The 72,089-nt window shown below is 28.8% G+C and overlaps 6 protein-coding genes and 1 pseudogene across 8 annotated transcripts in view; 3 read left to right on the top strand and 4 right to left on the bottom strand.

Moving 5' to 3' along the window:
- Positions 1-21,085: 21,085 nt before the first annotated feature.
- Positions 21,086-31,006, bottom strand: ARF3 (ADP-ribosylation factor 3). 2 transcript variants are annotated; one of them, XM_047310164.2, is made up of 9 exons: positions 30,776-31,006; positions 30,469-30,650; positions 30,336-30,374; positions 29,889-29,951; positions 28,919-28,937; positions 27,249-27,360; positions 22,816-22,863; positions 22,385-22,515; positions 21,086-21,744 (listed from the first exon to the last, which is right to left on the bottom strand). In XM_047310164.2, the coding sequence occupies exons 2-9, from the start codon at positions 30,569-30,571 to the stop codon at positions 21,711-21,713; spliced, it is 549 nt and encodes a 182-aa protein (XP_047166120.1). In that variant the 5' UTR covers positions 30,572-30,650; positions 30,776-31,006; the 3' UTR covers positions 21,086-21,710. The 2 variants fall into 2 exon arrangements, with proteins under 2 accessions (XP_047166120.1, XP_047166114.1); XM_047310158.2 differs by having other exon boundaries at positions 30,469-31,006.
- Positions 31,007-32,169: 1,163 nt separating this feature from the next.
- LOC124835277 (xylose isomerase family protein) lies at positions 32,170-38,017 on the bottom strand. Of its 2 annotated transcripts, none has more exons than XM_047310175.2 (21): positions 37,882-38,017; positions 37,558-37,637; positions 37,361-37,465; positions 36,631-36,705; positions 36,396-36,525; positions 36,223-36,314; positions 35,960-36,016; positions 35,437-35,510; positions 35,294-35,348; positions 35,110-35,211; positions 34,680-34,731; positions 34,441-34,486; positions 34,314-34,369; positions 34,101-34,152; positions 33,887-33,966; positions 33,703-33,773; positions 33,559-33,599; positions 33,370-33,469; positions 33,173-33,244; positions 33,015-33,092; positions 32,170-32,398 (listed from the first exon to the last, which is right to left on the bottom strand). In XM_047310175.2, the coding sequence occupies exons 2-21, from the start codon at positions 37,621-37,623 to the stop codon at positions 32,363-32,365; spliced, it is 1,440 nt and encodes a 479-aa protein (XP_047166131.1). In that variant the 5' UTR covers positions 37,624-37,637; positions 37,882-38,017; the 3' UTR covers positions 32,170-32,362. The 2 variants fall into 2 exon arrangements, with proteins under 2 accessions (XP_047166131.1, XP_047166140.1); XM_047310184.2 differs by having other exon boundaries at positions 37,886-38,009.
- Positions 38,018-46,370: 8,353 nt separating this feature from the next.
- CIPK21 (CBL-interacting protein kinase 21) lies at positions 46,371-50,672 on the top strand. The gene is made up of 15 exons (XM_047310126.2): positions 46,371-46,704; positions 46,786-46,848; positions 46,960-47,031; positions 47,116-47,223; positions 47,302-47,373; positions 47,469-47,522; positions 47,608-47,733; positions 47,831-47,920; positions 48,005-48,130; positions 48,226-48,333; positions 48,414-48,533; positions 48,676-48,738; positions 50,149-50,223; positions 50,296-50,405; positions 50,493-50,672. Exons 1-15 carry the CDS (start codon positions 46,543-46,545, stop codon positions 50,548-50,550), a joined length of 1,407 nt encoding a protein of 468 aa, XP_047166082.2. The 5' UTR covers positions 46,371-46,542; the 3' UTR covers positions 50,551-50,672.
- Positions 50,673-51,665: 993 nt separating this feature from the next.
- On the top strand, positions 51,666-52,484 carry LOC124835229 (pathogenesis-related protein PR-1 pseudogene; annotated as a pseudogene).
- Positions 52,485-56,889: 4,405 nt separating this feature from the next.
- Positions 56,890-57,642, bottom strand: LOC124835236 (CAP (Cysteine-rich secretory proteins, Antigen 5, and Pathogenesis-related 1 protein) superfamily protein). Its single transcript, XM_047310142.2, has one exon. It carries the CDS (start codon positions 57,596-57,598, stop codon positions 57,077-57,079), a length of 522 nt encoding a protein of 173 aa, XP_047166098.1. The 5' UTR covers positions 57,599-57,642; the 3' UTR covers positions 56,890-57,076.
- Positions 57,643-66,144: 8,502 nt separating this feature from the next.
- LOC124835209 (flavonoid 3-O-glucosyltransferase-like) lies at positions 66,145-68,318 on the top strand. The gene is made up of 2 exons (XM_047310115.2): positions 66,145-66,956; positions 67,152-68,318. The coding sequence occupies exons 1-2, from the start codon at positions 66,461-66,463 to the stop codon at positions 68,129-68,131; spliced, it is 1,476 nt and encodes a 491-aa protein (XP_047166071.1). The 5' UTR covers positions 66,145-66,460; the 3' UTR covers positions 68,132-68,318.
- Positions 68,319-71,277: 2,959 nt separating this feature from the next.
- Positions 71,278-72,089, bottom strand: part of MYB36 (myb domain protein 36) — a 1,712-nt gene continuing 900 nt past the window's right edge. Inside the window, exon 3 of the mRNA XM_047310151.2 lies at positions 71,278-72,089. This exon is cut by the window's right edge and continues 177 nt beyond it. Within this exon, the coding sequence (XP_047166107.1) occupies positions 71,447-72,089 (643 nt within the window). The 3' untranslated portion in view covers positions 71,278-71,446.

Consider the following 72,089-nt stretch of genomic DNA (forward strand, 5'->3'; position numbering starts at 1 on the left):
TGTTGAAGAAGATGAAATCCAACCTTTTGCGGTTCACTGAAACCTTCTTCCCAGCTGAAATTATGTGCTTATCACCGAAACCTTTTGAAGAAGATGACCCTCGTCTTTGATTCACTTAAGAAGATCCAATCCCTTATCTCCGTCAGCTCATTTAATCACTAATCAATTTCCATTTAAAATGTTTTAACACGTGGCAAATGTTACAAACGATAGCTGTCATCCCACGTGCCTATACGTTAGCCACATCACCCGAATTTTAACGCCGTTTGTATTGGAGGACCAAAAATAATGGTTTCCTTAAGGACAGGGATCTAATCGTGAAAAGTTTGAAATAGGGACGAAAAATAAAAACGCTTGATAGTTCAGGGACTAAAAACATATTTAACCCAATTCATTTTTATATGATAACTAAGAATATATGTTTAACACGTTAAAAATATTTAATGTAATTACATTAAAAAAATTATATTTATTTATTTTAAAAGTTTTTTTTAATTTTGGACACAAAATTTTTTAATAATTTATGTAACTTCTTAAAATATACCGAATTTTAGTTAACAAAAATATTATATTCAAGAAAAAAGATATATTTTAAATATAATAGTATTTTAATAATTTTTATTTTAATTTAAAATAAAAATTTAAAAATTTATTTAAATATCTTTAACGTTAAAACTTGCATAGTATTTTTATTAACTAAAATTTAATATAAATTAAGTTACATAAATTAATAAACTTATATATATATATATATATATATATATATATATATATATATATGGAAGGAGAAGTCAGAGAAACTTTTTGATGTATAGATATAGTGAATTGTCTAAGTACATTAAACTATTATGAATATTTCTAATAAAGTGATATGTGTCTGATATTAATTTTTAGTGAAACTTGTTAGTACGTCTCTTTCAAAATGGATAATTATAGTTAATGTGTCTTCCTTAATTATTTCTCGAGGTAACAAAATAAGAAGTGATGAGATGTGATTCTCTAAATGCTTAAAATAAGCACAAAAAAAAGAATGTGATGTTTTAATTCTCTAATAAATAAAGTAGATGTCATATACGAGACATGTAGTGAAATATAGTTCTTTGATTAGGAAATAGATTTAAAAATTATAATATTATTATTTATAAATAAATATAAAAAATGAAATGATATTAGAAAACACGATAAATTATAAATGAAATTATTTATTATAAATTTCAATTACTTTACCTATTTATTGTTTTTCTTTAAATGGGCTCTTGTTAGATGTTACTGAAAATTTTATTAAAACAATAAAAAAAGTAAAAGAATCATGATGGACTATATAAAACCCGTAATAAAATAACATTATACATAACAAAAAATACCTATTATGAAGAAAAAACAAACTAAACAAATATTTAGTAAATCAATTCAACACTAAATAACTAAGTCATCAAACTTATCAACATAATACGGTATTTATCATTAGCTAACTTTCACATATTATGATATTTATCATTAGCTAACTCTCACATAAAACAATATGGTATTTTACTATGCCAAATAAAATATATTATCGACTTATTATCGAAAACTGTGCTGCTTTGGAGTAAATCAACTGATATACTAATTGAACAAAATCATAAATTCTTTCAATGTTCAAATTCAGTAAGCATAGACAAAAGAAAGATACTAAAAGTTGATAGAAAAATTAATTTATTTGTGTCATACATGTCCAGATATTACACATGTAGTGAATGTTGTTAGTCAATTTATCCATGACTTACAAAAACTTCATATGGATGTTGTTGAGAGGATTTTGAGATATTTGAAGTCCGTCTTTGAAAAAGGAATTTTGTTCACAAATAATGGAAACTTAAAGGTAGAAGGGTACACTGATGCAAATTAGACAGGTTCAAAAGATGATAAAAGATCTTTGGATACTTTACTTTTGTAAGAGAAAATCTTGTAACTTGGATGAGTAAAAAATAGCCTGTAATAGCAAGATTCTAGTGTTGAAGCAGAATTCAGAGACATGACACTAGGTACATGTGAACTTTTGTGGATTAAAAATGTGTTATCAGATTTAGGCTTTAAACCAAATGAAGCCATGAGTTTGTATTGTGATAATATTTTGGCTATAGCAATTGCTCACAATCCTATGCAACATGATAGAACAAAGCATGTGGAGATTGATAGACATTTAATCAAAGAGAAGCTTGTCAGAAATGCAGTTGGCTAATGTTCTTAACAAATGAGTGTCAAGAAGATTGTTTAATGAGTCTCTATTAATATTCATGCACCAACTTGAGTGAGGTGTTAAGATATGCCAAATATTCTATTAGGATGTTAAGATATGTCAAATATTCTATTAACGGATATTAGACAATTAAATATTATGTTAGTTATAATTTATATAATATTATAATTTATGCATATTTGTGCACCTATAGATGAAAAATTATAGGATTGTATATATACGGTTCTATTATTTGAAATAATAAATTAGTATTATTCTTTAAATCTTTTAATAATAATAACTCGAATTTAGACATTAATATTTTAACTTTAATTTAAATCTATTTTGGATGGTGTAAGTAGTAAATGAAATATCTTGGTATAATTGCATGGTAAAATTACATTTATGAGAATAAGCTAGAAAAAAAATGTATATTTAACCATATAATAGATGAAAAATATCTTATAAATGTAAATGAATTTTATGAACACGTAACAAACCGAACAATTAAAAGAGAAAAGGAAAAGAATAATATATATATATATATATATATATATATATATATATATATATATATATATATATATATATATATATATATAATTATTTAATAAATTATAGATATCCTAATAATTTAAATAAAGACGAGAGAGATAAAATGAAGACGAGATAACTATTAGGATAAATATTGAAATTACAACATGACAAATATATACATATTTATAATTATTTTCATACCGAATTGAAAAAAAATCAAATATTACTATTATCCATACACATACTCGTATTTAATCAAATTAATTTTTTTATTAAAATAATAACAAATTCAAACAACACTCATGAGAACAAGTTGATTTTTTATTCTCACATCAAGTAAAATTTTGACTGTAAAAAATATTTATCATATAAAATATTGAACCTATTTAAGGTAATCACAACTTTTGAAAAAGGAAGATAATAAGACATATATGACAATAATAAAAGGAAGATAAAATATCCATTAAATATTTTAGGCACGCAGGTGCGCGCGTACACACACATATATATATATTATTTCCATATATATTAAACAGTACAACGATTAATTAATTTGCTAATTTTCTTATATTATTATAAGCGATTAAGTGAAGTAAAATGTAAGAGCTTTATAGAGTTGTCAAAATGGTAATCTAGCTCGATCTAGTCTGGTCCACTTGATCATTTAGTGAGCTAACCAAACTCGGTTCACTAATTAGTAAGCTGAAAAATTCGAATCCACCACAAGTTAGTAGATTAAACGGATTGACTAACTACCTCGCTTAATTATAAGTTTTTTTAAAATATAAAAAATTATAATTTTTTTTAATTCAAATCTAAATAAGTTTCACTCTAAAATGATGTTAAACTCCAAAGACAATTCAAAATAAAAAAAAATGTATCATTCAATCCACGCACGTAAACCAAAAACAAGCATAATAAAGTTTTAATATTGATAATTTTTGTATCACTTGTCCATTTATAATATTAGAGTTAAATCTATAATATTTTTCTCTCTTGAAATATTTTTTTATCCCCATCTACAATATAATAAAAAAATGTTAATTAATAATATTGAAACACAAAATAATAAATAATTAAATTAAATTAGGTGGGTTAGTGAGCCAATCCGGTTTACCACGAGTTCATTCCGAATGAAATGGGTTCTAAGCAAACCGGGTTGAAAACTAACCCGCATAAAAAAATTATATCTTTTACAATCCCAATCCGACTCAAATCCGTGATGGACTGGATTGGCTCGCGGGTTACAGCTTATTTTGATAGCACTATCTTTATACGAGAGCCCAACCAAATTAATTAACTCTAGCGTATAATTTAAGAATTATACGTAATGATATTGGAAGTTAATTCTCCTTAAATTGTTTACATCTTCTTTCATACATACATACACATATAGCAATAGGCTCTACTATTTAGAATTGATATTCAAATTGTAAACTTATTTACATTTATATATTTTAATTTATTTTTATATTTAATATTTTTTTTAATTTTAGTGATTTTATTTAAATCTAAGACATAGTTGTTGATACTAAATTTTTTATTTTATTTTTATAATATAATACATAATTTTTAATTTTTATATCACTACTATATCATATGAGTATTTTGATTAGTTATAGATGATTTCATCAGTGTTAAATTAAAAACTTTGATTAGTTATAGATGATTTAATAGGATCAATCTCCATCCGTTTATATTTCTTTTTAAGTCTGATATGAAGTTTGGGGCCAATTATGGTATGCTTGGTTTTGAAAAAAAAAATAGAGGAAATAAGAATAAATAATGAATAAGTTATGAAAAAGTATTAGTTAAATATAAAATATGAATGAAATAAAAAGAAAAAAGATTAAAAAAAGGTAAATTTATTTGAATTAAAAAATGAAAAATAAAAAGTAGAAGAAGTTGTAAAGATTTATGAATAGTTTGATTGATATAATAAATTTAAAGAAATTAAAAAAGTATAGATTTATAAAGTAATCAAATTAATTATTATAAATTAATATTAATTAAATATAAATATTCAATTTATTTTAATTATATTTTTAATTATTTTAATATTATTATTGTTATTACTAATTTTTTAATTTTAACTTTTTATTAATATATTTTCATTTGATTTTATTTTTATTATTTTATCATTTTTTTTATTTCATTATATAATTAGTGATATTAGGTTAAACACATAACAAAACACATTACACTTTAAAGTAAAAGATAAAAAGTAAAAGTAAAGCTAAAAATGTAACTGATGTTATTTTGTTTATTCTCGTAAATTATATATCAACAAATACATGAGATTATTCAGGTCTTTTTTTGGGTGTTGGAAGTCCCATATCGATTACAAATAAGATCAATTCATACTTTATAAGTGGATGCAAACATCATCTTAAAAATCATGAGATTGAATTAAACTTAAAATTCATTTTTAATATAGTATTAAAGTCATGGTTAGAGCCTATCCTAACGAGTTCTAATATACGATAATATATTTCGAAAGCAAAGTTTTAAAAAATAATATTTTTACAACTAAAATATCTATTCTACCACTAAACTATAATAATATAAAATTATAATTGATGAATTATATAAAAGTGTGCTGTGTAAATAGTGTTTCTTTAGCTTTTATAATATAAGGAGAGTGGAGAATCATTTGATGAACAGAATCCTCTCCTTGTCCATGAATTTTTTTGTGACAGGTGTCATTTCTCTGTTCACAAATTGGAGATCTCCATTTCTCTCTAACCAATTGGAGAGATTTCGGAATCCAATTAAAGTGGTGGTTTCAATAGCAACAAACATGACAGACTTTGATAGCCGCATGACAGCAATGTTTCTGGTGACAGACAAACAATAATGACAGAGGTGTCTCGGTACAGATAAAATGTAATATACTACTACTCTATGTTACCGTATTTTTTATAAATTTTAAAACTATTTTTTATATTTTAAAATATCTTACGTTCACCTCTTTATTTCAACGAATGTCAACCTCCTTTTTGAAGAAAAATTTTTTAACGGATGTGTCGCATCTATTAAGTTTTTTTTTTAACTTTTAGTTTTTTAATTTATTGTATTTAAATTCATATATAAATATTATTTAATTTTTTTAAAATTATAACTTAATTATTTATAAATTAATTTTATTTTATTTAATAAAATAATTATTATTAATTTAATTTATATATTATTATTTAAATAATAATTAAAATATTTTATATAAATATATTAAAACGGATGTGCTACATCTCTTAACGGATGTGGCAACATCCGTTAATTTTTTTTTTTAGTTTTTTAATTTTTTATATTTTAAATTAATATATAAATATTATTTAATTATTTTAAAATTATTACTTAATTATTTATAAATTAGTTTTATTTTATTTAATAAAATAATTATTATTAATTATTATTTATGTATTATTATTTAAATAATAATTAAAATTTTTGTTATAAATCTACGGATGTGCGACATCCGTTGAATTAGTTTTTTTTTTTTTAGTTTTTAGTTTTTAGTTTTTTAATTTTTTATATTTTAAATTAATATATAAATACTATTTAATTTTTTTAAATTATTACTTAATTATTTATAAATTAATTTAATTTAATTTAATAAAATAATTATTATTAATTTAATTTATATATTATTATTTAAATAATAAATAAAATATTTTTTGAAAATCTATTAAACGGATGTGACCACATCCGTTGAAGTTTTTTTTTTAAATAAAAATAATAAACTAAAATATAAAATATGTAAACGGATGTCAACATAGGATAACAACATCCGTTGAAGGTGAAACGAATGTTGACATCCGTTTTATAACAAGGACAAATTAGGTATGGAGTGGTGCAGAGAGCGGTTGGTGGTGGTGGAGGGAGCAACTCTCTCTTTCGTGGGATAATCTAATGTTTTAATAATAAATTAGTTCCTGACCTGTTAAACACGAGGCTTTGTTTTTTCTTAATTTATTTTTTTAATAATAATAAATTTAAAACATAATATATTTATATAAATAAGTTTAATATTTATAAATATAAATATTATAATTATATATAATAAATATATAATTAATTTTAAATGGATTTTTAAATATATATAAATAATTAAAATATTATATTAACATGTATATATTTGAATTTTTTTCTAATAAATCATATAATTAATATTATATTTAAATAAATAAATTATGATTATTATATATAAATAAATAAATGTCATATATTTGAATTTTATGGATAATTTTTTTAATATTAAAATGTATAGTAATCATAATAATTAAACTGGTGTATGATTATGAGTTTAAAAATGGTTTTAGATAATGTTTAGATAAATGAATAATTGAAATGAATATTTGTTACAGTTAAAAGTTATATGTTATTGAAATGTAATAACTATATCATATGTTGAATATAAAGATGGGTATAATTGTTGAAATGTAATAAGTATTATATAAATGTATTTGTAAATAGTAAGATATATAATAATTATATTTTTATTATTAAATATAAATGTTGTTTTTTGATGTTTTACATAATAGTTTTTCCTGTGTTTATTTATCCTTAATAAGCAATGTATAGCAAGTGTGAGTCTTTTCTAAAATTTCAATTTTTTACTTTTTTTTTGTATTGAGGATAAGCAAAGAAGAAAAAGATAGGATGTTGTTTTACATTATGTAGGTATTCCAAATCATTATGTAGTGTAAAGATTTGCCGTAGTTAATTTTAATTCTTTTTTATTGCTTAAATTTGAAACTACTTATCAAAGAATTTGTTAAGAATAAGACAAACATAAATATGATCAAAGAAGATGACTTAAATGTTTACTTAGTTCTCGTGTTAAGAGGTGAATTTATGTTTAGTACCCATTTTTAAAAATGAAGACATTGAGTCCCTATGTTATGAAAAATGTATGAATAAGGTCATGTCCGTTAAGTTGACAACAACCACGTTAAGTCCATGCTGATGTGGCTGTATTTTTTCTCTTCTCTCTTCTGCTGTCCAGCTTTTTCTCTCTCTTGTTCAGTTTTTTCTTTGATGGTTTGTTGAACTTGTTCTTTCTTTGTGGACCTTATTCATATACTTTTCATAACATAACATAGTGACCCAATGCAATGTATTTATTTTTAAAACGGGGAAATTCACCTCTTAACATGGGACGAAGTAAGCATTTAAGCCAAAGAAGATCTAACTTTAAATTGATACTTAAAAAAGTAGAGTAACAAATTTTTTTAAAAAAAGTTGAGGCTATTAATGCATATTCAACAACACTTAAACTTTAAAGTCATAGTGTCCAAATAAAGAGATAAATAACCGAAAAAGTAGTGCAAGTTGAAGAAAAACTAAAGTTTAAACAACATAGTCATCTTTGATGAAGATGAAGAGAGAACAGAAAATTTAAGCAAAAAATCAAGCGATAAATTTAAGTGATATAAGTCTATCAATCCATTATTTCTGTTCAGCAAACGTGAAAGAAGTGGTAATTCAAAAATACAAAAATAACATTGAAATGCAGAACAAGAAAAAGATTAAGACTTTGTTCACTTAAAGGAGATGATCTGGGAAGAGTGAGTGGATGAATTTGAGGAGATTTGAGGATATATTTTTTGTTGTTTATTTAAGTGAATTTGGAGGTAAGTGAGAGTGAATTTGGAGGTAAAGTTTGTGAGAATTAGTATAGGATTTGATTGATGTAACAGATAAAAAAAATTGTTTAATTGGTAGAAATTAAATATTACCAAAATACTCCTAGTTATTAAATTAATATAAAATAATAATTGTTAATATTATATTTAATTAAAAAATATTTATAAAAAGTAAAAAGTTAACATTAATTATTATTATTGTTATTAATAATAATAATTATTATTATTATTATTATTATTATTGTTACAAGGGTGAGATTATAAAATTTATTAATTTCCTTGGAATTTTTTTTCTTATTATGAGAGATGAGAGTAGATACCAAATCCCGCAATTCCATCACCCACATTTTGTCTCAAACAAACAAAAAAGTTTTCTATTTCTATCTTCTTAAATATCCCGCTAGAGGAGAATCCATTAAAGTGAAGAGGCTAAAGGAAAGGTAAAATTGTAACCTGTGTATAAAGAATGCAAATGATAAAAACAATCATTGTTTGGGATAAGTGTCAATAAAATAGAGTCCATCAAATATGTATTTCACGTGTGGCAAATGTCTAAAAAACCAATAAATTGGACATGTGTCTTGATATCAGTCTATATATTTTTGGTAATTTATTAGATATTGTTTTCTTAGATAGATAGTTGAGTATATTCTTTTCGATTCCTTGGTAAATTTTTAAATTTTTAATTAAGTCTTTAATAAATTTTTAAGGTTTATTGAATATTTAATGAATTTATATTTTTCTAGTTAAATTTTTATTGTTTAATTATTTTTGTTAATTAGGTGATGTAGTTATTAAGTAGTTTATATGATTGTTATCTTTATCATTTTACTGAGACGTTGTTCCATGTAATTTATAATTTTATCGGTCATGTTAGCTATATAACATCCATATCACCTAATTAGCAGGGAAATTAAATAACAGTGACTAAATTGAAAACTATGAATTTATTTCATAGGCAATAAACTATACAAATTTATTAGGAACTCAAGTGAAATTTTTTAAATTTATCATGGATTTAAAACTTATCTCAGTAGAATTTGATTTATTAGTTTGGGTGCATGTATTTTTATTTCTCACATTAAGAGAATTTTATTATGCTAAAAGTATTTGTGTTTTCTTTTGTGATTATTATTGTCTTTTTTTTCTATTGTTGTTACTTTTCATATATTCTTACAAGTTTAGGAAAATTATTTCTGTTACATACTTTGACATTTTTTGTTGTTATTATTCTTCTCATTTTTAGTTGTAGAAGTTATATGTTCATATTCATAAAGAAAAATAAAACTCAAATACTTGTTTTGTTTTACCTCTAAAAATAATAACATTTAGTTTATATTAAAAAAAATAAGAAATTTGAAACACCACGACAAAAGGAAGATGATGCATGGTGGCACCAAAAAAGCCTTGGTCGTTGAGGATGCGTGATAGCAAGAATAAAGATATGGGTGACACATCCTTATATATATATATATATATATATATATATATATATATATATATATATATATATATATATATATATATATATATATATATGGGGTTTGCTAACGCGCGTATGCCTGTTTTTCAGTTGGTACATTTTAGCGATGTGTACCGGGTTTTAGTAGACAAAAATATCCTTATATATAATGGATTCTAAGTTTTAAGGTTAAGGGTATTTTAATAATTTTCATTCTCAAAACTAAGAAAAAAAAGAAACCCCCAAACCCTTACTCACATCTCTCATTCCTCTCAACCCTTTCTCTTTCCTCTTTCTCACTCCAATCTTTTCTCTGTCATCCCCATTGTAGCCCCAATTCAAAAAATCAAAAACACTTGTTGTTAAACAATCTTACAAAAAAATGATTTTATAATGAGTTTTCATCTTATAATTTTTGTCTTATGTAATTTTATCCAATTTTCACAAGCATAAATGAATTGGTAATTGACCTGGAAAAAATTCAGAAATACTCGCTGTTAAACAATTTCTTACAAAAAATGATTTTATAATGAGTTTTTATTTTATAATTTTTGTCTTATCTAATTTTATCTAATTTTCACAAGCATAATGACATCAAAGGAATTGGTAATTGGCCTGGAAAAAAATCAGAAACACTCAGTTGTTAAACAATTTCTTATAAAAAATTGACTTTATAATGAGTTTTCATTTTATAATTTTTGTCGTATATAATTTTATCTAATTTTCACAAGCATAATGACATCAGAAAGAATTGGTAATTGGCCTGGAGGGTTTTTTTAGAGATGATGATTCAACAAATATAGATGATGAAATTAGAGAGGTTAGTGAAGATGGTGAAATTGAAGAGATCTTGAATGAACCTTTGCCTTGAAGATGAATGTGAATATGTCAATGACTCAACTATTTACAAAGGAAAATTTTTTAAAGGCATGTGTTTCTGATTTTTTTCAATTGGGGCTACAGTAGGGATGACAGAGAAAAGGTTGGAGTGAGAGAGATGAAAGAGAAAGGATTGAGAGGAATGAGAGAGGTGAGCAAGGGTTTGGGGGGTTTCTTTTTTTTTTTTTAAGTTTTGAAAATGAAAATTATTAAAATACCCTTAACCTTAAAACTTGGAATCCATAATATATAAGGATATTTTTGTCTATTAAAATCCGGTACACATTGCTAAAATGTACCAACTGAAAAACAGGCGTACGCGCGTTAGCAAACCCCTATATATATATATATATATATATATATATATATATATATATATATATATATATATATATATATATATATATATATATATATATATATATATATTTAATTTCATTAATTTTGTTTTAACTTTATTAATAATTAATAATGAAGATAATTAATGTGTTGGGTTTTTATTACTTGTCACACATGAAAATTAATGTAAATATATAAGGTTCATTTATGATAATTTCATTTTTTTAATTAAACATGTGATGACTACTAAATAATGCAAAGACTTAGAAAATCATATTTTAGAAGTGACAAGTGGTTTAAAAATAATAAGACTCAATTATTATAATATTAAAATGTTTTAATATAAATTATTTTGTTACGAATGAGTTTCATTATTTTAAAACACATTGTTTCTTCAAAAATAACTTTTTTAGAGTTCTCTGACTTCTCTTCAAGAGTTCTTCCTCTATGCTTGTTTGATTGAAGAATCGTATGATTGATTATTGTGACGAGTTCTTCAATTTGGATCGATCAATTTGTCTAATAAAGTAAGTTGATTTTTTGCCCATTTTTTTTGTTTGTATGTTCTTCCTGTGCATACATGTAAATCATCTTGGTTCACATGTAGTATTTGAGTCTTCTATATGAGTTTCTGTCGATTAGTGATTTTATTGATGTGTCTTGATCGTTTTTGTGTTGTTCTTAGGTATAGGTAGAACATCCTGTGAGCTTGAAGATATGTCTATTAGGTAAGGGGAACTAATTACATAATTTTTATGTGATTGATACCTTGTAAGTGCCAATTGTATCATTGTACGATGATTTGCTTGCATGTTTGAGCTGTGTGATGAAATATGATAAGTTGAATTGAGATTAGGGTTTTGATTTGACTTACTTGAATTGTATGATGAAATTGGGATTGTTGCTTGATTGATATTACATATGATATTGTTTGAATTTGTGAAGGATGTATAAATCAAATTTGGTATGTTTTAGGATTTGTAATTGTCGTTGGATTGAATTTTCAAAACTAGAATGACATAAATCTACAAAGTTATGCAAACTCATTGGGCAAGAATATACTCAAAGGCGAAATCAAAGTCAGAGATCTATTGATTTGGTAGTCATTTGGCGAGAACATACTCGTCAGGCGAAGTCAAAGTCAAAGAGCTGTTGACTTTGTGGTTGTTGGGCGAGAATATATTCGTTAGGTGAAACCAAAGTTAGGGAGATGACTGACTTGACTAATTGAGTGAGACAAGTGTCGTTGGACGAATTTTGAAAAAAAATTAAGTTTGTGAGTTCTAGTAATTATTTCACTAAACGAGATATTGTCGTTGGGCGAGTGGACTTTCAAGTACTTTGTTGAGTGAGTAGATATTTCGAAAAATTTTAGTTTGTGAGTTTTTGTGTGTTTGTTTATTCCTTTTGCAGTGATCACTTTATTGGTGTGAACGAATAATAGGTAGGTGTTGAAACATATATAGTGAATGATGATGATATTATAGAGTATTCTTTTTTTTCATCTAGAAGTTTTCTTAATAGCTTTAAATATATTTTATTATTACTGTTATTTATTTTTGATAAATATATTAATATCATATATTGATATGTTGAAACGATTTGTTTTGTTTATCAATCTTATAATATCTTATTTTTATCAGTTGTTAAAATTAAAATGTAACAATGTAACAAATATTACATATCTTATTTTTAAAAAAATTAATACAGTTAATTTTTGTTTTGTATTGAAACTAAATTCCTTTTTTTTACAATGGAATTACTTATTTTATTCAACTCATTACTTTCCCATTATTAACAAAATCATTTAATTCAAATTTTGACATTTTTAAAATTTAAACCCATTCCAAACTATTAAAAATTAACTATTAGATTTTTTATTTTCATTCAAATAAAATCCAAAATGTTAAGAAAAAAACTTAAAATAAAAAAATTGTTTTTTATCAATAAATATTAGTTATTATGATCAAAATAAATGTAGTTTTAGTCTTTTAAATTTTAACATAAAATTGTAATTCATCTTTTTCTAGATTTTAATTCAAAATTGTAATTTGTTATTATACGGAGAGATGTATATGCAAATAGAAATAGAAATGAGAAAATCATACCGAATTTTTGAAAACCTGTTACTGAAAACATTTACGACAAGATGTATATAAAGAGGCTGAAGGCAATAGTGAGGAGTATTTCGTGAGCAGTGAGGCAGAGGAAGTTCCTACCATCAACCATCGACTATTCTCACATCCAATTGATTCAATATAAATATAATAAATCTAAACAGCAAACCTCAGAAGTAAAGAAAGATTTCATAAAAAATTCAGACAGAAAAACATGCATGTGTTGGTACTAGTGGTTTATATATATTGAGGGCACCCATTCACATCTATTTTGGTAATATCTCTTTAGTGATGATTTTAACGAAGAGACATTATTCCATAAATGGTATTAAAGTGTGCGTATGGTAGTTATTGGTAGATATTGGATGTTTAAGATGATGGTCTCTTGTGATGTTTTGAGTGGCTGTAATGATACCTGTCTTATTTAGTCAATAGAAAAGTGACACGTGTAAAGAAAATTGTGATGGAAATGGAGAGGACCCTGCTCCATATAATTGTCACATGGCTATAGTGTCACGTGCCAACTACCACACACCTCTACGCTACTTGCTTTCCCCGCTACCAACCAACCAATCATCATCGCTTCAGCTTACTCTTTTTATTGTTTTTTATAGGTTTTAAACTGTCACATTTTTTAACACTTGAAATTAAAAATAGTTCAAATATAGGTTTGATTTGAATACTATTTTATTGTTTTTTTTTCTTTTCATTTAATTTCCTTTTTTAATTAAATTTTAATTTTTGTTCTAAAATTCAATTAAATATTTTTAGTCAGATTTATATAAACGGTATTACTATCATTTTTTGTATATCTCGTGTCAGATTGTATTATTTTTTTACATATTAAATTTGAATATTGACACATGTTATTCTCAATGTCATACATTAGTATAACATGATAGGACCACTTAAGATTTAAGCAAGTAAAGCCATTGTTTTAGACTTAAAAAAAAGTTTCAAACCAAATAATTTTAGTACTAATTATTATAGACTTTCAAGAAAAGAAAGGGCTAAAACATTTTTTTTTTGTTAACTGTTGTAGGTCTCTAAGAAATAAAGTATAATAAATTCAAAAAATATTTTTAAAATAAAATTATGATAAAAATGTCTCATTTTTATTTATTTTAAGTCTTTTAAACATTTGAATGGTTTGTGGTGATTGTCTTATATTTTATTCAACACTTATATTTATTTGTTTACTCAATTCAGTCTCTATTTTTTTTATTTAAGCAATGTTCTTTCTCTCTGAAACGAAACCAAATTAATAATTATTTCATTCAACTTCTATATTTACTTTTTACTTAATTGAATTTTTTAATTAAACAATGTTTTTTTCCAAAATAAAACTAAATTAGTAATTAATTACAATTTATATATCAATATTAAAATAATTTTATAGAATTTATATATCAAATATTGAAATTATTTTTATTTTTTATTTTTAAAAAAATACATGTGTTAAACTTATAAAGTTTTAGAATTTTAAACAAAAATGTTTTGTGTCCATCTTTTCTAATATGAAAATCAAGTTGACTATTTTAAAAATTTTGATATATTTTTAAAAACAAAATTTTAATAAGAAATTTAAATTATAGAATAAATAATAATTCAAATGTAATAACTGATTTAAACAATCTTATTTTAATAAATTTGACGTTGGAAAAATTAGATATCTCAAATAATTTCTATAAGTTATATTAATATTAATCCATTATTTCTCAGATCAAATTAACATCTAGATAATTTCTCCATGATAAGTCTAATTCATCTTTAGCCCTATCATGTTTAATTATTGCATATGTCTAATACAATTAATTTCATAAAACTTACTGTATAAATAATTTGTATTTTGAGTAGAGTTATCAGTTTGGCGCCTCTTACATGGTTTAGCCCTGCCCCCATAGATTAGGGTTAGAAACAGCCCACATGGCCAAAATGTCTACAAAAGCCCCATGGGTCTGGGCCAACCCATGAGCTTTTCTTTAGAAAAAATATTCATTTTAAATACAAAGAAGTAGTGAGTCACATATTTATTTTGAAATATTTCTCATATTTTTTATCCATATTTTATTTTATCTTTGTTAGTAATAACTTATAAGGATAATTGATTCATGTGTAATTATATTTTTTGCCAATAAAATTAATTTTCTACTTCATAACTATTTATATATTAATTTGTTTAATAATAATGCTTTTATACAATTATTCCTTAATTTCCAAATTCTGTTTTGATAATTTTTTCATCTTAATTTTGGTTTGTAAATTTGACGGTTCAAATATATCAACATAAAATAGTTTTGAAAGTTAAAAATTTTAATTTAATTTGTAAAATTTTGATGGACTAACGAATTTATTTATAGATGGTAATCTATTTTCTCACTAATTTAAATCAATATCATTCGATTAAGATTTGTGATCAAAATTACATTTTTTTAAATTGGTGTGAACATGTTAAAATTTTGACTTAATAACTTTTTAACTTTTCTAATTTTCAAAATTTAATAAAATTAATATTTATTATTTATAAAGTTATATAATTCTTTTAGAATTATTTTTATGAAACATATAATTTAGTCATTTATATCAATTTATATATTTTTATGTCTTTTCATATATTTTATATTATATTCATTTCTATTTTTTATTAGTTTCTTAGAGACATTAATGTAATTTATTTATTATTATAATTATATTTATTTTATATGTCAATAATTAAATACAATAATAATTTTAATTTTAGTGTTATAAATTATAACATTATATTTATTTAAAAATATTGTATCTATTATTTAATTATTTTTTGTTACAATCGGCTCAATTATGATAAATAATTCAATAAAAATTATCTCTGTTGGATAAAGATAGGTCTAATTTTAAAATATTAATTTAATCTAAAAGGTTAGGATTGCATCTAGATCTTGTATACTAACATATATGATATTTATAACAATTTTTTCTAACAAGGATTTTCACTAAAAAGTTAGTTATTTTATTACGGTGAAATTAATTTTAAACTTTATAAAGTTTGTGGTTTAATTTTGTAATGTATATATATCTATACAAAACATTCAACAAATTTTATATGACAAACTCTAAAAAATAATAATTTTAAACCGATATTAAAAATTCATCCAAATAGTATATTTGAATTTAAAATCTATCCATAATTAATATTTCAAATATTTATATAAATATCAGAATTCGATTATTGAAAAATTGAATTTTGAACTGTGTTACTTTTATAATTTCTCTTTTGAAATTTTTTTCATTTTCTTTTAAATAAAAAAATGATAAAAATTTTCTTTCTTAACTTTCCAAAATAATAAAATTATATATTTAAAATATACTTATAATTAAAAAAACATTTTAAATATTTTTTTATAAAATCAATATTTATATTTAATTAAAAAGATATTAAATATCATGTAAAATTGGAAACTATTGTAAAGTAAATAAAAGAAATAACTAAAAAACACTAAAAATGAATTAATTTAGTTTGGGGGCTAACCCCATCCTAACCTTACTCCAATCCATTTTATGTGGGGCTTTGGTGGTTGGGACTTTTAAAAAGTACTCTATTAAATGGGCTAGAAAATTGAGGCTTAATTTTAGAAGGGTCAAAATCAATCCATGAGCCAGAAGCTCAAATGACACCTCTACTTTTGAGGAAGTGGTAGTGGTATTATTTCTTGCTGAGTCGTAGTTTAAGCTAATGGAAAATATTACTTGAACAATAACATTACTTTGTCTTAATAATGATTTATAAAATCTATGATTCAACCACTTTAGACAGAAAGTACATAACTTCCATTGATAAGTTTATTCATATGTACCTGCTCAATTATATTTGGCTTTCTCAGTTTTGGTTCCACAACTCCAAGTAACATATCTTCGTCAACAAAACTAATAATACTAACTTACCTCAAAATTTCAAATGATAACTTTATTTATTTTATGGCTAAGAAAATTCAAGATTAGAAATTGCAAGCTCCCACAATAAATTAATCATCCAAAAGTTTCATTATAAAAATCTGTAAACTGAAAACATCACTGCTAGCTTATCTAGCATAAAAATCTTATTCTTCCAATTGATTTAGAAACACACAATTCAAAACCCAAATATGCTAAGGAATATAGAAAGTAATACGTGATAAGGAATATATATATCTATTTATTTATCTCTATATTAAAAGGAAACTTCCATTTTTCCTAATGCGTAAATTTCAAACATTATTATAATCGTTTTAGATATATGGAGGAATAATTTAATATTTAACAAAACTTTTCATCTATAATACAGTTAATTTAATTTAATAATATTTAAAATTAATGAATATTGATCTACAAAACAAATAATTCGACTAATTCGGCCCATTACGGGTTGGTAACTTAGTGAGTCAACCCAATCCGGTTCACTTAATTATAAGTTTTTTTAAATAAAAAAATTATAACTTTTTAAATTCAAATCTAAATAAACTTCACTCTAAAATAATGATGTTAAACTCGAAAGGCAGTTTAAAATAAATAAATATCATAAGCGTAATCCAAAAACAAGCACAAAAGGTAAATAAATAAATCTTTAATATTGGTAATTTTTGTATCACTTCTTCATTTATAATATTAGAGTCTTGAAAAGATAAATTTATAATATTTTTTTTTCTGAAACATCTTTTTGTTATCTCATCTATAATATAATAAAAAAATATTAATAAATAATATTAAAATACAAAATAATTAATAATTAATAATTAAATTAAATTAGATAAATTGATGAATTAACCTTCAACCTCTACTCAGATTGACTCGCGGTAGTTTTTCACTGACATACAACTTGCAGCACGACATTTTTTACAGCAATCCATCATAAAAAAAATTCACCTGAATAAAACGGCATAACAAATTGTCGTGTGTTTCTTTCTTTTTATGCATTTTTTTTCTTAATTTATTTTTAATTTGTTTTTAAGTGCTAATTTGTCATGAGGAGGAAAACAAAGTACTACTATCGTATTAACATCGGAGATTTTAAGGGTTTAAATAAAAGTTTGGATGACAGGTGCAAGGTTTTTTAAATCAAAATCAATGCGTAAATCTAGATAAATCAAATATAGAGTTATCTATTAATGAGTATGGTTTAAATTGTAGAATTTTGTGATTAATTTTATTAAGTTTGAATTCATGTAATTGTATGAAATTTCATTAACCTACTCTTTTTTCATGTTGGTTGTTGTGTTTATTTTATTATGATTGCTTTGATTCGTGATCATATGGAGTTATGGATGGTGATCATACTCATCATTAAACAAAGGACTGTCTTTAAAGTTATTTTTAAAATAATTATATATATATATATATATATATATATATATATATATATATATATATATATATATATATATTAGTGTAGTTATTATTAGTTTCGAGGATCAATTTAAAAAATCTGGAGGATCGATTTAAAAAACTTTGGAAGTCTATGTATTTTTGGAAAACTCTATTTATGAAAAAATGTAATTATTATTGTGAGTTTGATCTGTGTCTTTTGTTAACCATATGACTAGGTAGTGTTTAATACAAAATTGTAAAAATGTAAGGAAGTAATATAATTTATTTTCTTGATTCGTTACATCTTACAATTATAAGTTGTTTTGTCAAGATGCAATAATAGTGAAAATAATCACACAATAAAAAAAGTAATAGTGGAAGTTGAACGAAAAAAATAACTACTAGATTTTAAACTTTATTGTTTTATAATTATTACCAAAATAATGAATATTTAATTATTATTTATATTTATATTTAATTATTATTATTATTATCAACATCACAAGATTAATTAATTTTAATTTAAATTATAAATTTAATTTGAAGAAAAAATGTATAAACATAATTTGCAAGTGGCCTATAAGATTATGTCTTGCAAGAATTATTTTTTTTTTATATATAAATTAAGGCATGATTTTTGGATATAAACATACATATTATTCATTATTTTATTCTTCTAGTATCTTTCTTCTTTGAAATTTTTATTAATGTAATAATAATTACCATTATTAATGACATTAATTTAATTATTATTTGTATTTTTTACAAATAAAAATTATTCTTAGGAATGAATAAATAATTAAATTTATTAGATGGTTTTATAAAAATTTAATAATAATAATAATAAATATAGTTTTATTAAGTTCATAGTAATCATTAATTGTATAATTTTTTATTGTTATAAATTTTGGTCATAATAATGAAAAAGGATAATGATACTTTGACCACATTTTTTTGACAACATTTTAACATCATTTACGTGTCATTCTGTGATTGGTCTGTTTATGATTATTATTATTGATTGTGGAGTAATTTTAGACCAATCACAAAATGACACGTAGATAGTGTTAAAATGTTGCCAAAAAAATATTGTCAAAAATATCATTATCTGAACGATAGTACAATGTTTTTATCTATGGCATTATACCTTTTATTCTTAAAATTTTAATAATTATTATATTTTCAAAAACTATATAACTAAAATTAATATTTTCAAAATATTTAATGAGGTTTTTTTTCTAGTCAATAAAATTCTAATTTTATTCAGTTTGTCGTTTCTGTCAACTATGCTTAAATAGTTAATGACATGAATAATGTAGATTACATGTTAGTTTGTATTTTTTGTTTATTTATTTAAAAATTCTTAATTTAAAAAATATTATCCACTAATTTAGTTAACATTGTGTGACATGTTAGTGTTTATGTCAATGTCACTATCATTGTCTTGTATTTAATTTCATCATAGTATTTATTATTCTGATTGAATTCAGTTCCTATTTGATGTTTTGATTCAATTCAATTCTAATTTCTTTTAAATCATCAATTTTATCTCTCTTCAAATTGAAACAAAATTTAATTTTTATATTAAATGTTATATTAATATTTATATTAAAATTCATATTTTTTTAAAATTATTTTTAAACAAACTCTAAATATATTATTAAAATATATTTATTATATTTATTTTTTATTTTTGCTACATGTATAAATTAGGATTAAAATTGATTTAAAAATAAAAAAAATTTACTTCAAATTTTAAAAATAGAATTAAACTTAAAAAAATAGGATTAAAATTAGTTATAAGAAACACTCTTCATATAACAAAAATGATAGATGAATCTAATAATTATATTATAATAATATAATTATAACTAATTTAAACATAATTCTAAGAATATTTAATAAAAATATCATAAAATAACAAATATAAAAATTAAATTACATATAAAATATTAATACATGATACAATTCTAACTTAATATTTTAATAAATTTTTAAATTAAAAAAAAAATCAAAAAACAAAAACATGCACAAATTTTAATTATTTATCTATCAGAAATTATCAAATTAAACAAAATTGATCTGGTGAAAAATGAAACCATATTGACCAGACAAAGAAAAGAAGAGAACCTCATTAAATAAACTGATAAAAATAGGGTTTAAATTAGTATTTAAACCTAATTAAAACATCAATTTTATAAAAGTTAGATATCTACAATAAACAGATGTCTAATTATTAAATAAAAATGTAGTACACGTCAACATAGAATCAGTGACGATAAGATTGAATATTTTAAATTATTACACATGATCCAAAAGAATAGGTATTCTTTAATACTTTTAATAGTACAATAAGGTAACCATATAGAGTTCTCGAAGGTGAATGGGACTAGGGGCCAAAAGAAAAGGGGAAGTTAAGCACTTCGTGTCATACGACAGGAGATCTATCACTCGTCTTAGGTATTCGATGGTGATGGTTTTTTTTTCATGAAAAAATATTAAATTTTATTCCCCTAGTATATAGGGTTTCTTTTCTCCAAAGTCCAACTTTTTGTGCCAGCTAAGACTCTTCCCCAAACAAAATTACACATTTAATCCTGTGAACTATATAAAAACAGGCATTAAGAAACTTTTGCCACAAATTAGGTCTCCAATCCGACTTATAGTTTGAACCAAAAGTTACTTTTCGATAACAGGAATTTTAAATCCGAAATCCAAAGAGAATTGTCATATCAACCTAAAACATTTTACACTAAGTAAAAATTTGCTACCATGATTCGCCTTGTCAACAATAGCTTTAAGGTCCTCACCGCAACCAGAGAGCTTTGAAGGTTTGTCATCATCAGCCGGTATCATTGACAAAACTACCTCATGGAATCATCTTTACGTCAAGCACATTAAGTGTAAACCCATGTAGCTCGATCACACAAGATTAGACGAGAAAAATTTCCTTAGAAACCATTCAGCTACTGCTATTACGGGAACCAAGAGACTGGCTTAAAAATAAAAAAAAAATAACGAAAAGACAACCGATGACCATCATTCACACCTTTAACTGTAAATACAAAGCGGAATCAAACGCATGTGCGAACTTTAATCTATTATTGTAACATAATTCACAGTGAAAGAGATAGCAAAAATACGCATGTCAACCTTTCTTCTGAATTCAATCATTTCACTGAACCTGGACAGCTTTAGCCACCCCCAGATTTGAGTGTGTTGCTCAACCTATATAACAAGCTCACATTAATATTGCCCAAAATAGTAACCAGGATTTGTTAAAGGTATGATGTATTGTAGTTAGAGGCAGCGTAATATTTCAAAGAAGGTACTGTGTTAACATTGTGCACAATATTTAACATCTGCAAATAAGAACCACATAAGAAATTCAAATTCAGATTTTCCAAAAACTAATATAAGCATACCATTCATATTTTCTAAACCTTAGTAGCTTCATATTTTCAGGAATGACGAAAAAGGAAGACCTCACGCCAGGTCAATTATACTATATTATTAGATATGGTTCTCTGTCAGGAAACATATGTACTTTCAACCTTACATATTTCTCTCAGAATATATCCATTCAGGTCAAATGACATAAGTAGCTCGACAGTCATCTATTAGAAAATAACAATTATCTGCACTTTATTCTATGGAGATAAGAGATACATACAAATTGTAATAGTTTTTCCTTTTTTGTCACAAAAATAAAAGAGCAAAAGGAAGGGGATATACGGAGACAAAAAAAATCCAAAAATATAGAAAAGAAATGAAAACTAAAAAACAATTATATAGCAAAGTACTTAATATCTATGGATATTTCAAATCGTTATTCCCTTGAAACAACCTTTAATTTAATTTGACTTACCAGTCCAGGCCCTCAAAAAGTCCTTCTCCTTTTATTGCAGAAGTTTTGAAAATAGCCCATTGACGATTTTTTATCTTGTGTAACTCTAGAGCCTCCGTCACTGCAGCATCATCAAGTGCACCAGGAAGGTCCTGTATACGGAGAAAAGAGAATTGATACATTTATTTTTCAAATTTTCAGTTTTACACACAAGGCATATGGTATGCATATAGTAATTAGGCACAACTTAAAACTATCCTTTTGCATCACAAAATTGTAGTTTGCAATAAATTTCAGCCAATAATAAATAAAGAATGCGCTGGAAAGTTCGTTGCTAGCCATTTTCCTCCTACTGAGAATGTCAGCTTCCTAACTTTTTTACATACTCATTATTTCCTTCTTATTTACCTGGGGAAATACGAGAATCCAAAAAATATAGATAAAATTCTGACCTGTTTGTTTGCAAAAAGGAGAACAACAGCACCTTTTAGTTCTTCCTCCTGTTGCAACGGTTCAGAGACAATTTAGTATTAAGTATTATTTATTAAAACCTGAAATCACAATCCCAGGCAATATCCAGGTCTACGGAAGAAAAGAGAACAGAATAAATCAACAAGTGTACAACAACTTGAAAACTACATCTAAAACCCAAAATTGAAAATGTGCTAATTTAAAATGATATATCAAATAAAACAATCAATTATAGAATAACTTGAATGAAATTGAGATTCAACGTGTATAATTGTATGAACTTTGAGTTGTGGAAACCATTTCAGAACCCTATTATAGTTGCTAAACCTTGAACAACAACAAACTCTTCCCAACTAGGAGTAAGCGGCTACATGGAATGATGCTACGCAGATCAATTAAATCCCAATTCTTCACAAAAAAAATCATTTAGATATAAATAATTTGTATCGGATTCATTCTAAGTTTGTCTAGGTGTTCCTCTAAATCCATCTGATCATGCTGTCTAAGTGAAACATCCATTAGTCTTTTTTTCATATATCTAAACCGTCTCGAAGGCTTGTTTGTACCATCTGATCCACAATAGGTTCAACTCCTACTTTCTCGAAACATTCATTCATTGATGATCTTCTTTTCTTGAATGATCATTTATCCATGAATCAACTCAACATTCTCATATGCGCAAAATATTAAGCAATGCTCTTTTTCACTTTATTTCTTAATATTCAATACCATATATCAATCATTGATGTTCTTATGGCTATCGGAAAAAAAATCCTATTAGCTTATTCCATATAATACATGATGCATTACTCTATTACATTCTAAGGCATTGTTGAAGGTTCACTAAACTAATAAAGCTTAGAAATGCAACTTAGTATCACCACTCTCCTACAATACCAATTACTTATGAGTACAGGAATATTACAAGTTTGCGAACCAAGTTCTTAGATCAGTATTCAAAATGACATGTAATTGAAGAAATGTTATGTTTTCTTTTATTATTTTTCATATATGTGAACCCAATTTTAGGGTTAGGGTTTTAGGAAGTGCCTTGCCTCTTCTATGTATCTTGTAATTATCTCTAACATGGTAGTAAGTATCCCACAATACACGATACGATTCTCCACCTCCACAACACGACTAGCTTGAAGATTCGTTTTGTTCCCATATCATGTTAGTATCGTACAATTCGATCTCCGAATCACCCTGAATCGTAGCTTGAATCGTAACATCCATGGGCAAAGATGTTACTTGTGGTGGCACCTTTTACCGCGGTGACTCTCACGACAATGCTGGTTGAAGTGGTGCCTCGCGGTGCAATCCCTCCCAGCAATGAAGGAGAAGAAGTCGATAGACCTCGCCTCAACAACATCGCTCATGGTGGCTACTCTCACGGCCTCAACGTACCTCGCAGTGGCACAACCTCGACGCTGGCCTCGTGTGCGTTCGTGAGTAAGAACAGACCGCTCTCAGGCATTTTAGTGGATTGGAATTGGGACCCATTTTGGGCGTTTCTCTCTGCACTTCCAAATGTTTCTTCCTGCACCTCTAATTTCCGAAAATAACCCTCAGTAAATGAGGTTACGTTTCTCTTCGTGAAAAACAGTGCATGAAACCTATATTCCATATTCCGCTTCAATAGATTTCGAAATCTATTAAAAGTTTTATTTCCAAATCTATTAAAAGTTTTAATAGATTTGTTGAAGACCTAAGACCAATTTCAAAATCTATTTAGACCTTTTAAAATTTTAACAAATTTTGAAATCTGTTAAAATTATAAAAAAAAATCCTTTAACAGATTTTGAAGTCTATTGAAATCTTTTGAAAAATCTTTTATCAGATTTTAAAATTCGTTGACAAATGATGGGATATTGGATTGTTTTGAATTGCAAAGAGAGAAATACTTTAAAAAAAGTTACTTTATGTTAAAATTTTTTTACAGAGGATAGTTTTGGGATTTTTAAAAAATTTGGAGGTACAGAGATAAATCCCCACTCATCTTTAACCTAAAATTTTAGCCCATTTAGTTTAAAACATTTTAAAGCCCAATTAGTAAATGGTGAATCCACTGCTACTCCACCCAAAAAGAAAGTTGACTCTGGAAACTGTCACTGCAACCAAAAAAAAAATTTAAAAAAAGTGACTCTCTGAAAACTACCACTGCACTCAAAACTGATATTTCTTTCTTATTCTCTTTGGGTCATATATTTATCACCCCATACATTTTTTTTTCATGTACCAAAGGAGTTGGGTAATACAACCTAGCCCAATCTAACCATTATAATATTAACTTAATTTACCCACTATACAACCACTCTTTTTTAATGCTGTTGCTATTATTAATTACATCTTTACATGTTTTCTTGTCTTGTATGTTGCGATTTTTAAATGTTTATGAATCTTATGACGAAACGATTCGCGATAGACAAAACGATTCGGGATTCAACAATGATCTCTAATAGTTGTCGTCACTACCGCTGTCCACCGTCTTATCTCTTCTGGTGAAGTCAGGGTTAGGTGGGCGTCGAGGAGCACAACCCATCTTTGGTGGTCGCTGCCTCAAAATCTGTCTAACGTGCCGCCACGCACAGCACCAAGTGTGTGTCTCCCATGCGCTACCTTTCCGGTGTCAAAATCACACCGAACTGTTGTTATTCGTCTATTCGGAGCCTCCTAAACTTGTTTATGCCCTTGACCTTCTATTCCAATGGTAGTAGCTCTCACCTAGAGTTTTCCTATCAATGCTAGGTTTTTTCCTTCCCTGCTCAAGTCTTCGGAATGGCTTCTCCTTTTTCTGCTACACCTACTATCACCACAACAAAGCTCAATTGGAAAAATAATTCCATGCCTTTTATTGTTTTGGATGAAGAAAGGTCTCAATGGCAGAAATTGGACTTCCAGTTGTGTTGTTTTTTGGCAATCAGTCGAATAAAAAGTCTGAAATTTTGAGACCATATAAGACATGTTCTTCTTTGGAAAGCACGCAAGATATTTTTGCCAATGAAATTCAACATCTACATGGTGTAACTCAAAGAGTAGCCTCTCGCACAGATCAATCATGATATGGTCTCTCATGTAGCAAAGGCTCGGGCTGCAATAGAAGAATTGAAGAGATTTTTGGTGGCTGATTCACCGGAGGATATCAACAAAAAAAATTGATAAGCTATGGTCCTAAATCTGAGATGCCTACAGTCGGACTTTTGATCACGGACTTTGAAAATGTATGTGACTAAATTTAAGTTGGTGATTCGATCCCTTCAAGGGACAGTTAAGTCAATAGACTTCTTCGAGTGTACCTTGTTAAAAGATGAAAATCCTGCTAATGTTATTGAAACATCAGCAATGGTAGGACCACGAGGAAGAAGAGGAGGTCGCAGCAATCAAGAAAGACGGCTAAAGTGGGCATCTCAATGCTCATTCTGTAAGAGAATGAGTTATACCCACGAAAACTATTAAAGTTGCTCCTCTGTCTATATATGATGATAATTCAGAATCTAAAGTTTCTAATGAAAAGTACCAAAAAGGTTTAAGGTACAAATCTAGAAAATCTATCAATCTTGGTTAATCCTCTTCAATGTCAAATGCATTTCTCAATCTATGGAAGGTCATAGTCCATGGATTCTTGACTTAGGTGCCTCATACCATGTCATTGGCAATATTTCTTCATTTTCCTCCATTTCCTCTCCAAAAATTTCTCATTGTATATTGTCACTAATGGATCCAAAGTAGCATCTCAAGGAATTGACAAGATTTCTTTACCTCTTTCACTAAATTTAAATTATCTTTTGTACATTCCCAATTATCCTTACAATTTAATGTGAGTCAATTGACTCGTTCTTTGAATTGTTTTGTGACCTTTATCCATAATTCCTTTGCTATACAAGAATGTGGTAAGAGTCGTCTTTATTTCCCAAAACCAAGTTCCTCAGTATCCTATTTTGCAATTTCAGCCCCAAAACTTTGACATGATAATTTGGGCCACCCAAGTTTGCCTAAGTTGAAGATGATAGCTTTAGATTGCAAATCTTGTCAATTAGGAAAACATGTTAGGTCTTCCTTTCCTAAAAAGTTTGAAATACATTGTAATTTTGTTTGTTCTACTATTAATTTAAATATTTGGAGACTAAGTCGTGTTGTCACTTCTTTTGGTTTTAATTATTTTGTAATCTTTATTGATGAATTTTCTTGATGTATTTAATGAAAATATATACCTTTTTTTATTCATCTCATTTATCTAAGGGTAACTAAACACTTTTACACTCCAAACCTAGATTTATTCTGAACAAGTTGTATGTGCCATGTTCACATGCACACCATTTTTCTTCCTAATTCTTCTTGATACAATGATCGTGATGTGTGTGTTGTGAGTGTGTCAATATAAATATACACAACAAAAATCAAGAATGACATATACCTCCAGAATTGCATGGAACTCCTCCTTAGCAATCACAAGCCTATCAACGTCACTTGAATCAACAACATATATTATTGCCTGAGTATTTGGAAAATAACACCTCCAATATGGCCTATGAAAACAAAAATTAAAAATAATCAAATAACAGAAGGTTGGAGATATAAATTGACATTTCAGCTATAGTATATATAAAGGTAATGCAACATATCTGGGTACGGTTTCTTTTTTTTCATAGTTTTTCCCTTCAACTTCAAACAGTTAGTGATCCAACTTTTCCCATTTTCTATTCAACCTGCTCCTTCTATTAATAGCCTTACTCGATGAGATCAATCATATGGATTACACAAAAACCAATAAGCTTAGCTAAATACCAAATTCTCAACAACACTATTCAATAAGAGATTAAACTAATAATTTCCTCCAATGTACTTAGCTTGTCTCAACCACTTTTTACAAGACACAGAACAATGTGAACCACTCTCCACACCAGTGTCCCCAATACCTTTATTTACACATCTAAACCATCTTATCTAATTTCATGTTATCTTTTGCTGGAGGGATGTCTTACCAATAACTCATACAATCCATTGTTTCAAATCCCAAATAGCAACTATTTTCAAATTTTTATATAGGTTGCAATATATACATATAAACTCTCAAAAATTGTACAAGTGCTTCAAAATCAATGACTTTCACAGTTAACAATAAAAAGTCATAGATGTTTCAAACAAAACATACAAATTAATACCAGCAAAAATCAAATTCAAGTTTCCTATAGGAACCATCAATACTCATCAATGTCCAAGTCTTTTTTAGAATGTTCAGTATTCATCAGTCTTAGATTTCAAATTTTGATGAAATCCAAAAATATATTCCTCCCTGTAGCAGAGAGTAGCTACCCACTACAGCTCGCAATTTAAAAAACCTGATACAATCATTTGGTATCATGTGCCTTCTTGTGTGACAGCTTAACATACTCTGAAAGCACAGCAATGCCACAATTACATTGTTTTCCCTTCAACTGTGACTACTAAGTAACTCTGCCTACGGCTTCATAGTCAGTCAGCCCTAAGCCTAAGTAAAGGAGGAGGGTTATGTTAGGCGCTCAACAACCAATTTAAAACTTGTAGTAACCTTGAATACTTAAACATGTCAATCAAGGTTATATTTCTTATCCCATTTTATGGTTTGACCCACTTAGTTTTCAATATGCAAGTAGTTTTTATCCATTATCATGATATCTACACATACTTTTTTTCATCCTATCATGTGACACAAGTAATATAGGAAAAAAAATGAGGTTGTCATTGGGCATAGAAACTCCTTGAAACAGTGCATTTTCACGCTGCATATGCTCCTGAGATGCATTTTAAGATAACATGGACAGAAAAGACATGTAGATCGCTATATGATTACAAAACAGCCCTTAGAAGAATAGAAAGATCAAATTTCCATGGCACATTATAATTGAGCCAAAGTGCCAAACTACAGTAGTGAAACTTCATATCATGTAGGAGTAGGAGTGATAAAATTTATAAACTAGTGACATTATAGGATATCAAAATTCACTGGTAAGTACTAGGAGCTAAAAGTAAATATTAGCAGAAACAAAAAAAGATCATACACCTACACTTAGTCAAATGAAGTAAGAATGAAGCCAGAGTGTTTACCTGATACTTGTTTGCCCACCTGTATAAACAAAAGTTTCACATTTGAATTAGCATTTAAAATAATCCATCATATGCCATTGCATATTAAGTCTCAGGAAATAAATTCGCATGCTTGTAATTTATAAACAACGTAAACATGGAAGCCAAAGAGTAATCTTTAACCAACAACACATACAAAGTAGATATGTATAGAACGAAACATGAAAAAAGAAAAAAAGTAAGTTATAGTCTAGGTTTTTCTTTTATCTTCACTTGACTGTATCAACATTCAAAAAAACCATTAATAAAAATATCTATGGCCAAAGGAGGGCATAAAACACGTTTGTGGTGCTAAAGTATAGAAGGAATACGATGTATTTAGAGAGAATCCGTAATTTATCTTTGTATGATAGCAGTGCTAGTTCTAGCTCTAGCTCTAGTTCTAGCTCTAGCTTTAGTGGCGTCATTTGTATTTAGCAAAATCTAATTTGTAATCTATTGCACTCACTCAGTAATAGAACTAACAAAGTTCAAGTCTAAAACACGGCTATGCACGTTTGTTTGTATTTAGCATGAGATAGAATAATATCATGAAGAGAACAAAACATAAAACTTACATAGGGACCGTGGAAGGGGGGTGACATAGACTAGATACCAACATTTTAAAAGCAATGGGTCAAATGAAACTGATAGTATTTAGAAAGGCTAAAAGAACATTTAAACACTTTAAATTAATATATGTTCAAACATATTCGTGCTTATTTGTTGAATTAGTAGTACACCATTTTTAATTAAAACTTATTCAGTATAAAATTTGAACCCTGCTCATTGATCATGTTTGTAAATTTTAACTATACTATGGTAATCTCTATGATTCCAATAGTGGTTCTAGATTTGTTTAGTTCAACATAGGCACTGGTGAAAAGAAGAAAACATAACAAGTACCAAAATATACAGAACTTGCTGAATCAAGATGACAAAGGTCGTTTACCTAAATCCCAAACTTGAAATTTGATGTTGTTATACTGCACAGTTTCGACATTAAACCCAATAGCTGCATCAAATAATTTAATCAATCAATATACAATACCATAAAAGCAGTGGAAACGTTTACTAGCAGCAACCAATACATATAGAGATAAAATAACTAAAATAACAGCATTCAAAAATTGGTCTACATTTCGCTACCAAGGAACGTATGGAAAATCTTTAACAATTTAATATAGTAAACGCAAACAATAAAATTAAATAAGAAATGTGAGCGAGCTTATATATAAATATAAAAGGAACCTAAAATTTAAACAAGACTGCTCATCGTTCTATAATTTCCAAAACCAAAATATTGTCAGCAGCGAAACGAATAAAAAATTACAAAAATAAAACCAGATAGAAAAGACAGACATTAAGATTTGGGTATAAAACAAGATGGAGTACGAACTTGGAATGGTGGAGACAACTTCGCCCATCTGAAGCCGATCTGAAAAGGAAGGTAACAATTCAAACGAATCAAATCAAGAAACAGCAGATTCAAAATGGACAGTGAGGGAGAAGCGAAGAAGTAAGAAGCATACAAAGGATAGTGGTTTTCCCGGCATTGTCGAGGCCGAGAACGAGGATTCGAGCTTCCTTGTTACCGAAGATAGAGGAAAACAATTTTGTAAACACTAATCCCATCTTCCGATTCGGCAGAGGGACGCTCACACAGTGCAATTGCAACTAGCACATCAATCAGTAACGGAATGAATTTTTACTTCTGGAAACAAAAGGAATGAGAATGAGATCAGATCTCGAAGCAGAAAGGGTGAAGCTGAGGAGAAGTGCATGTGAGTGTGAATCTAAATGGCGTCCATGGTGGAAGGAAGGGAACGAGGACGATACATTGGAAACGCGAAGAAAGTAGAAGGATCGATTAGGTTTGGCGAGATTCCTGTGAGGGATGAAACGAAGACGAATGGAAACAGAAAGAACGGAGACGAAGAAAACGAAGATAAATAGTAGATGGTTTCGATTCCCTCGTCCTCCACCTTTCGGTTTTGGGATCTCGCACCTATAGCAACCCCGTTTTCAACTCAACTGTCATTTCCTGCATTTAGAATTAGAATTAGCCTGTCACAGACAAAGTTGGGCCTCGGCCTTTCTGTTCCATTTCCAGAATTGATATTGGGACAATTTCTTTGACAACCCTCTTTTTCTTGTATCTCTCCAAAAAAAATGTCCATGATTATAAATAGTATAATCTATAAATTTATTCTGATCATAAAATTTAAAATTTAAAATTATATTTTACATTTTATAATTTAAAATTTATTTGAGACTAACAGTGGAAATCTAAAAATATATTGTTCATTTTCTAGTCCAAAGACTCCTGTAAAACAAAATCATGGGTTAAAGAAAGAAAAAGTGTCAAAGTGGTCTCTTTCCTACATCTCACAAATAAGTTCCTGCAATTTTTTAGTTTTAAAAAAATTATCTAAAACCACTGTTGGGCACTTTCATTCTCGAATGTATTTTTAATATATACTAATATAGAAAGGAGATACAATTTTTTTAAACCTTTTTAGTGTACATAATTTTTGTACAACTTTTCATTTACTTTCACAAAATTTTAATATCTTTTATGATAACTGTTGTACCGATTACTGATTTTGTTTTAACAATTATAAAAAAATTACAAATGTATTTTTACTAGTATATTAAAATTAAAATGTCAATTCTAAAATGTATTTTTATATTTTGGAATTTAAGTGATATATTCATAGAATTTGCACTAAAAATATAAATATTACACACCCAATTTAAAAGTGGGAATTTTGAATATAGGACGATAAATAAACTAATAAAATAACTTTCATAGACTCAATTATGATATTTATTAAAAAAGCTAAAATAATTCCTCTGAATATCTCCTGTACGAAATTTTTTGAAATAAAAAAAATTGAAAAAATTCACATCTTTAAATAATGTTCGTAAGAACCTTTCTAAGTTCCCTGATTATAATACTTCCACCTAGCAACATCCTTATACTATTGCATTCTGGTTGCGCTATCAGTGATTTCAGCATGACCAGTCAGATCAGGCATTGTGTTTAAGAACTAGTAGGGAAAAAGAAGCGCTCCATTTCTCTTAGTAAGAAGTAAAAAATAATAGAGTGAGTGGATTGTGGAATACAATTATGAATAATTTAAAGAATGTACTTATAGAGATAAATTAGAGAATAAAAAAACGTAATAGAGACAAATTAGAGAATAAAAAAACGTAATAGAGACAAAATAGAAAGTAAAAATGTGTACGTTTTATATATATATAGTAAAATGTGTACGTTTTACATAATAAATAAAACATAAGCCAGTCTGAATTTCCTTTTATTCGTAAACTTAACATATTGAACTGTGAACCTAACATATATTGAACTGTTCCTAATATAATAAAACGAAAAAAGTCGCTATATAGTCTAGATTCATATTTCTACAAAGCAGATTGGAAGATCATCTCGGCTAGCTCCTGTAACATAAGGCAAAAGACCTTTATTAGAATCTATTTTGTCGATACGTAAACACACAGAGAGCTCCACTATTTTAACAAGTATAGAATAAAACAGCTTGGGCTAAAGCAAATTTAGTCAATCAGCATGGATATACAAGACATATTTTCATACTTATAACCATAACTAGTAACATATCTTGAAAGAGAATTGTTCCATTTCATCGTGTGTGTGTGTGTACAGCAGAGAATCAAATGTATTTTCTTAATCTCAGTTAATTAGGCTCGAGGAAAACATGTATAAGGAAGAGTATGGTTTCATAAAAAGCTCTTAACTGCTGAAATGGTGGTATATAGGTAGCATTATCCTCAAAAGGATAATATTGTCTATTTTCTTAAACAAAAAGAAGAGTAGATTTCAGGTTATTTGGGGTTTACAACTGGCTGCGGGGATGCTTTCCTGATAATTCAGGTGTTTGGATCGTGGTGTTAACTACAAATTTAGGGACTTGCTCTATTTTTCAAGCTGAATAATCAAATTTGTATTTGTTCATTACACATTGGGGAATAAAATTTACTCTGTAGCAAAAAATTTAATGCTTGCCCTTTCTAACAGAAAAACTATATTTCGTGTTACCTGTTTCGCAGAAGCAACCTTTGGTTCTCCCCATTCCTTGACTTTCTTCTCCAGATATTCAAAGTCAGCTTTACCAGCCTACGTTAACATCCATTTCGATAAAGTTAATCAAAAGGAACACTATAAAAGAGAAAATAAAAATGTTGGAAGAATTTTACCTCTATTTGAGCCCCAATTTCAGTGTCAAAACTCTGGTATCGTTTACGGACAAGCTCAGACAGAGAACCATCCTTCGAGCCAGCATAATGAAAAAAGTTCAGTTTGATTCTCAAAAGAGATTTAAAGGCTTTCATTGAATTTGCGCATTTGAATTATGAGGGCATAAATAGATGTAAATGAAGGGTCCTTGTGTTACCTCAATTAGCTTGACAGCATTTCTCAGTCCACGGGCCAGGGTATCCATTCCAACAATGTGGGCTATGAACAAGTCTTCAACATCCGTGCTCTCTCTCCGCCTGTATATAGTTCAGTAAAGAAATTGAGAGGAAAAAAAAATAAACAAACAAACAGGAATGTGAGTACATTAAGATAAAGAAGGACTGACAATTTCGCATCGAAGTTGAATCCACCTGGTGAAAGTCCTCCCTGGAAAAGACAAAAAACAAAACAAAAAGAACCTGGTCGGATGAGATTGCATTTCTAGGTGTGTTGCATTTCATGATGCAAACTCACTGAAACATTTTCTTACATTTCTGATCACACTGAGCATAATCAGCGTTGCCTCTTGAATATCTACCAGAAACTGATCAGTGTCCCAGCCTGCAGTAATGATAACAGCTTCACGTTACAGCATTCATTCATGTGACATGTTATTGTTCCTGTCTCGATGCTAAGTGTTACAATATTTATTGAATGAGAAAATGCACACATACCAACTTGAGGATCGCCGGTGTTAGCATCAATATTACCCAGCAATCCGTTAATCCTTGCAGTTTCGAGTTCATGATGACAACTACATATTTCGGCAGAAATTGAAAGTACAAATATCATGTCCAGCTTCAGTTAAGATTTATGATTGTCAAATTTGAAAGGGAAAGTAAGATCAAGGACGGCCCATGTAAACACAATATATAATGATCAATTCACCTGTGGCCAGAGAGGGTGGCATGGTTGCACTCTATGTTGAGTTTGAATTCGCCTAGAGAAGGAAAAGAAATGACAGAAATTTGTAAATTGTAATAACATTGTTCTTAACAAAGAAAATTAGAGCAACATTTTAGGTGTGTATATATATGATGAAGATACTCGTCCTGCTTTGTTAGTTTGGCATTGGGTGAAAAGGACAGGTATATAATTTACCTTCAAGTCCATATTTTCGCAAGAAATTTGCTGAGGTTGCAGCATCCCAATCATACCTGTAGAAACATAAGTTTAGTACGGGTAACAGGTGCTGCAAAAGTATTGACTGAACAGGTAAGATTCTTACTGGTGTTTCGTAGGTTCTTGTGGCTTAGGCTCAATTAGCAATGTCCCTAAAATGGCACAAGGAAAAGGACTTACAAAAGGAAAAAACCTTTATAAGTGAAAAAATAAAATTTTCATTCAAATTTTAGTGCAGTGCACAAACCAGAAATTTTTTTAAACTTATAAAACCTTCTAAGCATCCATATTTCACAATTTAGCGTTATAAAAATGATAAATAGTAGGCATTCTACAGAATGTTACCATTGAATCCAATCTTCTTTTTGTGTGCTACCGCAGCTTCAAAAAACCTAGCCTGTAATAAGGTAATAAATCTAATTAAGAAAGTCAGCAGAGGCTAAAAGAACAAGCTTATTTGATTTTTGTCGGAGTAGGCAATGGATTGTCATAAGCTCGTGATTCATGTCTGTCACTATGAAGGAGAGAAAAATTTACTTCATTCAAGAGATACGTCTCATAAGGTCAATTTTTTCCTTAAGGCTTTATGATGTGCCCTTGCTTGCATATATTTCTTTCTTATCCACATTAAAAAGTGGTTGTTGTTGTAGCATGCACATAGAACTAATGTTTCATTAATTTCAAGGAGATTCCTTATAAATTTGTTCAGTAATACAAGAAATAAAAGAAAGCAGTAAAGCAAAATAATTATTCAAAGCAAGAATGATTCACGTACCATGTGATTAAGCTCTCGCTCCATATCTGTGTTCAAAAGAGATTGATAACCCTCACGACCACCCCAGAAAACATAATTTTCTCCTCCCAAATAATGAGTCACCTGCAATATATGTTTAAATCAGTAAAAGAAGAATGGTTCTTCAGATACAATGAACCTTACTTACACGCACACAAAACCTTACCTCCATGGCTTTCTTCACTTGAGCAGCAGCATATGCATAGACCCCTAATTCAGAGCTGTAAAGCAGTTCATTTAGTCAGCAATGAACCCAATATGCATAAGGACCATAAAGACAATTCAGGAGGAAATTGTATTATATGTTACCTAGTAGCAGCACCATGCATGTAACGAGGATGCATGAACAACTGAGCTGTTCCCCATAATACTCTTTTTTTAGCCTATATGATAACACAACAAAACCATTACATATAATATGGTTGTTTAACTCAAGACATAAAAAAAATGTGTGTACAACAGTGCTCTAGCAGAGTACTGAATAAACAGGATCACAGGAATGGAAAGAACAAAAAGGTACTTCGTGAACTAGACAGACAAAGGAAAAGAAGAAGAGACTGCTCGTATCATTTCTTCCTTATTTACCAACTCTAAATATATTCATTGCATTGCACACTTGAAAAATCAACGGGGTATGGGTACATGTTAAAACCAGATTTGGCTAAGCAAATCTTATATTTCTGCATTCTCCAAGCTCCAAAACAATGTACATCATTCATTCATGTGAAATGACTAACTGGAAATACAAGGAACTCAGCAATCATTTGGGCTTTGGTACAAATTGTTAGTGTTTTTTCCTACTTCCAAATAATGTAGGTGAAAAGTAATATACCTTGGTCTGGAGCTCTTGAGCCAGGGCAACCACTTCATCCAAGTTTGCATTAGATTCCTATGATAAAGACAACAATAGCAGTCTAACAGCTCAGAAAGAAGATTTATAAAATGAAGCAAAGTGTTTTAATCAAGAAAGCACATTCCACCAACTATGATCGTATCTGAATATTCCAGAAATAAAACATTAGTAAGCATATGCCACTGCATCTCCATTTTTATCATCTCTAAGAATTGCAATTAAGTGGAGAAACATTGACTCACATCAAGAGTTTTTCCATCAGGGGCAATATCCCTGTCGTGGAAGCACCAAAAATCGACACCAAGCTTGCTTATGAACTCAAAGTTAGCTCTCACTGTTAATTAAGAGAATTTTATTGTGAGACAAACAAATCTGTAAATGTAAAGCAAATCTGGAGAGTCAAAAACTAACATACTTCTTCTTTTGGCCATGTTTAATGAGTTGGTACCATCCTCCCATGGCCAATACTTAGTAGGTGCGCCAAATGGATCAGCACCTGTTCCACGGAATGTATGCCAAAATGCAACACTAAATCTGAACCAATCCTGCAGTTATTATAGAACAAATTCAAGTCAAAATCCTGTTGATGTTGGTGGACAATAAGGTATAGATAAAAATGGAAACTTCTTGGAATATAGATGAAAACCCACCTTCATTTTCTTTCCATGAATTTCCTCCTCCGGATTATACCATTTAAAAGAAAGTGGATTCTTACTGGACGGACCCTGAAAATTAAATACAAACAGGCAGTAATGAGTATTCACACAATATATAATTCTAGAATACACATGAACATAAAAGAAGAAACAGCCCCCATAAAGAATTCTCAGATATAGCTAAGATATAGCTGCAAAACAAAATATTAAAACTAATTCAGTTGCTAAAGGTCAACCTCTTTTTCCAAAAGAGTATTCTTTTGTGCAAAGGGTATGACCATGCAATAAACATATTATTTAGTTACCCAAATATCATCCTCTCTTTTAAATAGTCGTTAAACTAATGAAATTGTATAAGTAGTCCCTAAAGTACTGAATATCCATCAATCTAGTCCTTTAATTGATATGTATTACTAGCATTGAAGGCCTAATTTGAAGAGTTCTTCGATACTTGCCGATGTGGCACAATTAGTTTGGAGACAGCATATAGTTCCACTAGTTTTTGGATACTTCATGAAACAAATTGATACTTTATTCCAATTTTAAAGTTCGATAATTTAGGAGGATTTAGGAATAATCTTAGGCTTCCAAACAAGTTAATAATCGAATAAACCCTTTCATTTCATTTCATTGGTCTCTTTACCTTCCCTTCTATTTAGAAAAGAATATATGCCATGGTTATCTTGTATGGCATACACAGATAGATTGAAATAATCAAGTGTACCTCGTATTTAATCTTTGCAATTTCAGGGAAAAACTCCCCTTCCCATCCATCTGAATCGCCGCATTGATCCACATTGCTAGCAGGACAAGTCTGAGGAGTAGCAAACTGCTTGCAACATACAAAATAAATCGTATTTGAATACCATGATCCAGAATCCCAAATGATAATGCACAAACGGAGGAACACAGAAAAAGTACCACTGCATAACAGAAGACTTTGAAACAAAGAAAAAGTAGTAATGTTCTCCCCAATTTCATTTTCATCTTGACGTCAATACCTGCGCAACAGAGAGAGAGGGAGAGAGGGAATCGATCAGCAGATCAGGAAACGTCACTCAATCGATGTATAAGAATTACTGAAGATAATAACGTCATAGATAATCTATAAACAGAGATCACGTAGCAACAACTTTAGACGACACAGAAGGAAAAGCTGCAAGCTTTAATCTAAAGACAAAACACATGGACCATAATAATGTAGAACAGCAAGTAAAGAGTGAAGGTGTCAAAGAATAAGCTTACCGACCCAAACTTGTTCTTCACCGATTTCGATAGGATGAACGGGAGGAGAAGAGGTGTTTTATTTTTATAGAGAAGCTAGGAGAAGACTGTTTTACATAAAGAAGTAAGAGATATCCGCAGTTTTGAAATTGTTGTTTATTTTCCTGTTTGGATAAGCATGCAGATCAAGTTGGAAATACTTTATATTTTAACAGAATAATATATAATATATTCTCCAAAATATTTAAAACTAGATTTGTTATCTGAATAATCCAACATAATTTTTATTAATTAAATTAAATTTATTAAAAATATAAATTTTACCAGCGATTTTAACAAACCAATAATAAAGATTGCTGCTAACATATTGTTTACCGTTTCAATTTAAAATTAAATTGTATCATAATTTAAATAGATTATTTTAAATTCAAAATATAACTAAATATTTTAAATGCACAATTTAAATACATAAATTATATTTTATAAGTGTAGCTGATCGTTTAAATTGTATTATAAAGTTGTTGCGAATGTTGTCAATTATTTTTAAAAAAAAATCATTAAAATTCAGTTTAGAGAAGAGACGAAAAAAGTAAATTGATAATGATAGAAGGTTGAGAATATTAACCACAAAGATAGAAAAAAATGTAATTCGAAATTATTAATTAGCGGATTTACCAACTACAAAATATGAGAATTTTACCTTAATAATTCCTGACCCTACAAAATTTCTCCAAATAAGACTCGACCCAACATTATTTTTCCAACTAAAACTAATCATTATTGACGTTTAAAGATACTCAATCGTACCAGAATTGATTTCCTAAAAGCCAAATTCTTTTCTATGCTTTTATTAGAAAAGCATATCTATAGAAAAAAGATAAAGTATCTTTAAAATATTAAGAAAAAAGTATTGATATTATATAAAGTATCGTACTATTATATTTAATTAAAAATATTAATTAATATTTATCAGTTTGAAATAATAATAATTATTATTATTGTTAAATGAAATAGATGTTAAAAAAATAAAAAATTTGAAATATTAGTGTTAAAAAATATTTCAATATTGTTACACTCCTTTTCGTGGAACACGATTTTTTTGGAAAAACTTTAAGATTTTTTAGGGATATAATTTTAAAAAAAAATGTATGTGATTTAATTTATTTAAATTTGAAACTAAAAATTGATATCACTTCATATAGCATAATTAAAAAGATAAATTAAATATTTTATTATATAAAAACATATACATAACTCATAATTTTATATTATTCACAATTTACAAAACTTAGTTTTGTGATAAAAAAAATATATACAACATTATATACATGAGTATTTATTAATAAACTATAAAAAATAATAACTAAAACCATTTATTAATAAAATATTCACACTTTACCAAATATATTTAAACTTTTAGCCTAATATTAAATACATTAAACTTATTTTATTTTGTTATAATTATCTTATAAAATATCTTATATGAAATTTTGAAACGGTGTTATATCATATTAGTTTCTGCTAAATTATTTATTTTGAAATATCTCGCTTAATAAAAAAAATAAGTATTTAGAATTATAGTGTCATATTTATAACATTATATTTTAATCATTTTTAACTACACTAAGAATCATCATACATCTAATATAGAGAATTGAAAAAAATATATAAAATACTATTATAGTTACCTGTATATAATTATAATACCAAAATATATTTATAAGAATTTGTATTCTACTAGAGTTTCTATTACACTGAAACTAAAAGTAAAATAATAAAGTTTTATATATATATATATATACATAAATATACTTTTATTTATATATATATATATATATATATATATATATATATATATATATATATATATATTATGCACTTTGTCTCCAGAAATATTATTATTTGTTCACATTATTAAGGTGATTATAATAAACAAGAAAGTAAATAAATTATTAAATAAAGACAAAATGATAAACTAATTTACTAAAGAAACATTTATGTAACTGAATTATGAATATTAACTTATAAAAACAAATATATCAAACAATCTTAAAGCATATAATCATTAATTTTAGATTTAACATTCAAATATATGTATTAATGTCAGACTCTAGTGAGTTATATGTACTTGTGGTAGTCTCTATTGTTTATTCAAATATATGTATTAATGTCAGACTCTAGTGAGTTATATGTACTTGTGGTAGTCTCTATTGTTTTGAGGGTTAAATATGTTTTTAGTCCCTAAACTATTGGTCGTTTCTGGTTTTCGTCCCTCTTTCAAAATAAGGTACAACTTGGTCCTCATTCTTTTCAAAATTTTGGTTTTAGTCCTCGAAAACTAACCAAGTTCAAAATGTTGTAGTTTTCGAGGACTAAAACCAAAGTTTCGAGGACTAAAACTAGAGTTTCGAAAAGAATGAGGACCAAATTGTACCTTATTTTGAAAGAGGGACGAAAACCAGAAACGGCCAATAGTTTAGGGACTAAAAACATATTTAACCCTTGTTTTGAAAAATTATTTTTGGTGAGTTTCACCCTATCACATACAAGGTTAGTCCATTAATACCTTATGTCAATGTAAAGCTCCTAGACTAGGACCTCCTGCTCCTTTCATCACATACTTCACCCTACTTCATATTTGATGGTTATTAAATAAAATACTTAGTATTTAAATAAAATAATTTGACCAACTCAACTTAATTATCTTAATAGTACCATAAGTGCATTGTGTCAATATAATAATATCCTTATTATCTTTATAATTTAAAGATAATTATGATATCATTGCCATATTAATTTTGGATATTTGTGTCATGAATCATTTGTTGAGTTACTTAGGCATTTTGTTCATGTTGAGTCTATCAAGAACCGAGCTCAACCATGTAAATGATTGACATTACTCTTTATTTTAAACCTTAAGGCAATGGATTAATGGCTATTTTATCTTTACATAGTGTTCTACTTTCTCATTTCTATTCAATGTGAGACTTAGCCTTTTCTAACCGCAGTTCATCTTAACGAGACTTGCTTACCTAAATACCCATTGTCAGGAAGACTTTCGGCATACGGACCATTATACTCATTTGAATCGATCACCAAGATAAACTATCGGCTTTGATACCACTATTGGGTCTATCAAGGAGGAGGTTCACCTGGGAGACAATTTACCAAAACGAGACTTAAGTTCAACCATATAAGGAATTGGCATTACTCTTTATCCAAAACCTTAAGGCAATGGGTTAATGGGTCTTTCATTTTTATATAATGCTCTACTTTCTCATTTCTATCTAATGCGGAACTTAGATTCACACTTGAATTCTAAATAGTTCCACCCGCTACCAGATTGTTATAGAACCACCCATTAATGTCTAATCCCACCTCGAGATGATCTCGAGGGGGTGTGTTGAAAGTCTCACACCGACTATAGATAAGACTAATTTACAATATATAAATGGATGCAAACTTTACTTTACAAATCGATTTTGTGGGGTTAAGTTAGACTTAAAGTCCACTTCTTAACAATAATATTTATAACTTAAATTAGTATACTTTATAATATTTATAATACCATACAAAAATATTTATTTTTTAATACTATTAAAATCTTAATATTAATTTTAATCCAAATATTAATTATAACGGTAGAAACGGACTTATTTTATTATAAATTTTGATGAATTAAATATTATTTATTATTTTTGAAGAAAAAAGTCCTTGAATTATTCGTGTGATGGAGGGGTTAATGACGCAAAGTAAATACGTATATGATTTACAAAAAATAAAGCTTTATGTATACTCTTCAATTAAACTCAAATTACCATATTAAATGGAGGCACCGTATCTATTACCTAAAACCTAGGCTGCTACTTTTTTCACCCCATTTTTTCTTCTTGCACCCCCTTGCATCAATAGTGCAGCGAATTCTAATTCTTCTCCAATCCTCTTTTCCCACCAACACTATATCACCTCCATCATATCTAACATTTCATTATTATTTTCATTCACCATGTTTTGCCGCAACTCTCTCTCAATCTGTGTAGAAGGTGATTTATGAGTTTTAGGCGACACGCCACATGCATGAACAAGTGCTTTAGAAAGTAATTATCAATCTAGAAATACCTTCCAAAATATTTATTTCGAAAATTTCTTTCAGATTTGGTATTCCAAAAGTTATTTTTTAGATTCAAAGATGTCTTCTAAAACATCCAATAATAAATATATAAAAAATAATGAGGTGTAGAAATTTTTATTATATTTTTAATGATGAGAAGTTTGGAGAATACCACTTTTATGAGGGTGCAAGAAGAAAAGCAGAGAGATGTAAAAAGAAACACTCTAAAACACACATTATTAGAAATTTAATATGAGATCAGCCCACAAACCAAACAAGTAAAATCCTTATTTTAGGCCTCCAAAGAAAAAAAGTAGAAAAAAAATTGTTTTAGTACAAATGTTTTAGGTTTCTAAGAAAGAAAAAGAGCTAACTTTTTTTTAAAATACTAATTGTTTTAAGTTTTAAAAAAAGAAACATCTCATTCTTAAATTTACTTTATATCTCTGAAATCCTTTGAGCTGTTATTGTATGAGACATATATGTTGTTACCTTGATTAATATATTAACACAGTAGAATTCAAATAAATATAAAAAGTATGAAAAAATAATTTATTGAATTGATTAAAACAATAAAACACACAAAAGATATTAAAAATTTTGGAAAAATTTATATTTATTTCTTTTGATGTAACGATAAATACCATTCACACCATTTATATTTACCTGTTTTGTGTAATTTACATTGTTAATAATAAATTCTTTATATATATATATATATATATATATATATATATATATATATATAGTGTTGTCGAAACGGGTCATCCAGCCTAATCCGGTCCGACTCATTTATTAGCGAACCAAAAAAATTTAAATTCGGTCTGGTCCATCACAGGTTGGTGAGTTAAACGATTTGTCTTAGTGATTCGCTTAATTACAATTTTTTAAACAAAAAAATTACAATTTCGTTTAAATAAAAAAAAATTGTAATTCAAGTTTAAATAATTTTACTATGATGTTAAACTCGAAAGAAAATTAAAAATAAAAAAAAACATTAACATACCACTCAAATGTAATTCAAAAACAAACCCAAAAAACTAATAAGTAAGTTTATAATGTTGATAATATTTGTCTCACTTATCCATTTATAAGGTTTAAGTCTTGAATGGATAAATTTATAATATTTTACCCTCTTGAAACATCTTTTTCTTTATTCTCATTTATAATTCAATAAAAAAATGTTAACTAAGAATATTGAAATACAAAATAATAAATAATTAAATTAAGCTAGGTGGATTAGTAGACCAACTCAGCTCACCAGAGGTTCAATCTGGCTCACCATGGGTTCAACCCGAATGAGCCAGATGAAAAATTGACTCATATAAAAATATTTATTTTTTTCAAACCCAACTTAACCCGAACATGTAGTGGCCAGATTGACCCACATGTTCTAACATATGTTGACAACACTAATATATATATATATATATATGGGGTTTGCTAATGTGCGTACGTCTGTTTTTTAGTTGGTACATTTTAGCAAGGTGTACCGGGTTTTAGTAGACAAAAATATCCTTATATACCATGGATTCTAAGTTTTAAGGTTAAGGGTATTTTAATAATTTTCATTCTCAAAAGTAAAAAAAAAAAAAAAAACCCGTTACTCACCTTTCTCATTTCTCTCAATCCTTTCTCTTTCATCTTTCTCACTCCAATCTTTTCTCTGTCGTCTCTACTGTAGCCCCAATTGAAAAAATCAGAAACACCCTACTGTAGCCCAATTGAAAAAATCAGAAACACTTGCCGTTAAACAATCTTACAAAAAAATGATTTTATAATGAGTTTTGATCTTATAATTTTTGTCTTATCTAATTTTATCTAATTTTCACAAGCATAAAGGAATTGGTAATTGACCAATACTTGTTGTTAAATAATTTCTTACAAAAAATGATTTTATAATGAGTTTTTATTTTATAATTTTTGTCTTATCTAATTTTCACAAACATAATGACATCAAACGAATTGGTAATTGGCTTGGAAAGGGTTAAATATGTTTTTAGTCCCTGAACTATCAAGCGTTTTTGGTTTTAGTCCCTACTCAGAACTTTGATGGTTTTTAGTCCTTATTGTTTTGAAACTGTTATAAATTGTCCCTAATTTTAAACGGCGTTAATTTTTATTTAACGTGGCTAACGTCTAATGCCAAGTGTGATTTTATTCTCTCCACGTTTTCTTTTTTTTTATTCTAAATTTGCAATGAAGTCCCTAATTTCTACGATGTTTACACTTTAGCATTAACACTGCAATTAGGGTTCAGAAGGGGCAGCCATCTGACAGTACAGAAACACATAAGGGGAAACGCAGATCGCTGTCGAACCTCCAACGCAAGGTCGCCGCCACCTAGCCTCCATGTCGCCACAAAAACCTTAACCAACCACCTGCAAACTCCGAGCAGAAGCGCCACCGTCATCTCCTTCAAATTGTGCCGCCACTGTCAATAGAGAAAACCAGAGTCAACAGTGTCGCATCGGCGTCTTTGCGGAGGTGAGCAGCCTGAGTCGCACCATTTCCGGCATTGATTTCAGCGACCCCGATTGGAAAACAAAGTTCCAGCAAGATTGGGAGGCTCGTTTCAGACTTCCCCATCTCACCGACATCTTCCCAGATGCTCCTCCCATTCCTTCCACCTTTTGTCTCAAAATGAAGTTGGTTGGTAGGTCTAGTTTTCTTTTCTTTACCCTTTGTTTGCTACTACGGAAACATTGCTCTGTCTGGGGTGAGGATTTTTATGCTTTTAAAATTCAACCAATAGAGAAAAGGAATGGGATTTTGGACAACGGGCCAAGGACAAGTTTCGGATTGCTGCATATTGTACTCCACCCCCATTGCCAGATATTATAACTGCCCTCAAACCGTATATGCCATAACTTCCAAGAAGTTTACCTTCAGTGTCCACCAATTCAGTTCTGGCTAATGGAAGGTTCCAGGTGAAGGCACAAAGTAGAAACAGAGAAAAGAAAAGAAAAGAATCAAAGTGCAAACATAGAAGAAATTAAGGGCTTCTGTGCAAATTTGAAATAAAAAGAAAACAAAATATGGTACATAATAAATTCATAGCTGGCATAAAACGTGGATTGGTCGTTAGCCACGTGAGACAAAAGTTAACGCCGTCCAATTTTAAGGACTATTACTCAGAGTTTCAAAACAATAAGGACTAAAAACCATCAAAGTTCTGAGTAGGGACTAAAACCAAAATCGCTTGATAGTTCAGGGACTAAAAACATATTTAACCCGCTTGGAAAAAATCAGAAACACTCGTTGTTAAACAATTTCTTACAAAAAATGACTTTATAATGAGTTTTCATTTTATAATTTTTGTCGTATATAATTTTATCTAATTTTCACAAGCATAATGACATCCGAAAGAATTGGTAATTGGCCTGGAGGGTTTTTTTGAAATTAGAGAAATTAGTGAAGATGGTGAAATTGAAGAGATCTTGAATGAACCTTTGCCTGAAGGTGAATATGTCAATGACTCAACTCTTTACAAAGGCAAATTGTTTAAAGGCAAGTGTTTCTGATATTTTCAATTGGGACTACAGTAGGGATGACAGAGAAAAGGTTGGAGTGAGAGAGATGAAAGAGAAAGGATTGAGAGGAATGAGAGAGGTGAACAAGGGTTTGGGGGTTTCTTTTTTTTTTTGAGAATGAAAATTATTAAAATATTAGAATCCATGATATATAAGGGTATTTTTGTCTACTAAAATCCGGTACACATTGCTAAAATGTACCAACTGAAAAACAGGCGTACGCGCGTTAGCAAACCCCTATATATATATATATATATATATATATATATATATATATTAACTTTAAAATGGTTAAGTTCTATCTCTTTACTAAGATAATGAGATATAATTAATGAGATATAATTAAGATATGAAGATATTATTAAATGTGTGTTAGATATAATTTTTAAATATATCGCATTAAGGTCTATCTCTTTATATTTTGTATATTTATAAAGTGCATTTTTTTTTTATACTTCCAATAAAAAAAACTAAAAGAAGAAAGTAATTAATTGGTAACAAACTAATTGAATGAGTAACTAACAAAGAAAAAGGCATTTCATATAAGTCAATTATATTTGGTGACGATTGCACTGATGGTCGCCAACGTAAGGAAATGAATAATATAATTCAATATGGGCGCGTCTCCAAATATATGGTTCTAATTTTTAGTTCACTACCAATCATAGAGGGAGAATATTGTTCTCTTGATTTTACTGATTTTATATAACTACCATTCAAATCACGTTCTTTACTCTAAACAACTAGCCAACCTACCCCCGCGCACACTTGTACCTTCCTTTCCAAGTTTCTATCAAACCACACTCTCAGAAACCACAATTTCTGTAATTAACTTCTACAATAAATCTCATATACTTCGCCATTTTTTGTGGTTCAACAAGGACCAGCTAATGGCGGAAGATACTTTTCAAACAATATCATTTTCCAATAAATTGGATTCAAGTCATAGCAAAATGATATAGCATACAATTTGCTATACACACATCATCTTAGCGAGAAATAAATTCAAAAGAACCAGTGTCCTTGGCTAGGAGAGCAATGGGGTTTGAAAAAAAAATTGACAAGTATCAGCTTGTTAGGACCATTGGAGAAGGTAGCTTCTCTAAGGTTAAGCTGGCTGTCAATGGCACCAATGGTCAGAAGGTTGCGGTCAAGGTCATTGATAAGCATATGATCTTAGAAAACAATCTTAAGACTCAGGCAAAACCTCATCCTTACACTTTCCCTTTATCGAGTAACATTTTATTTAACTTTCTTAATCAAAGATAACATATGTTTCAGGTTAAAAGAGAGATCAGAACAATGAAACTTCTGCATCATCCCAATATAGTTAGCATTCACGAGGTATATATATATTATGCCTATATATATATATACCATCTGTCGTTAGAATTTTAGTGAAGTTTAATTAATCCCTCTGTCAATACTTTATTACCAATGAACTTCTTGAAACAGGTTATTGGCACAAAAACGAAGATATACATCGTGATGGAATATGTATCAGGAGGACAACTACTAGACAAGTTGGTGAGAATCAACAGTTCCTCAAATTGAAACATATATGCACTTTTTTTTTCTCTTCAATTTTCAACTGTGATAATTGATTTGCAGTCCTATGGAGAGAAGTTGAATGAACGTGAGGCAAGAAAACTGTTCCAGCAACTAATTGATGCCCTGGACTACTGCCATAACAAAGGGGTCTATCATCGAGATCTCAAGGTAAGTTCACCTGAACCTGCATTTGTTTCTTTGCAATGGAGTGTTGAAACGTAAATGAATGTTGACATGCTATTGTAGCCAGAAAACCTGCTTCTTGACAGCAAGGGAAATCTCAAAGTGTCTGACTTTGGATTAAGTGCATTACAAAAGGTAGAATTAATTGTTCCTTTGAATCTTATCCTTAGTTCCATCATAAGTATTTTTTGACTGAGTACAATTTTGATACGTTATATATCTATCATCAGTGTAATGATGTCTTGACCACGCGGTGTGGATCCCCATGTTATGTAGCACCTGAGGTAAGGTTTAATCTCTTTCCTTGGAACATCAGAAGAAAAGGTGTCGGGCACGTGTATATTGATTCTACAACTCCTACATGTGCAGCTTCTATTGAGCAAGGGGTATAATGGAGCAGCTGCTGATGTTTGGTCATGTGGGGTGATTCTTTTTGAATTACTTGCAGGCTATTTACCATTTAACGACCAGAACTTGATGAACTTATATGGAAAGGTATGGTAAACAGTCAAAATAATGAAAAAGAGAGAACAACTTGCGTCACTAACAAATATTTCACATTTTCTGCTAATTTAATTTCCTTTGTGAAAAGATATGGAAGTCAGAATATAAATGTCCCACGTGGTTTACTCGGAGTCAAAAGAAACTAATTGCCAAAATACTTGAACCACGTCCTGCAAAGGTAAAAATTCAGGAACAACCACAACACTGCTTAAAAGTGAAATTAATGTATAATGGTTTCTTACCATTCCTGTCTCTCATTCAGCGGATAACTATATCAGATATTATTGAAGATCCGTGGTTTCAAAAAGATTACAAGCCTGTTTTTGCATCTGAATTTGATCAGAACATTAACTCGGAGGATGTTGATGTTGCTTTCAATTCAATTGAGGTAATTTGTTGGCAACTAGCAAGTTAGAAAATAGTTTTAGAAAAACTCACTTGGATGGATTGACGCACCTAATTGTGTAATAATCTCTGCTACAGGAAAATGTCAGAGAGACAACGGTATCTAAGTCCTCAAGTTTCATTAATGCGTTTCAACTAATAGCCATGTCTCGGGATCTTGATCTATCTGGTCTTTTTGTCGAACAGGTGATCTGGAAGAGGATTCACCTTATTTGTAAATTTAATTAAGCCATTAAAAAAGCTAATGTTGTGAGTTTCTGGTTTAGGATGAAAATAAGCAGACAAAAAGGATGGGATCCAAACACACTATCAATGAAACGATAGAAAAAATAGAAGCTGCTGCAACCGATGCAAGACTGTCGATAGAGAAAATTAGCAACTTTAAGGTATAATATAAACGACGCTACTCTGATTCTTTAATGCATGCATGAACTATGGTACTTCGATTCTGAAATGAATGCTTGTCAAATTGTTCCTTCTCTTTTGGAAATGTTGCCTAACAAAACGAATTTTCATTCCTGATGCCAGATAAAAATGCAACCGAAACAGACAATGGCCACGACCAGTTTCAGATCATACTTATCAGCTCAGGTAATTCATTTATTTTATGGCCTCAATGGAAATAAGAGCATAAAAAATTAAACTTGTATAAATTAAATTTAATTATGCATCTCAAATTTTGAATGAGTTATTGTAAAAGTCGCAATTAATTTTAGCCAATCAATTTGATAAAGGGTGCTCGAAAGATTGAAATTAATTCAGGCTAAATTTATATAAATGGAGTAGAATTAAATCCAAATCTATATTTTAAAAAATAAATAAACTTTTATAAACTTAAATCTAAACAAATTGAATTTTAAATATATTTTCAAAATAAAATATTTCATATATTTAAAAACTAATTTTAAATTTTTAATAATTTAAAATTAATATATATTTAGAAAATATTATTTATTATAAATACTTATTGAAAATTGTGTATTATTTAAGAGTTTAATATTAAAACGTAATATATATATATATATATATATATATATATATATATATATATATATAATATAATAATTTATATATATATAAATAAATATATATAAATAATTTATATATATTAAAACGTAATATAAAAATTTATAAATAAATATAAAACTAACACGTGTTTCTTAAATATCAAGATATAATGAAATAAAATATTATAATATTTTTATTTTATTATATTTCTTATCAATGCATTAAATTAAAGACGTGAAACATGTGACTGATATGAAACATAATATAATATATGAATATATAGTATCTTTAGAGTTAACAATTATGAAATTGAATTATAATTTAATTATTTGGAAAAGTGATTTTTTATCCAAATATAAATTTGGATTAGTTCGTATCCAATTATTCATATGTATGGGTAATATATATTCCTAACATAGTTTGGTACACCATTAAATATAGGCCTGAAAAATTAGAGGAATGAACAATCTTCCTTACTATATGTCAATAACTACCAGTAATAAAAACATTTCTCCAGAATTAACTCACCAACACTCAGGACAAACTAAGCAATGAAAGTTAAAGTTATAAAGACACTAAAATAACGATTTCACAGTTAATATTTCAAAAGATTTTTTTTTCATTAATCAGCTTAATGGTAATTCAATAGTATACAAAATTTTTGGAATATTCAATTAAAATGATTAAATTTTGTGGGGAGGACATTATATTAAGATAAGGTTTTTACTATTTATAAAAATAAAAAGTTTGTTTGCCCCTAAAATAATATACAAATTTTGATGATTTATTTTTATTTTTCCTAAATTCAAAGTCATCATAAATAATTTAAAAAGTTAAAGAAACTTTGAATTGAACAGAATACTGACGAGGTTTTTTTAATATGAGTAAAAGTTAATTTTATCAGAAATAGGTCATAATCTCCTTTGTTTCCTTTCTTTTTTGTTCATTGTTAAAGAAAGCTCAATTGTTGCATATATTTGTGAGAATTATCAGGTGATTGAAGTTGCTCCAACTCACTGTGTTGTAGAAATATCAAAATCTACTGAAGATATAAGAACGTATAACAAAGTAAGAAAAATTCTTCTTGTCTGAATATGCAAACTCATGAATTTGGTTACTAATTTTAATTTTGATTATCAGTTTTGTGAAAGTTTATCAAATCTGCTGAAGCAAAAACCTGGTGTGCCATCACAAAGCGAAGATTTTGTAGATCAATGTGCCTCTGATAGAAAAAAACACGACGCTGAATGGTAGTTATAGCTTATAACAATGGTGATGATACTGTCCACTGCCACCATATATGCTTATTATTGGCCATTTTGAATTATCAATTTCAGCTATGAAGAGCCGAAAAGGGAATATGTCAAACTTTTTCGTGGCTACGAATCTTCCTGAAGGTGGAGTGAATCCATGTCTCCTGTTTTGGTGAGTTCATGGAAGTTTGACCAGAAGGATGAAACAAAGTGTTTCATTTATTGATGGAAGCAATAAATATTTTTTCTCTTTTCTCCTTTTCATCTATCTTCTTGTTTTGGAAGCAAATTTCTTCTTTTTCGGTTTTCTTTTCTTTTGTTCTTCTTCGTTCATCTTCATTATAAAATAAGGAAAAGTGCATATTAGCATTTCCAGAGCACATCCCGTAAAACTAATTCACTTGCTATAATTAATTCAAAGAAAAAAAACGTTCTTGTATAAATATCATCTCGAGTAAAACATGTCCAACTAAGAAGTTGGCTAAGTCTAACTCAATATTATAAAATGACGAACGTCAATTAAGTTTCACAAAGAAAAAATGGTCAGATTTGGTTGTTATATTTTATCATTTAATGTCTAAATTTTTTCTAATGGTAATTGGACATTGGTGTTTTTTATTTGTGTAATTTAGGGAAATGAGATGACTCTAGCTCAAGAAAATCATCAGTCTTTATGATGTAAAATTTATAACAAATATGACGATGTCAAATTGCAACAGACAAATATAAAGAAGACATGAAACCGCTGTTCTGGTTTGTGAACTGCTAGCTTTTTTACAGCAGAGAGATGTGGAGAACCGATTTAGGACCTCACTCGTGACAAAAGTTTTCCTTGGAGAAGTCTGTAAACTACCAGCATGTTACATTAGACATGTTGAAGTGCTTTGGGACTTGAGTTGTGACACGTGTCACGTGGTTCATTCTAGAACATACTATGGCGGGCACTAACGTCCCATAATAAGGACAAGAGAACTCACGGGCAGAACAGAGCCCTGGCTCACGGGGGAACCTACGATCATCGATCACACAGCATAATCTTCGTGTGCATTTCTCACTCCCACACTTCACATGCGTTTAGCTGACGCTCCATATCTCCACATTCTACAACATTTACAAGTTATAGTTAATACTAAAATATTAAGCACACACTTAAAGAATTGGCGATTATTCCTCACGGCACCTAAATGGCAAGTGATGTAACCCCCTCCAACACTAGCAAAACTCCAACCACATTCTTAAACCAAGTTCACTTTATAAATAAAGCTGCATAGCTCAAAACTCTGTGACACACACCAGACCAAGTGACAATGAAAACCCTCCTGTTCTTGCTTCTCGGTCTTGTCACCTTCATCAGCAATGCTAACACTCTCCCAGACAGTCCTCAATCTAAATCTTCAATTCCTCAATTGACCCAACAGAAAAGGCCTGATAATGAAACCATATACAGGGTGTCAAAGCAACTATGCTGGGGTTGCATGGCGGAGTCATTAGAGTTCTTGTTCAGGCACAACTTGGTGAGAGCAACCAAGTGGGAGCTTCCACTGATGTGGGACTTCCAGCTGGAGCAGTACGCGAGGTGGTGGGCTAGTCAAAGGCAAGCAGATTGTAAACTGGAACATTCTTTCCCAGAAAATGATTTCAAGCTTGGAGAGAACATTTTCTGGGGTAGTGGCTCGGCGTGGACACCGTCTGATGCTGTGAGAGTGTGGGCTGATGAAGAGAAGTACTACACCTATGCCACCAATTCCTGTGTACCGGGTCAGATGTGTGGCCATTACACTCAGATAGTGTGGAAGAGCACCAGAAGAATTGGATGTGCCCGTGTTGTATGCGACGATGGAGATGTCTTCATGACTTGTAATTATGATCCCGTCGGCAATTATGTTGGAGAGCGACCCTATTAAATTATATAAAGTATGTGTGCATGATTATGCATGTAGCTAGAATGAAAAAACAGTATTAGATTATGTAATTGCTGAACTGCTTGCTATTGTGAATGTGAATTGAGTTTCTCGTATATACATTTGCTGAGTGGAATAATTTTGTGGAATTGATTAAATTAATTATTAACCAGTACGTGTTGCTTCTTCTTAAATTTATCCAGTGCCATGTGAGTTCCTTCTGATTTGCCAACTATGGCAGCTTGAGTTGTCTGATATGCATGACTTACTTCACTGCATTATCCATTGCTCTTAGTTTATCGGGGCACCCAACACAACCCGTTATTCATAAACCTTAATTTACTAATACCAATTTGATTTTAATTTTTGTATGCAAGTTTATGTCATATTCAATCTTAGTTGTCAGACATTCTCTGTTCATTTATTGAATTAATAAAAAGTTTATTATATAAGTGGAATCAGTGTTTGAGCAGTAAATTTGACAAAATGTGACACAGTAAAAGAAACAAACCCACTGGTTAACAGGGGTGGGCAAAATGCAATTATTTAATTTAACTATTTTAACTATTATGAAATTAAACTAAACTTTGAATTCAACTATAACATAATTTAACTAATTATCTCTAGCCTTTCTATTTTAAATCATAGTTGGGTTGAGATTTGTTTTTCAATTATATTCATTTAATATTTTTTTATTAGAAGATGCTAGTTTTCTAGTAACATAGTTTAACTAAAATTTTATTATCTCCAGCCATTCTATTTTGAATCATATTCTTTAATATTATAAATTATATTTCAATTTAGTGTAAGATATACTAATTTAATTTTTAAAAACTAAATTAATAAAACAATTGAGTGTGATTTTTATTTTAAAGATAACTTCTTTTATATTTTTCAATTAAGTTCCGAATCAATTTAGTTTATTTCAAATATTTTTTAACAATCCGGTTAATTATGAGCACGACCAAAATTGTCATTCACCATTACCAATACTATAAAATTGAGACCAAAAGACACATTACTTTCAACTAATTGCTTTCGTTAATCTATATGAAATTTTTTTAAAGTCAATCTATTTAAAAACGAGAAAGTATAAATTTCACTAATACGAAGAAAAACTTTATAGTAAAATATGTATATCTAAATAAAAATAAGTGCTAGTAATGAGTGGAGCTAGTTTCTTAGCAATTTTATTATAAATGAATGGTTAAATAATTGTTAGATTACATCTATGGTATAAAATTCTGAAAATTGAACTGACCTCTTTGTAGCATGTTATTAATTTTTTTATAAATTAAAAATATAATTATGTATATGAAAATTGGTCGGCATGACATGTTGTGCACTATCTAGTAATTTATCATCCAGCGTGCTCCGAAAGATTCTTTAACTCAAGAAACCTATTTGTTAAATTGACCGGAAGCATTAAAATATTTTATAATAAGCGTCACACAACATTCTTAATTTTTTTTATGGGTTGTAGTACATTGCATGGGTTATAACTTGGTTTGTTGGGTTGGACATCCTTTGATTCATTTTATAAAAAGGTTATTTAAACTAATTTTACATGTTGTTTTGGGTATAAGATGGAGTCACTCCAAATACCTACAAAATTTTTCTTGGAATATTGTTCGTACGAAAGTTTAGAATAATGATAATAAATGCACAATAAATTTGATCATTTACCTTTTACCTTTGACCTATATTTATAGTTTTTATATTTATAGTTTTTGACATGGGCTTGAAATTAGTGAAACCTTAATCTTGGCCCAATCTCAGCCCAGTGTCTCTAATTATCATTTACCTTAATCTTTGTATATAAATATGTTTATTGACTAATGACTAAGACCGGACGTCTCTATGTTTTGTCGTTTAGTCTTGGCTATCGATTATGTCGCATTCCCTCACTAAGTTGCTTCCTGTCCTATAGGATCGTCTGACTTGATTGGTGTGGGGTGTGTATATGACCGTCCGATCCATACGGTACACATGTAAAAATATTAGTTCAATTTTGTCTATTATAGGCTGACAATAAGTTTATTATTTTACCTAAATTTCATATTTAAAATAAAAAATAATAATATTTCAATAAATTAAAATTTCTTATAATACATAATAAATTATAGAGTATTAAAAATGTCTCATTAAAGGATAAGAAATTTGATGAATATTTATAAGTTTATTGTTTTAGAGTTTTTGGATTAAAAGTTGTGTTAATATTTATGTATAGATTGAATTTATGTCTTGTGTTGTATTTTCTTAGTTGTAACTTCTTAGTGATATTTCTCCGAATGACTCATTAGTGTGTGCACCCAGCGATGCTGGGGTTGCACTGCACAGTCACTAAGAGTTATTGTACATTAACAACTTGATCAGAATGAGAACATTCTTTCCAAAACATTTTGTTTTTCAATTTACTTATTTTTACACGCTGTTACTTGAAACACTTAAATCCCAGCATCTGAGTCAAGGTTGGAATAAAGTATTTATCCTTCCAGGTGAAGTGTATCTGATTGTCAACTCTGCAAACTTGAGTTGCCTGCTGATATGATGAATTTCTTTCTTTTTTTAAAACTTAGGAAACTAAAAAATAACAAGATACGATACAAAAGTATATTTTATCCTAAAATCTTTATAACTATGCAAAATTGGGCTTATTTGTGTGAGGAATTAAGTATTCGTGTGACAAATAACTAAAATCTAAATTACCACTATTATGCTTTTCACATACTAATACTTGTACTCTCTAGTCTTTAAGCATATATAAATTTCTTTTATGGTAAAAAATGGCACGTATCACCTCCTTAATTATTGTAAAGTTAACATATTTAATATTAAATAAAAAGTATAAAAAATAAAAATTAGTTTTAAAACATTAAAATTAAAGATTTTTATTCAGAAAACGATGTAATTATTATATATTTACAGTATAAAAAATATAATGGCTCAGTTATAAATTATCTTATGAAAGTCATATCATTTAGGAGAATATTATTTTACTATAAAAAATAAATAGTTATAAAATACATACTTAAATTTATTAAATAATTATTATATTTTCATATAATTTTAATGCAAATACAAATATAAATAAAATAAGAAGTATGAGCATTTTTTATAATAAAAGAGACTACTGTAATTTCTTCAAAATTAAATCATTTAATTTTTTTTGTTTATAAACAAAATCTTTGACTTTTATATTTTAAACTTTAATTTTATACTGTTATAATTTGTTATTTTAAACCAATATGTGATGTTTAAAGAAAATAAGTGGGTAAGCATTATTTTATTGAACATCATTTATTAAAAATATTATATATATATATATATATATATATATATAAAAGTTTTGCTAATTTATGTAATCTCTTAAAATGTTTTAAATTTTAGTTATAAAAATATTCGGATTTTAAATTTTAAAGTTAAGATTATTTGAATAATTTTTTATTTTTTATTTTAAATTAAAAATAAAAAATATTAAAATACTCATGTGTTTAAAATATGTCTTTTTTATTAATAGAGATTTTTTTTCAATTAAATTTGAAACATTTTAAAAGATTTCGTAAGTTAGCACACCCTTATATTTTATATATATATATATATATATATATATATATATATATATATATATATATATATATATATATATATATATATATATATATATATATATATATATGTGGTATCAAATTTTAATTGATAAAAATATCCTCATATATTATGAATTCCAAGTTTTAAGATTAAGGGTATTTGAATAATTTTTAATTTTTTTATTTTAAATTAAAAATAAAAATTATTAAAATACTTAAAGTAGGTCTTTTTTTATGAATAGAGATTTTTTTATCAACTAAAATTTGATATACTTTAAGAGGTCGCATAATTATTTAAATATATCAGTTTATTAGAGTTGGGAGAATTTATTTTAAATGCTTAATTAATTTAAATAATTTATCTTTATTGAATGTATTTTTTTTTTCATTGATAAGGAAGAAGAATATTTTTTTAAACTTAGAAAAAGAAGGATTTAGCTAATCTACACAATTCTTATTTTTTAAAATCGTAAAACGTTTTTGGAGTATTTCAACCTAAAGTAGTTTCTTTTTTTCTCGTTTGATGAAGCATGTTTCTTTAGTTTTTTTATCATCTTTTATGTCACCTCATTAAAGTTGGTTTAGTCCAACTTGGTATTCAAATATCATGTACTAAATTGCTAACTAATTCAACTGAAAATAGATTAAATTAAATACGACTATAACAAGTCACATCTTTATCTTCCATTTTTATCTGGGCTTCCTACTACCACTTGGCCATAGCTACCATTCTGTCTATTTTGATAATTTGGTTTCATCCTCACCATATAATTTTTTTGGATATGCCTTAAAAATTACATTAGCAACACTCTTGGAAAGGAAACGATGAGACCAACCGGATACAAGCTTATGATGATCATAGTACGACACAAATCTAGCTAGAAAAAAAAAGCTTTAAAATGCTGCGTGTGACTGGACAGATTCCTAAGAACAACTATTCTGATTTCCAAATTTGCTTAAATGTTAAGAAAAGAAATCCAAAAAGCAAAGGAAAGAAAGCATATTACTATTAGAAATTTGGTGTTGATATTAGACAAGCAATAAAAACAAGGATACAGAGTAGCTACAGGATTGAAGACAAGAGACAGAGGCAGAATTAAAGCCACATGGGAAACAGATGGCAGAGGAGAACATGGGCAGGATAATGTGTTGTCTGAGTGGTTATAATTAGAGAAATTCAGTAAGGTTTTTCTCCATAGTAGTTACCAGGAGGGTCGTAGTTGCAGGTCATGAAGGTGCCCTTCCCTCCAGAGCAAACAACGCTAGCACAACCAACCTTCCTAGTAGTGTTCCACACAATCTGAGTATAATGTCCACACATCTCTCCATCCGCACAAGAATTGTGCCAATAATTGTACCATTGACGCTCTTCAACCCATGCACTAACAGCCTGTGCTGGCTTCCACCCCGTCCCACTGCCCCAGAATATGTTCTCACCATAAGGTCCATTCGAATGCTCCAGGGCACAATCACTGCGCCTCTGGTTTGCATACCACTGGGCGTACCGTACCAGTTTGTAGTCCCACACCAAGGGACGCTGCCTCACCGACGCACGTGCTGCATTCTGGGGGATCAGAAATTGGTTTGCAAAGCTTCTCGGTTGGTTTTGGGTTGGCACAACAATACCATGGGTGCTTGTGGTTAGCAACACAAACAAAGCTAGTGTGAAAAAACAATGTCTTGAAATGCAGTGCCTCATTTTGATGTTGTGTTTGAGATTTGAGGATGTTTTGTAGGTAGGAGGAAGGGGTGTTATATAGAGGGGTGGGGGTTGAGATTAGAGTTCGAGAGTGGTTATGTTGTCAACTGTTTTGGCCTTGGTGGCATCCATGTTCCACAATGATTGCCATTTTTAATTCTTAGTTAAAGCAAATGTAGTTAATTCAAACCATAGTCAGTTACTTTGTTTTTTCATTCCCTAAATTTTCATTGGCAAGCTATTCATTAATTTCCACGTTTGTAGGCCAAAGACGTTGAGTTGAGTTGAGATTCCCTTCCTTTTGCACATGGGATACTTTTCTGGTCTCAGTGATTGGATAATGTGCACCAATTTTATTAAATTTTAGGCAAATTGAGCTCCATTGTTGGGAACTGCTTTCAATTCCAAAATAATACATCTCATTCAAATCGTACAATAAAATAAAGGGCTTGACTGACTGAAATTTTGGTATTCATTACGGTTTCTTACCTCTCTTTGTGGAGTTCTTTATAATTTTTTGTTTTCAATTTAGCGATCGAAATTTCCCGTGGGTTTATCATTTTTGACAAATATATTTCGGCCTGACATGTGATATGATATGTCAGTCACATGATTAGTTAAAGGGACTCATTGCGACATGTGTGATTATCGTACATAATTTACGTTTTGCTATCTAATTGCATTATTTAATCTATTTTAATATTGTATATGTATGTAATATCGATGAATTTTGATACATTAGTAAGTATAATTTTCTTTTAAAGAAATTAAAAAGAAAAGTATAAGTATATATCTATAGGGGGGAATTAAAGTATTTCAAAGTACGTTAAAAATTGAGATATGAAAAAAAAATGTTGTAAAAAAATTAAAGCAAATAAATCTTAGATTAAATAATTTCAGATACAGATTTAATATAAAATCTATACATAATACAAAGAATTTATTTTAAAAAAAACATGAAATGATAATTTAGGAGAATACGTATAGACACAACAAAAATGTATCAAAATTTTAAGAAAATGTTGTCATTCCTCCAAGATTAACAAGAAAGTAGTACAATGTATAACAATGTTTTGAGTTTGTCATAAAGGTAAGATAGAACACCAAATGTCACTAGAAATACTATGATCCTTGGATATATTGGAATGAAAATATGATAGTAAATAAATAGATTTTGTAAATATTTTACCACAAAATGTTCAAAAGTTTGATTCCATATGGATTATCGTGGATAGACCAATGAAGTTTGTTCACCTCTTACCCACTTACCCATCAACATCATGAAATCATTAGAAAAACTGATTAAATTATACATAAGAGAAATTGTAACATTACATGAAATTCCATCTAGTATTGTATCTGGTAGAGATTTTATGTTTACTTATAAATTTTGGAGAAATTTGCATCAGGCCTTAGAAATAAAATTCCACCTTAGCTTAATTTTTCATTTCCTATGGATATTGTGAAATAATCATTCAATTTTTGGAATATTTATTAAGAGTCTGCGTGTTAGAAGGTTAACATCAATACTTGTCCTTGATTGTATTAAGATGAAACAATATTGTATAAATGGTGAATCTTTTTATTCAAATAGTTATTATAAAAATAATTTATAATTATTTTCCTTAGATAAAAATGAAGAAAGAAAAGGAAAATTTAAATACGTATGTTATTTTATTTCATATTAATTTATCTCCATAATATTTGTTATCACTTCCTTTAATTATTTGTTTTTGTTTCTTTTTGTCTTTAAAAATGATAAAATAAATACATGTGTATATATTATCACACGTAAATGGATGACTTCCCTATACATTAAACAATTTTCTATCTTGATATAAGCTACATTTTTGGATATGCAATGGAATATGAACACCCAAAACTATAACATGACTTTCAGGGCACAAGATCGACACTCCTCACACTTATTGATAGTTTAATCTTTTGTCATCCCCATTACATCCACTCGTATGAACCCTTTCCACACTAACTAGTCTACTTCTGAAAAATATATAAATAAAATTTCATAACTACTATAAAAATCATGTATATGTATATATATATATATATATATATATATGTAAGTAAACAAATACTGATGTATAATTATGGTTATAAGTCTCATAAGATACTGAAGTAAAATAAAAATAAAGTTGTGAAATATATTTAATGAATAATTATAATTTTATATATAACTTATAAATTGAATCATTGGATTCTAAATAAAAAAACTAAAATAAATTGTTTACTTATAATTTAATTAAAAGTAAATCAATTTATTAACTACAAAATAATGTGACAAGAACATAACAACTTTCATTTTAAATTAAAAAAAAATAATAATTTTAACTTTTTTTTTAAAGACTGAATTTAATCTTTTGAAGATAAGAGATCAAACTCAATATTACCTATAAATGATCAATTTAATAATTTATTTTGTAAAATATTTAATTATAGTATTTATACGATATTAGTATTCAAATATTAGTAAATTACAATGAAAGTATTAAATAATTAATATTTATATACATTTATTGTTTGTTTGGAATAAAGTGAATGTATCACTTACATTTTAAACACACAAACTTGTAATCTAATCAAACTCATCTTAAGCCAAAAGAAACTTATTGTTTGGTCATTGTTTCTTCTAGTGAATAATATATATTATTTGGTTGTTATATGACTGTGGGAATAATCCAATGCTCTTTTATAAGATTTGTATTTTTTTATTTAGATTTAGTTTAATTCATAAAATCTTCTTCTAGTTTTTTTTTTAAATATGAAGTGATTGTTGTTATTATATTTATCTAGATGATTTGAAGAATGAAAAATACAATAGATTTTAAATTTTAATTATTTTTATTTTTAATATTTTCAAATTAAAAATTGTACATGACTCAAAATAAATTTAAGAAACATATAAATAATATTGTTTTTGATTTTTTTTATATTAAAATTTTTCAATATAGAAAAATATGATAGTTTATGGATGTAATATGATAAATTTCATCTGTGAATTGAGTTAATTAAGATGGATATAAGTAAAAGTTGTTCTGATTTAGTTATATGTTATTATTTTTAAATAAAATCGAAATGAATATGATGTAAGTTCTTTTTAACTTTTTTTAAGCTATATACTTTTAGGTTTATAAGAGTTATTTATGCTTTAGATGCTTGAAGGAAAGACTCTTTTATTTTTATTAAAGAGTAATTCTATTTTAGTTGTTTTAAGGAAACACTCTTTTATTTTTAAAATAAAAGGGTAATTCTATTTTAGTTTGTTATGATTTATTTGACTCATTGAGTGATTTATTATAATATTCAAAGAAGATGATGCTAATATTTGTATTTTTTTATTTTTTATTTTTTATTTTTAATAATTTGTAATGATGAATTATTGTTAAACTTTTGAATAACATCATCAAAATTCATACTAATACATGACACGAGTTTATTGGAAATAACCTGTAAGAATATAATGATTAACTAACTAAACTAATGTCCATCCAATAATTCAGCCTAAATTGAGGAATTATTTTTGAGTTTGATTAGAGGTTGTTTGCATTTTAACTAATTTTGTGTGAAAGTAATAATAACCCTAAACAATATGACACGCAAAATGTGGAGGGATGTGCGAAAGATGAGTGCTACTTTACACCACATGTATTTGCAATTCCAATGATTTAGGATTAAGAAAAAATTAAGCATTTAACAAGGGATTAGATTAGGAAAATAAGTATAACATTTTCTAAAAGAGGACAAGACTTTCGTAAAGCAGAGAATTGTCGTGTGTGTTCATAGACATTTACGCCTTGATCTTCGGACTCTCAATTCCCGCCAGAGTTACCGGACAAAGAAAAAACACCTAATCATTGTTACGGTGACTTGTGAATTAATCAACTAACATTCCCCGTTCTCCGGTAATGGAACATGGATTTGAACAGTTAATTTTAACAAGTGTATCGCAAATATTAACTCTGTAATTAAAGATAAAAATATTTCTGTTAGTCTACTTTTATCGTAATTTATAATTTATCTCTTTATTATTTTTAATAAAAAACTTATTTATAAGTATTTATTATCAAGACTCAGCTAAGGTACCTATATCATGCTTCACGAGTCCCGAGAAAAATGGATTAGCATAATTTATGCAAGTTACCAATGCCTTTGACTACACGTTTCTGCGTAAAAAAACGCGCCTAAAGGTAAAATTATTATTTATTGTTTTGGTAAGAAGAAAATAAAACGTAGTATAACATAAAATAAAGTAATTTTTTGAGATACTTAGTTTAAAAGAGAAAAAATAAAAAATATGAAAACATAAACACAGAGACAACTATTTTACAAATAACATGTTATTTTAGTTATTTCATGCTAAATAAGTAACTGATCACGTCGATATTATATTGTGAGTTGAATTGGCTCACCAACTCACCTAATTTAATTTAATTATTTATTATTTTGTGTTTCAATATTATTAATTAGCATTTTTTATTATATTGTAAACGGGGATAAAAAAAATGTTTATTATAGATTTATAAATGAACAAATGATACAAAAAATTATCATTATTCAAAACTTATTTGTTCGCTTTTTATGTTTGTTTTTGGATTACACTTTGATTATATACTATTTTTCTTTTATTTTGAATTGTCTTAGAAGTTTAACATCATTTTAGAGTAAAATTTAAGTGAGTTATTGAGTCAACCCGTTTAACTCACCAACCTGTGGTGGGTCGGGCTGAATTTGAATTTTTTCAGCTTGCTGATAAGTGAACTACTAGAGTCCGTCACTCGGTGAGGAACGTTCTTCGTGAACTCTCACCCGAGTCTCTTTGATCTAGGGAACTTTCTAAGTGAACTCCTAGAGTCTGCCGCTCAGTGAGGAACTGTTCTTCGTGAACTCTCACCTGAGTCTCTTCGACCTAGGGAACGTTTTAAGTGAACTCCTAGAGTCCGCCGCTTGGTGAGGAACATTCTCCGCGAACTCTCGACCTAGGGAACGTTCTAAGTGAGGAACGTTCTTTGTGAACTCTCACTTGAGTCTCTTCAACCGAAAAATCTTGCTTGGTTGGCCGTTCGGCCTTATAACCTAAGTTATTTTGATATTAGGTGTCTAGGGTCACAAATGTGTTAGTATAATCGTCTACATTCTTTTTTTATAGTTCAAATTCGAATTGTTATTTTTCTTTAGTGCAGATAACAGAATCTTGCATAGGAGTCACTTAGCCAACTTTGAGCAACCGTTCGGTGAGGAACATTATTCGTTAAGTCTTACTTGAGTCTCTTCGACCTAGGAAACATTCTAAGTGTCCGCCATTCAGTGAAAAACGTTCTCCGTGAATTCTCACTTGAGTTTCATCACCCTAGGGAACCTTCTAAGTCTAGAGTCCGCCTCTAGATGCAGGGAGGAATGAAGACTTAAGGCACATCAAACACAGACTCCCTAACACCACATGAATGCCTTTCTCAAGCTCATAATAATCCTTGTGCACCTCTTCCAATAAATAGCTTACTTGGGTTTGGGGGCATGTGTATAGCATGGATACATGTCAGGCCAACGGACTAGGCAAACAAACAATTCACAACTCCTGGCCAATCTATTGAGGTAGTTACAATTGATTGATAGTTAATAAAAATATTAACCATTTTTTGGTAATGGGTCAGGCCTAAGGTTAAGCTCATTTATAAATATATGTTTGATAGGAGGGTCAGGTAACTAATTCTGAGTACTTACTACGTAAAGTCACTGACTTGAGCGTCAGAGTGTATTTGACAGGTACCCTCCCACATGGCTTGGACAAAGAAAAAAAGGAGCTAGCAATGCAATTTGGATGATGAAAGATCGTTAGGAAGTTCATCCAGTATTCAGAACAACTTAGAATGTTTTGAGTAAGCATCTCAACCTTCACCCAAAACACATAGAAATGATAAGGTTGAGTAATATGTAAAATAAACTCATAAACATACTATCTTAATATTTTGTATCAAAAGTTATTGTTAAGCTTTTGTAATTTTATTATTGTTTGTTAAGATGAACATTTTGTTTTGTTGATGTTAACTATAAAGTCTTTTATTGATCTTGATAGATTTTTTTTATTAAAATTGTAATAATTATTTCGTTATAGATAAGATCATATCTTTCTTCTTGGTTGGAGTTTTCTCATAATGCAAAATTATCTTTAATAAAGTGTGAACTAAATTAAATTTTGTATCACATTATGTTTTTTTTATTGATATATATACATATATATTATCATCTAAATAAAGCTCTTAGACATTATTGTTATAATATAATTTTTATTAAAATAAATAAATAAAAATATAGGAAACAATATAAGATCTACGATGAAATTACAATAGACATGTAAACAAGAAAAACCTATTATGAAGAAAAAGTTAACTAAATATATGAATGAAAATTTTTAGCATGTTAAAGAGATTTATCATTAGATAACTATTTCACTTCTAAAAAAATATCTTTAAACTTTTTTAAAAAAATTTTGTTTTAAAATATTTAATATTAACTTTTTTTGTCTTACCTTTATTATTAGGTTTTCTTATAGTTTGAAGTAACCGCATTGTAATCATTTTTAGTATTAGAATTTTTCATCTCTCATATAATATATTATTCTTTTTAGAAGATAATTTCAATTTCTTCCCAAAATAAGTTTCCTTACATGTCAAGAATTAGAAATTATTTTTGAATCACTATGAGGTTAATTTAGATTTGTAAATTTTGCAACTATTTATGGGAGCGACATCTTCCAAAAAGATACATCAATCAAGGAATCAAACTCCACATGCATGACACTAGTATAAATATATAGATTCTTAACAAACAAAAGAACATTCATTCACATCACATATTAAGATTAATCATCATTGGTATAGGCTCTGACTTACCAACAGACGGTACCACAGACGGTACCACAGACGGTACCACAGTCTAGTGCAAAAGTCTAGTGCAAAAAAACTATTTTTACAACAAGTTTTTATACATGTTATAATCTACTCGGTATAATAATTTTCGTTATGGCAGTTTTATAATTAAGATAAACTTTTTTATTTATCATTAAAACTGGTATACAAAGTTGTGAGTTGATATACCTATAATTAAGTGAAAGATTTTCTATATCAGTTTCAGGTCTAACCATTATAATAAATCAAATTCTCATATTCATTTGTGCTTCACTTTCATTTTTGCCTTATGAGACTTAGTGTAAAAAGATGATATTTATATAAGTTCTTAGAGAAACTTAACTATAAAGACTATGACTATGTCTGAATATCATTCATATGATTAAGTCTCTTCTGTACTCAATCATGTAATCATCATGAAAATTAAGTAAAAAAAGTAAAACATATATATTTTATCATTTTTTGTTTTTATAAAAAAAAAAGAACGTGTCTTTTCAGAGCTTAATTTTGTATTTCAAATAATCATATTTAATAGAATGTTATATATTAAAAAAATGTTATTCTTGTAGATATGAGTAATTTGCAATTTAAAAAATATTTTTTTTATTTAATTAAAATTGATAAAAATAGAAGAATGTAATAAAAGTAGAAGATTTATGGATAAAATAATTTCAATTTTAGTGGAAATTGAGATATCCACCCTCCTAGAAATCAATAAAAAAAAATAAGACAGTGTAGTTTTTCTAAATATAAAAATTTCTTTTTACATTGGAAAAAAATATTCTTAGGAATATATATATTTTCAGGACTTTAAAAAAATACGAAAATATATTTTTATCTTCACATCTTCAGAAAAGAAAGAATGAAGGGAAAATGAGATAGTCTTTTTTTCTTGTAATTTCTTTTTGAATCTTCTATTACAATTTTTGTAATGTTCATCATAATTTGATTTTTTTTATCACATAGTCTTATTTATTTTATTTGATACTTCTATCTTTAATTATTTGAGTTTCAAGGTATTGATGGGTGCAAGGGTGTACACACAAACAAATTAAAAGGAAATGAAGTAAAAAGTAGTTACAAAAAAGCAAGGGTGGATATTGATATTTAATAGCTCACATATTACATTGATTTTACTTGTCAGTTCATTAAATGAGATTACTAAAAGATGATAATAATACTTTAAAAATACTAACTGTTATATTCTTAATAAAAAAATTAATTTTAATTATTTGACATTTATCGATAACAATGGTAAATCCAAGAACTAATTACAACAAAGTAGGCCTTAGATGCTAAATGGAATATTCTTTGGGAGTATAAGAGCAAAAGAGATGGCCCAAATTAATCTTCATTAAGTATTAATGATTATTCTTTTTTATAAATTATAAAACTTAAATATATGCCATCAAATATTATGGTAATGTATGGCTGACATATAGTAGGAAGTTTTAAGATTGAAAGACATCCTATTACCTTATGAAGAAAACAGATGAATGAGATAAATTTCCGCAGTTTTATTGTTATTTTTGTGGAAGCTAAGATTAGAGTTTTTCAGTTAGGTGCGCAGCTACGAAATGCATACGCCGAGGAAAGGTAAGTCGGTGGTTCAACGAAACCAACCCAAGTCACTAACCGGAAAACAAACATATATTCACCGGCCGTTGTACCTGACTGTCAACAGCTAGTCTCGCCGGAGCACATGCTGTGCAAAAGAAAAACTTGTTCATTACCGTCTTCATACATGCATGCAAACAGTTGAGTTTGTTAGGATAACAAACTACGTGCATGTCTCTCTCTGCTCTCTAATCTCTTGCAGGCAACTTAACCCAATAGCTTATAAATCTAGCTACACAAAATTGTCAAAGGGAAAAGAAAAAGAGAACATAAATCTTAAAGGTAGAATTAGCGAATCATAGTGTCTAAACCAGAAACGTCCAGAATGGCTGTTTGTCCTACGGACGACAGGCATGTGGCCGTGTTGGCGTTTCCCTATGGCACACACGCAGCTCCGCTTCTGAACCTGGTGCGTAGGGCTGCGGCCGAGGCACCTGAAGTGTCGTTCTCGTTCTTCAGCACGAAAAGATCCAATGCCTCTGTCTTCGCGGGGCTCAACGAGGAGCAGCTTTTGAACATAAGGCCTTATGACATTGAAGACGGGTTGCCGGAGGACTTTGTGCCCTCGGGGAACCCCCAAGACCCCGTCGCCTACTTCGTTAAGGCCATGCCCGCTAACTATAGGACTGCCATGGATGAAGCCGTCGAGAAAACGGGGAGGCAGATCACTTGCTTAGTCTCTGACGCCTTCTTTTGGTTTTGTGCTGACATGGCTGAAGAAATGCATGCCAAGTGGATTCCTCTGTGGACTGCAGGGCCTCACCCTCTCCTTGCTCATATTTCCTCCCAACAAATTAGGGAAAAGCTGGGCCCAGATGGAGGTATATGGCGTTTTTACCCCCCTCAAACTTGATTTCGTATATCGATTCTTTAATTAAAAATATCTTCTTTTTCTGATAAACGTTTACTATCCAGAGAGCTAAAAGGAAAGATTGAATTATACAAGTGTGTGTTATCGACATAATATTCAATAGATTCAGGTGACTAACGAGAAATATGTTTTTCTTGTTTTGCAGTCGGAGAAAACAAAGAAATCGATTTCCTCACTGGTTTCAATGGGCTGAAGGCAGGTGACTTGCCTGAAGGATTGGTGGAAATGCCAGAAGACCCTTTTTCAATGATGTTAGAGAAAATGGGAGAAGCTTTGCCCCGAGCAACCGCAGTTGCCATAAACTCCTTCAGTGGAGTACACGTTCCTATTACGCAGGAGCTAGAAACCAGGTTCCAGATGCTTCTGAATGTTGGTCCATTCATTTTGACAACACCACAATCTGTTACTCTTGATGATGAAGGGTGCTTACCATGGTTGAACTCGCAAGAGGACAAGTCAGTGGTGTACATCAGCTTCGGAAGTGTGATAATGCCTCCACCAGATGAGTTGACTGCATTGGCAGATGCGCTAGAAGAAGGTAAGTATCCATTTATTTGGGCTTTCAGAGGTAACCCTGAAAAACAATTGCCAGATGGGTTCATGGAAAGGACAAAAAAGCAAGGGAAGGTTGTAGGGTGGGCCCCCCAAATGCAGATCCTTAAGCATTCAGCAGTTGGTGTGTGCATAACACATGGTGGATGGAACTCAGTTTTGGATTGCATAGTTGGTGGTGTGCCTATGATTTGTAGGCCCTTTTTTGGAGATCAGTCGTTGAACACTGCTACACTTGAGCATGTATGGGAAATTGGTGTGGGGCTTGAAGACAATGTTTTCACTAAAGAAGAAACTCTAAGAGTTCTGGAAACAGTAATGTCAAGTGAGAAAGGGATGATGATGCGGGAGAAAGTATTGGAACTCAAGGATTTGGCAATGGAGGCAGCGGGACCTGAAGGTGACTCTACCAAGAATTTCTGCACTTTTGCAGATATTCTTTCAGGTTTGCACCATGGCAAATCGCACCATCAACCACATGGTTTAAGAGGTATCCGCCACAAAATTGCAGGTGCATTTGCTGCAGCACATCACAAATTACGCCGCCACCACCACCATCATCAAAAGCACTAAGGTTTAAGAAGTTTTTTTCACCCACAATTGCACGGTTTGAAATCCATCAAAAGCAGTTGGAACCTTAGATTTTGATTTCCAAATGGTAGCTAAAGGAATATACACTTGGTTCTAGGTGTAGATTTTTAAAAGGTTCCTCATCGTATTCAACTACTGCTAATGTAAACAATAATGAAGACTTCCATTTTCTCCGGACACTGATCTTATAATATTAGTTATATATAATATTTGAAACTACAAAAATTTAGAGTGATTCTTAAATTTTCCATCTAAAAATTGAGAAAAATTAATCAGTGGAAGTGGAGGAAATGTATCTATAGTTGATTAAGATGCTGTTAAAAATGAATATTCATTTTTAGAAATATATTTTTATGATATATGGATAGATCGAACTATCAACATCTGCAACCGCTCTTCTACTTTTGTCAACGATCAAAACAGATCAATTGTTGGACCAACGCTTAAGTTATTGATGTTGGACATGCGCTTAAGTTATTGTAATTGGATCAATGATTTAGGCAAGTAAAACAGTTAATAAATTAATAACACAATGATTAAAGATATTGCTTAAATATATTGATAAACTGATTACAGGATAAGGAAGTTGTTTATGAGTAACATATCCGATTTAAAGGTAAGTTCGTTTTATTGGACCTATGTTAGTTTAAAGTCCATGAAATAACTTATAAATAGAAGGTTAAGCCGCAAAGGTAAGCAGGTTAAATTAATTCTCTGTATTCACTCTCTACTAAATATTATCACTATTATCATGCAAATTCATTGACTTGAGCATGAGAGTGTCTTTTGCAGGTATCTTCCACAATTTAGGTAATAGATGACCATTAGGAAGCTTATCCAATTTTCACAACCATTTGAAATGCTTTGAGTAAAAGATCTCAACCCTATACCAAAACAATATCTGTAAAAATAATTTTTAATCTACAAGTTATTAAAAATGTATATTTTGTATAGATTAATCTAGACCTTTCTTATTACAAATCAAGCAAGATTGAGAAAATAAAACTTTATTCTTACCAATTTAAAGTATTACTTACAGAAAAATAATTAGAGATAGGAGAATAGTGTGGAGGGTCCTCACGGTCCCAAAAACTAATTTATTATTACTTTTAGCATATCTAACAGCCTCTCGAAGTACTTAAGAAGCTGCTTTTCAACTTTCTTCTTATTTAAAAGAGCTACCTTCTATGACAATTGTTTCATGCACCCCATCAATTTCTTATTGCACCTCATAATTTTCCTGAATGACTATTTTGTATTGTAAAAGTGACTTTCGATTTACTAATTTCAGAATAGGGTTTTCCAAACTGAAATTTTGGAATTTATGGAATAATATTTTCAAAACAAAATTATTCGGAACAAAATTTTCGAAATAAAATTTCCAGAACGCGTGAAATACATTTTTTGGAACGGATTTTCAAAACAATTTTTTGGAACACATATAATATCTTCTGGAATGAATTTTCCAGAATACTAAAAAGAACTTTCCGGAACATATAAAATATTTTTTGGAAAAAGCTCTTCAAAATGAGTTCTTTTAGTATTTTCTTCTCTTCTTCTTCCTCTGCAGTAGTGGTCTGGTGGTGGTGATGGTGCGGCTACAATGACAGTGGTGGTGTGGTGCAACAGTGAAGGGTATTTGAATATTTTCCTCTGTATTGTGGAGTGCTAGAAGAAATTTGATGAGGTGCAGGAAGCCATTGCAACCTATATGGGCAATCTTTCCTTATTTTCTTCAGGTGGGCTTCTGCATCTGCTTTCTTGTCTTGGGCCTGGTCTGCGTCTATTATTTTCCTTTTTCATAGAAAAAGCTTTGAACTTCCTTACTGCTGAGAAATATTCCCCCACGCCTATTTTATATATGAAGCAGAAGGAAATTTAAATTTGTCAAAATTAGCTTTAGGTACATTTTCTAAAAAGAGAGAGCGATGGAGACCTACAACCACAATAAAGTGAAGAAAGTAATAAAATAATTTTATCAAAATAAAATTGCTAATATATTTGAGTTTGAATTTAAATAAACGGATGATCCTATATTACTTTTTAATTTACTATGGTTAAATGTTATCATATTCTTAAAATTATGCTCTAGTTTTACATTTATATGGATCTTACAAATTAGTTGGCGAGATAGTGATGTTGACGTAGTGTTCACATTTCTTTGCAGTAAAACTATAAATATAATTTTAATCATAATTAATGTACTATCCACTTGCTCCACCGAATAAAATTTATATTTTATCAAATAAAAATAAAATAATAGTATAAAACCATTAAAAATATTCTTGTAATCCCAAAAGAGAAAATATATATTTTTTATTCAACATAATGTAATTTTATTCCTTTAATAACAAGAGTAAGCTCAATAAAGATATTGAAAATCATCATAAAATTGTCAGAGATCACAAATAAAATAAAATTATAATATATATGTGAATATAATTTTCGAGTTGCAAGTCAATTTATAGAATTAAATTACACTTAAATTTTATTAGATCTTGTGTCAACTGCTGTGGAATTATTTTTAGTCTAATGGTTGAGATAACTAGTTTTTGACATGAAAAAGTTTATTAAAGATTTCACAAAAAATAGAGGTAAATGCAAACTATAATATAAAAGAGTTTTGAGAAATTTGGGTGGTTTTGAATCCATGAAACATATCCTTTTTGTTACTACAAGTTTTGACTAAGAGTACATGGGAATCTTATTTCACGTTCCAATTAACTTGGCATCTCCAGTGTAAGAGCTAACGAAGTCAATGAAATCTTGTTATCTTTGATATTTCTGTGAGAATTCACATTAAGTATGCTAATCTTAACTATGCAAAACAAACAGAAGAAAGTCATCCCTTTTTGGTCCGCAATCATACTATGAATTGGTTTCTTTTTGTTAATACTATAGCCAGCCATACAGCTCAGAAAAGCCAGCTTTTACAACCCTAAAACATTTGGTATATATTAAATTATACCAGTATAACACAGCAACAAGTACAGTGAAATTCTTGTTATACTCTGGCAGAGTCAAAGGACATGGGATCAAATGCATTAGAATCTCAGTTAGCATCAAACTAATTATGGAACAATGTTTTAAAGTTTAAGAAATATATATATCAAGGACCACGTTGGTTATTGTTCAGAACAAACTAGTAGTTTCTACATTACTCAGACATTGATCGGATTTACATTATTATATTCACGATGTTGTTTACAAGACCTGCTACTTCTCATGCTCCTCGTTCCACATCTTATGACTAACACAACAAATTAGCATAACCAGAAAGTTAAATCCTTGTAATCACTACAGACTGTAACCCAGTTCATAATCTTGGAACATCCCTTGTGTTAAAAGAGCTGGAGTAGCAGATGAATCCCAGGAATTTGAGGATGCTGATCTGGTATCAGAATCATTGGACCACCAAATCAGGCTGTCCTTGGAACCATTCATCTCTCTGAAACAATCAAATTCAGCCATCTGATGATCTTCCTGAGGCACGTAACCCATTGTTCTGTTGTTCAGAATGTCATCTAGTTCAGTTTGCAGTGCACCGAGTTGCTGAAATCCCACATTATTAGTCTGTTCAACAGCCTCAGCTCTTGGTGCAAGACTTGAGTGCATTGGATTATTATTGCTCTCAGAAGCAACAAAGGAAACTCCACTGTTACTTGAAGGAATATTCTCCAGAAGATGAACCTGTGGGCTATGGATCTTTGCACCATCATGTTGAGGCTTGTAGATGAACTCATCTTTTTGTCCTTGTTCGACATGGGGGGTAGGCAAAGCATCTTGCACCACAGGATTAGAGCCGTCATTCAAAGATTGCAGGCTCTGGATCATCTTTTCTTGGAAAGGATGCAACTTAGGCCACAACGCAGGGTTATTGTAGAAAGAGAAAGGGTTTTGAAGGCTTTGAAGTTGCATGTGCAGTTGGAGTCTTTCAAGG

This window comes from Vigna umbellata, chromosome 1 (genome assembly GCF_029865625.1).
Source record: "Vigna umbellata cultivar VRB3 chromosome 1, Vumbellata_1.0, whole genome shotgun sequence".
Classification (NCBI taxonomy): domain Eukaryota; kingdom Viridiplantae; phylum Streptophyta; class Magnoliopsida; order Fabales; family Fabaceae; genus Vigna; species Vigna umbellata.

Excerpts from the sequence above, each read along its gene's own strand:
- CIPK21 (XM_047310126.2), top strand. The coding sequence starts at position 46,543 with ATGGGGTTTGAAAAAAAAATTGACAAGTATCAGCTTGTTAGGACCATT. Across the intron at positions 47,224-47,301 it reads TCTATCATCGAGATCTCAAG|CCAGAAAACCTGCTTCTTGA; the intron begins GTAAGTTCACCT and ends ATGCTATTGTAG. Across the intron at positions 47,374-47,468 it reads GATTAAGTGCATTACAAAAG|TGTAATGATGTCTTGACCAC; the intron begins GTAGAATTAATT and ends ATCTATCATCAG.
- LOC124835236 (XM_047310142.2), bottom strand. The coding sequence starts at position 57,598 with ATGAGGCACTGCATTTCAAGACATTGTTTTTTCACACTAGCTTTGTTT.
- LOC124835209 (XM_047310115.2), top strand. The coding sequence starts at position 66,461 with ATGGCTGTTTGTCCTACGGACGACAGGCATGTGGCCGTGTTGGCGTTT. Across the intron at positions 66,957-67,151 it reads AAAGCTGGGCCCAGATGGAG|TCGGAGAAAACAAAGAAATC; the intron begins GTATATGGCGTT and ends CTTGTTTTGCAG.
- ARF3 (XM_047310164.2), bottom strand. The coding sequence starts at position 30,571 with ATGGGATTAGTGTTTACAAAATTGTTTTCCTCTATCTTCGGTAACAAG. Across the intron at positions 29,952-30,335 it reads AGTTGTCTCCACCATTCCAA|CTATTGGGTTTAATGTCGAA; the intron begins GTTCGTACTCCA and ends TATTTGATGCAG. Across the intron at positions 21,745-22,384 it reads CTTTTTGAGGGCCTGGACTG|GTTGAGCAACACACTCAAAT; the intron begins GTAAGTCAAATT and ends CTTGTTATATAG.
- LOC124835277 (XM_047310175.2), bottom strand. The coding sequence starts at position 37,623 with ATGAAAATGAAATTGGGGAGAACATTACTACTTTTTCTTTGTTTCAAA. Across the intron at positions 34,487-34,679 it reads AAAGAAGATTGGATTCAATG|GGACATTGCTAATTGAGCCT; the intron begins GTAACATTCTGT and ends GTGCCATTTTAG. Across the intron at positions 33,470-33,558 it reads TTCAACTTCGATGCGAAATT|GCGGAGAGAGAGCACGGATG; the intron begins GTCAGTCCTTCT and ends AACTATATACAG.